The sequence below is a fragment of the Lucilia sericata genome, unplaced genomic scaffold (assembly GCF_015586225.1).
Source record: "Lucilia sericata isolate MDLA Ls3-8-SP2 unplaced genomic scaffold, ASM1558622v1 Contig000565F_arrow, whole genome shotgun sequence".
NCBI lineage: Eukaryota > Metazoa > Arthropoda > Insecta > Diptera > Calliphoridae > Lucilia > Lucilia sericata.
The window spans coordinates 205786-277874 of NW_023994575.1; the positions used below are offsets into that span (position 1 = coordinate 205786).

General features: G+C 29.1%; 6 protein-coding genes and 2 pseudogenes across 9 annotated transcripts; 4 read left to right on the top strand and 4 right to left on the bottom strand.

Annotated features, from left to right (window-relative positions):
• Positions 1–23946: 23946 nt before the first annotated feature.
• On the bottom strand, positions 23947–24588 carry LOC119606257 (inducible metalloproteinase inhibitor protein-like). Its single transcript, XM_037959690.1, has 3 exons — positions 24508–24588; positions 24215–24388; positions 23947–24128 (listed from the first exon to the last, which is right to left on the bottom strand). Exons 1-3 carry the CDS (start codon positions 24581–24583, stop codon positions 23947–23949), a joined length of 432 nt encoding a protein of 143 aa, XP_037815618.1. The 5' UTR covers positions 24584–24588.
• A 1790-nt stretch (positions 24589–26378) lies between these two features.
• LOC119606264 (chymotrypsin inhibitor-like) lies at positions 26379–26881 on the bottom strand. Of its 2 annotated transcripts, none has more exons than XM_037959702.1 (2): positions 26702–26881; positions 26379–26638 (listed from the first exon to the last, which is right to left on the bottom strand). In XM_037959702.1, exons 1-2 carry the CDS (start codon positions 26757–26759, stop codon positions 26427–26429), a joined length of 270 nt encoding a protein of 89 aa, XP_037815630.1. In that variant the 5' UTR covers positions 26760–26881; the 3' UTR covers positions 26379–26426. The 2 variants fall into 2 exon arrangements, with proteins under 2 accessions (XP_037815630.1, XP_037815629.1); XM_037959701.1 differs by having other exon boundaries at positions 26379–26647.
• Positions 26882–26942: 61 nt separating this feature from the next.
• Positions 26943–29473, top strand: LOC119606262. Of its 3 annotated transcripts, none has more exons than XM_037959693.1 (2): positions 26943–27139; positions 29155–29473. In XM_037959693.1, exons 1-2 carry the CDS (start codon positions 27076–27078, stop codon positions 29343–29345), a joined length of 255 nt encoding a protein of 84 aa, XP_037815621.1. In that variant the 5' UTR covers positions 26943–27075; the 3' UTR covers positions 29346–29473. The 3 variants fall into 3 exon arrangements, with proteins under 3 accessions (XP_037815621.1, XP_037815625.1, XP_037815624.1); XM_037959697.1 differs by lacking the exon at positions 29155–29473 and adding an exon at positions 27984–28252 and having other exon boundaries at positions 27037–27139; XM_037959696.1 differs by lacking the exon at positions 29155–29473 and adding an exon at positions 27394–27623 and having other exon boundaries at positions 27037–27139.
• Positions 29474–31353: 1880 nt separating this feature from the next.
• On the top strand, positions 31354–36614 carry LOC119606255 (protein GPR107). Its single transcript, XM_037959689.1, has 9 exons — positions 31354–31687; positions 31759–31869; positions 31933–32078; positions 32496–33015; positions 33077–33178; positions 33317–33450; positions 33524–33673; positions 35049–35166; positions 35241–36614. The coding sequence occupies exons 1-9, from the start codon at positions 31541–31543 to the stop codon at positions 35817–35819; spliced, it is 2007 nt and encodes a 668-aa protein (XP_037815617.1). The 5' UTR covers positions 31354–31540; the 3' UTR covers positions 35820–36614.
• Positions 36615–36692: 78 nt separating this feature from the next.
• LOC119606258 (gustatory receptor 8a) lies at positions 36693–44217 on the bottom strand. The gene is made up of 5 exons (XM_037959691.1): positions 43467–44217; positions 43321–43394; positions 43156–43230; positions 36901–36990; positions 36693–36832 (listed from the first exon to the last, which is right to left on the bottom strand). The coding sequence occupies exons 1-5, from the start codon at positions 44215–44217 to the stop codon at positions 36746–36748; spliced, it is 1077 nt and encodes a 358-aa protein (XP_037815619.1). The 3' UTR covers positions 36693–36745.
• A 5529-nt stretch (positions 44218–49746) lies between these two features.
• Positions 49747–52998, top strand: LOC119606260 (annotated as a pseudogene).
• A 1947-nt stretch (positions 52999–54945) lies between these two features.
• On the bottom strand, positions 54946–56712 carry LOC119606261 (histidine-rich glycoprotein). The gene is made up of 2 exons (XM_037959692.1): positions 56463–56712; positions 54946–56394 (listed from the first exon to the last, which is right to left on the bottom strand). The coding sequence occupies exons 1-2, from the start codon at positions 56484–56486 to the stop codon at positions 54946–54948; spliced, it is 1473 nt and encodes a 490-aa protein (XP_037815620.1). The 5' UTR covers positions 56487–56712.
• A 6423-nt stretch (positions 56713–63135) lies between these two features.
• Positions 63136–72089, top strand: part of LOC119606256 — a 15250-nt pseudogene continuing 6296 nt past the window's right edge.

Below are 72089 nucleotides of genomic sequence, written 5' to 3' on the forward strand. Positions count from 1 at the left end.
ATTTTCTTTTCTAGAAAATTTTCCATAAATTTTCTTTTTCTAGAAAATTTTCCATAAATTTTCTTTTTCTAGAAAATTTTCTATAAATTTTCTTTTTCTAGAAAATTTTCTATAAATTTTCTTTTTCTAGAAAATTTTCTATAAATTTTCTTTTTCCAGAAAATTTTCTATAAATTTTCTTTTTTCTAGAAATTTTCTATAAATTTTCTATTTTCTAGAAAATTTTCTATAAATTTTCTTTTTCTAGAAAATTTTCTATAAATTTTCTTTTTCTAGAAAATTTTCCATAAATTTTCTTTTTCTAGAAAATTTTCTATAAATTTTCTTTTTAAAGAAAATTTTCTATAAATTTTCTTTTATAGAAAATTTTCTATAAAAAGAAAATTTTCTTTTTTAGAAAATTTTCAATAAATTTTCTTTTTTAGAAAATTTTCAATAAATTTTCTTCTTATAGAAAATTTTCAATAAATTTTCTTCTTATAGAAAATTTTCAATAAATTTTCTTCTTATAGAAAATTTTCAATAAATTTTCTTCTTATAGAAAATTTTCACTGAATTTTCTTTTTATGGAAAATTTTACTGAGTTTTCTTTTTATAGAAAATTTTCACTGAGTTTTCTTTTTATAGAAAATTTTCTCTGAATTTTCTTTTTATAGAAAATTTTCTCTGAATTTTCTTTTTATAGAAAATTTTCTCTGAATTTTCTTTTTATAGAAAATTTTCTCTGATTTTTCTTTTTATAGAAAAATTTCACTGAATTTTCCTTTTATAGAAAATTTTCACTGAATTTTCCTTTTATAGAAAATTTTCACTGAATTTTCTTTTTATAAAAAATTTCACGGAATTTTCTTTTTATAGAAAATTTTCACTGAATTTTCTTTTTATAGAAAAATTTCACTGAATTTTCTTTTATAGAAAAATTTCACTGAATTTTCTTTTATAGAAAATTTTACTGAATTTTCTTTTATATACAATTTTCAATAAATTTTCTTTTATAACAAACATTCAATAAATTTTCTTTTTATAGGAAATTTTCACTGAATTTTCTTTTTATGGAAAATTTTCACTAAATTTTATTTTTATAGAAAATTTTCTTTATTTTTCTTTTAAAACTTCCCCCAATGTAACTAATATATAAAAAAAAATTAAAAAAACTGCTGCACAATGTGTTACTCATTTAATTTATTAGGTTGTACAATTCAACAGAAAAGGATTGAGTAAAGTTTAACGACACACATTTACACACCCACACCCATTACTATAAAATCCTTATTTTCTTAAGCAAATGCCTAGACATAGTCTATGTGATCCTTGTAACCAAAAATAAGTGGGGTTAATAAAACTTGTAACCAAAACTTTAAAAGATAATATTAACATTCTCCCTTATTTTTGTCTATAACTAGTTTTTTGTATTTAAATATGTAAAAGTTTTTCTACGAATAAATTTATTGGTTTCTGCACTAAAGCACATGTTTAATATTTGAACTTTTAATAGCTTAAACAAAGAAAAATTAAGTAGTTTTTGTAGTAATATTTTTAAAAATGTTAAGTTCAAGGTCCTTTCTATATGTTTTGTGAATATAAATATTTGTATTTTTATTATTATTCTTTTTTTCAAGAATATTTATTATATTTTATGTATTTTTGAAATAAATATTATTAATTTAAGATTTATGTTTATATGCGTTTATGCTTAAGACCATATTTCTTCATTAATTTTCTAACCAGACTGATTAATTGCCTGACGTTAATTAATGTCTAGTATTTGGCTATAGAATTATAATGTTTCACCCCAAAAAAGGAAACAAGGAGAAATGACAAGTTTAAGATGAAAATATTTTGATATTGGTTTCAAAATAGAAAAATGCAAGGAAACTAATTAGCCGCTAAGGGTACATAAACCCAGCAAATAATTTAAATTGAAATAACAAATAAAAACCATCGAGAACACCGTATCTGATAGAACTATCATTTTAGCTAAACTGAACTAGAACTGATCTAGAACTGAACTAGACCTGAAACTAGAACTGACTAGAAACTGAACTAGAACTGAACTAGAACTGAACTAGAACTGAACTAGAACTGAAACTAGAAATGAACTAGAACTGAACTAGAACTGAACTAGAACTGACCTAGAAGAACTGAACTAGAACTGAACTAGGAACTGAACTAGACAACTGAACTAGAACTGAACTAGAACTGAACTAGAACTGAACTAGAACTGAACTAGACCTGAACTAGAACTGAACAGAACTGCACTAGAACTAACTAGAACTGACTAGAACTGAACTAGAACTGAACTAGAACTGAACTAGAACTGAACTAGAACTGAACGAACTGAACTAGAACTGAACTAGAACTGAACTAGAACTGAACTAGAACTGAACTAGAACTGAACTAGAACTGAACTAGAACTGAACTAGAACTGAACTAGAACGAACTAGAACTGAACTAGAACTAGAACTGAACTAGAACTGAACTAGAACTGAACTAGAACTGAACTAGAACTGAACTAGAACTGAACTAGAACTGAACTAGAACTGAACTAGAACTGAACTAGAACTGAACTAGAACTGAACTAGAACTGAACTAGAACTGAACTAGAACTGAACTAGAACTGAACTAGAACTGAACTAGAACTGAACTAGAACTGAACTAGAACTGAACTAGAACTGAACTAGAACTGAACTAGAACTGAACTAGAACTGAACTAGAACTGAACTAGAACTGAACTAGAACTGAACTAGAACTGAACTAGAACTGAACTAGAACTGAACTAGAACTGAACTAGAACTGAACTAGAACTGAACTAGAACTGAACTAGAACTGAACTAGAACTGAACTAGAACTGAACTAGAACTGAACTAGAACTGAACTAGAACTGAACTAGAACTGAACTAGAACTGAACTAGAACTGAACTAGAACTGAACTAGAAACTGAACTAGAACTGAACTAGAACTGAACTAGAACTGAACTAGAACTGAACTAGAACTGAACTAGAACTGAACTAGAACTGAACTAGAACTGAACTAGAACTAGAACTGAACTAGAACTGAACTAGAATGAACTAGAACTGAACTAGAACTGAACTAGAACTGAACTAGAATTGAACTAGAACTGAACTAGAACTGAACTAGAACTAGAACTAGAACTGAACTAGAACTGAACTAGAACTGAACTAGAACTGAACTAGAACTGAACTAGAACTGAACTAGAACTGAACTAGAACTGAACTAGAACTGAACTAGAACTGAACTAGAACTGAACTAGAACTGAACTAGAACTGAACTAGAACTGAACTAGAACTGAACTAGAACTGAACTAGAACTGAACTAGAACTGAACTAGAACTGAACTAGAACTGAACTAGAACTGAACTAGAACTGAACTAGAACTGAACTAGAACTGAACTAGAACTGAACCAGAACTGAACTAGAACTGAACTAGAACTGAATTTTGTGTAGAAGAGTACGGATGGGATCGTCTAACGCAATATGTAATGAAACCATTACACATTGAGAGAAAATACGGATGGAGAACTTGACAACAAGCAAGTCACATTAGATCAGGGATGTATTTTTATATAACACATACAGAAAAGTGAAACAGCTGTTTCCATCTTACTTTGTTATTGTTTTATACTAATCGTGTAAACACAAAAAATATAAATCATACGACTTTTATTCTCTTTATTGTCATGGAATTTTATTTTACTTTTTCATTAGACTTTACGTACATAAGTGTGATCGTGTGAAGGGCCCTTTAACCGAATTCCCGGTATTTCTTGCGAAAATCTGAGTCCTCAATTACATTCTAAATGAAGTGGCAGCCTGATACGATTCAAGATTTTCTGCTGAGTTTTAACATGTTACAACAAATTTAAATCAGCCTCACTTAACAGATAAACAAAATGGGCCTAAAGATAATTTCTAAATAAAAATCAAACCATCATGTTTTCGTTTTTTTTCTAACAAAACACAATAAAACCATATGAATTTAACCATGATTTAGATATTTATCTTTAGTGTCTGCTTTTATTGCTGTAAAAAACAACAAAAGAAATATGTATTTTATTTGTAAAATTTTCTACAAATTTGTCAGGATTTTCATGAGAATCAATTTTTGGGCAAGAAAACGAACTGTTGCCCAACTAAAAAGAATTACAATCGATATTTGTTTTTTTTATTATTTTTTATATTGTTTTATTACAAACTTTTGTTCTATTTGTGTTTATCCATGGAAGCTGCTGTCTTGCCTCTTCCTGTAAAAAAAAGAAAACTGGTGAACAGACAGACTGTCTGACATTGTGTCTTAGGTGGAGAGGGAGGGAAAATGTGAGTAAACGAAAGGAACTTAATAAATTCAAATAAACTATTTTACCATTTTCACCACCCGCTGACAATGAAATTGATGTCACGTTTTTATGACGACATTGTTGATGAGTTATTATCTTTGATTTTAGTTTAGTTTTCAGTTTGTCTATCACTAACAAGTCTAGGTAATCGAGAGGGGTTAGCAGGGTAATGGATGTCTTGACAATACAAAAACTTTTTCTCGTTTTCTATGGGAAAATTTGTTGGCAGTTTGGTCCTTTCTCTTTCTGGATTTTTTTCCTCAAATTTGTTAGTTTAACCTTCATCTGGGTTTATTTTGATTTGGCGGTTATATTGTTGTTTTCAGTTTTTCTCTCAAAATGCGAATTTTAAATGTTTTGCTGTTGTAGCGTGCCAATAGTTTAAATTGATTATTTTGTTGGGAAACAACTATTTTGTTACGGTCAGCGTTTTTTTGCCTTGTGCTGTTACGAATAGTGAAAAAGTACTTTGAAGTGGAGACAAATAATTAAACAAACAAAAAAAAACAATAACCTTTCAATCAGATTTTCTGGGCAAAATGCTATAAAATATAATCACTTAATGGAATACAAAGAGTTGAAAGCAATATTAAAGTTACTTTATGGAGACATTGGGATTTATACTATTAAATTAAGAACGATGATTAATCATGTTATACTCTTGAACTGTAACTCATCATTATTATAGATTTATAGATAAATAAAAATTCTGACACTTTTGAAACTGTGAAAAAGTTAATATGTATTTGTAATATACATATATATAAACTCTTCGATAAAAATGTTTTATATATTTTCCTTATTAGAAAGATTGTTATTATTCAATTCTAGTTCAGTTCTAGTTCAGTTCTAGTTCAGTTCTAGTTCAATTCTAGTTCAGTTCTAGTTCAGTTCTAGTTCAGTTCTAGTTCAGTTCTAGTTCAGTTCTAGTTCAGTTCTAGTTCAGTTCTAGTTCAGTTCTAGTTCAGTTCTAGTTCAGTTCTAGTTCAGTTCTAGTTCAGTTCTAGTTCAGTTCTAGTTCAGTTCTAGTTCAGTTCTAGTTCAGTTCTAGTTCAGTTCTAGTTCAGTTCTAGTTCAGTTCTAGTTCAGTTCTAGTTCAGTTCTAGTTCAGTTCTAGTTCAGTTCTAGTTCAGTTCTAGTTCAGTTCGTTCAGTTCTAGTTCAGTTCTAGTTCAGTTCTAGTTCAGTTCTAGTTCAGTTCTAGTTCAGTTCTAGTTCAGTTCTAGTTCAGTTCTAGTTCAGTTCTAGTTCAGTTCTAGTTCAATTCTAGTTCAGTTCTAGTTCAGTTCTAGTTCAGTTCTAATTCAGTTCTAGTTCAGTTCTAGTTCAGTTCTAGTTCAGTTCTAGTTCAGTTCTAGTTCAGTTCTAGTTCAGTTCTAGTTCAGTTCTAGTTCAGTTCTAGTTCAGTTCTAGTTCAGTTCTAGTTCAGTTCTAGTTCAGTTCTAGTTCAGTTTTGTTCAGTTCTAGTTCAAGTTCAGTTCTAGTTCAGTTCTAGTTCAGTTCTAGTTCAGTTCTAGTTCAGTTCTAGTTCAGTTCTAGTTCAGTTCTAGTTCAGTTCTAGTTCAGTTCTAGTTCAATTCTAGTTCAGTTCTAGTTCAGTTCTAGTTCAGTTCTAATTCAGTTCTAGTTCAGTTCTAGTTCAGTTCTAGTTCAGTTCTAGTTCAGTTCTAGTTCAGTTCTAGTTCAGTTCTAGTTCAGTTCTAGTTCAGTTCTAGTTCAGTTCTAGTTCAGTTCTAGTTCAGTTCTAGTTCAGTTCTAGTTCAGTTCTAGTTCAGTTCTAGTTCAGTTCTAGTTCAGTTCTAGTTCAGTTCTAGTTCAGTTCTAGTTCAGTTCTAGTTCAGTTCTAGTTCAGTTCTAGTTCAGTTCTAGTTCAGTTCTAGTTCAGTTCTAGTCAGTTCTAGTTCAGTTCTAGTTCAGTTCTAGTTCAGTTCTAGTTCAGTTCTAGTTCAGTTCTAGTTCAGTTCTAGTTCAGTTCTAGTTCAGTTCTAGTTCAGTTCTAGCTCAGTTCTAGTTCAGTTCTAGTTCAGTTCTAGTTCAGTTCTAGTTCAGTTAGTTCAGTTCTAGTTCAGTTCTAGTTCAGTTCTAGTTCAGTTCTAGTTCAGTTCTAGTTCAGTTCTAGTTCAGTTCTAGTCAGTTCTAGTTCAGTTCTAGTTCAGTCTAGTTCAGTTCTAGTTCAGTTCTAGTTCAGTTCTAGTTCAGTTCTAGTTCAGTTCTAGTTCAGTTCTAGTTCAGTTCTAGTTCAGTTCTAGTTCAGTTCTAGTTCAGTTCTAGTTCAGTTCTAGTTCAGTTCTAGTTCAGTTCTAGTTCAGTTCTAGTTCAGTTCTAGTTCAGTTCTAGTTCAGTTCTAGTTCAGTTCTAGTTCAGTTCTAGTTCAGTTCTAGTTCAGTTCTAGTTCAGTTCTAGTTCAGTTCTAGTTCAGTTCTAGTCAGTTCTAGTTCAGTTCTAGTTCAGTTCTAGTTCAGTTCTAGTTCAGTTCTAGTTCAGTTCTAGTTCAGTTCTAGTTCAGTTCTAGTTCAGTTCTAGTTCAGTTCTAGTTCAGTTCTAGTTCAGTTCTAGTTCAGTTCTAGTTCAGTTCTAGTTCAGTTCTAGTTCAGTTCTAGTTCAGTTCTAGTTCAGTTCTAGTTCAGTTCTAGTTCAGTTCTAGTTCAGTTCTAGTTCAGTTCTAGTTCAGTTCTAGTTCAGTTCTAGTTCAGTTCTAGTTCAGTTCTAGTTCAGTTCTAGTTCAGTTTAGTTCAGTAGTTCAGTTCTAGTTCAGTTCTAGTTCAGTTCTAGTTCAGTTCTAGTTCAGTTCTAGTTCAGTTCTAGTTCAGTTCTAGTTCAGTTCTAGTTCAGTTCTAGTTCAGTTCTAGTTCAGTTCTAGTTCAGTTCTAGTCAGTTTAGTTCAGTTCTAGTTCAGTTCTAGTTCAGTTCTAGTTCAGTTCTAGTTCAGTTCTAGTTCAGTTCTAGTTCAGTTCTAGTTCAGTTCTAGTTCAGTTCTAGTTCAGTTCTAGTTCAGTTCTAGTTCAGTTCTAGTTCAGTTCTAGTTCAGTTCTAGTTCAGTTCTAGTTAGTTCTAGTTCAGTTCTAGTTCAGTTCTAGTTCAGTTCTAGTTCAGTTCTAGTTCAGTTCTAGTTCAGTTCTAGTTCAGTTCTAGTTCAGTTCTAGTTCAGTTCTAGTTCAGTTCTAGTTCAGTCTAGTTCAGTTCTAGTTCAGTTCTAGTTCAGTTCTAGTTCAGTTCTAGTTCAGTTCTAGTTCAGTTCTAGTTCAGTTCTAGTTCAGTTCTAGTTCAGTTCTGGTTCAGTTCTAGTTCAGTTCTAGTTCAGTTTGGTTCAGTTCTAGTTCAGTTCTAGTTCAGTTCTAGTTCAGTTCAGTTCTAGTTCAGTTCTAGTTCAGTTCTAGTTCAGTTCTAGTTCAGTTCTAGTTCAGTTCTATTCAGTTCTAGTTCAGTTCTAGTTCAGTTCTAGTTCAGTTCTAGTTCAGTTCTAGTTCAGTTCTAGTTCAGTTCTAGTTCAGTTCTAGTTCAGTTCTAGTTCAGTTCTAGTTCAGTTCTAGTTCAGTTCTAGTTCAGTTCTAGTTCAGTTCTAGTTCAGTTCTAGTTCAGTTCTAGTTCAGTTCTAGTTCAGTTCTAGTTCAGTTCTAGTCAGTTCTAGTTCAGTTCTAGTTCAGTTCTAGTTCAGTTCTAGTTCAGTTCTAGTTCAGTTCTAGTTCAGTTCTAGTTCAGTTCTAGTTCAGTTCTAGTTCAGTTCTAGTTCAGTTCTAGTTCAGTTCTAGTTCAGTTCTAGTTCAGTTCTAGTTCAGTTCTAGTTCAGTTCTAGTTCAGTTCTAGTTCAGTTCTAGTTCAGTTCTAGTTCAGTTCTAGTTCAGTTCTAGTTCAGTTCTAGTTCAGTTCTAGTTCAGTTCTAGTTCAGTTTAGTTCAGTTCTAGTTCAGTTCTAGTTCAGTTCTAGTTCAGTTCTAGTTCAGTTCTAGTTCAGTTCTAGTTCAGTTCTAGTTCAGTTCTAGTTCAGTTCTAGTTCAGTTCTAGTTCAGTTCTAGTTCAGTTCTAGTTCAGTTCTAGTTCAGTTCTAGTTCAGTCTAGTTCAGTTCTAGTTCAGTTCTAGTTCAGTTCTCAGTTAGTTCAGTTCTAGTTCAGTTCTAGTTCAGTTCTAGTTCAGTTCTAGTTCAGTTCTAGTTCAGTTCTAGTTCAGTTCTAGTTCAGTTCTAGTTCAGTTCTAGTTCAGTTCTTCTAGTTCAGTTCTAGTTCAGTTCTAGTTCAGTTCTTTCAGTTCTAGTTCAGTTCTAGTTCAGTTCTAGTTCAGTTCTAGTTCAGTTCTAGTTCAGTTCTAGTTCAGTTCTAGTTCAGTTCTAGTTCAGTTCTAGTTCAGTTCTAGTTCAGTTCTAGTTCAGTTCTAGTTCAGTTCTAGTTCAGTTCTAAAACATTTGATAAATTCTCTCTTAACATAAAAAACATGACCAGGTCATTGAAATATAAATCAAAAATTGGAGGAGGTCTAAATTACAAAGTAATAGTTATGGCAAAACAAAAAAAGAAGTAAAAAATTAACTTTTAATACGCCTTGTAAACAAAATCTTAAATCTCATACATCATAATTTCTAATCTTATATTCTATTTAGGTTTCTTCTTTATTTCTACGAACAAAAGATATAAATGTAAGAAAACATACACAAGTTACCAACTTCTCTGTGTTTTTGTTATGATCCAAATACATCGTGTTTTTTTAAATTATCAGTACATTGGTTGTTTGGATTTGTATGAAAATTTGTTGTTGTCTGTATTAAAACATGAAAATCCTTTTTATTAGAATGCTGACGTGGTCTGTTTTTATTGATTGTTGTGTTCAAATGTTCTGGTTTGCTGATTTTCTTCTGTCTTTTCATATAAATACACTTTGTCTTAATTTTTTATTTATATTTTTTGTATGATTTTGCCAAGAAGATTTTTTTATGGCTCAAGATTTACAATTGATTCATTGTACATTCCGTTCTACTTTTTTTATTTTTTTCTCTTGATTTGTATTAAACACAAGTGATTTGTTTGAATAAAATTGAAATTTTATTGTTGTAGGCTCATAAAAATTCTATACAATTTGTGAAGATACTTTCTATTTCTTGTTTTTTGTTGCTTTTTGCTATTAAAGCTTAAATGTAGGGTATGTAGTCTATTTTATGGCAAAACACTTTAAATATCTATTTGCTAGAAGTATATAAATAGACGTCTTTGGTCTACTTTTTTTAAAAAAAGGTTTTTGCTTTGAAAGTCATTAATTGTGTCTCATCATTAATTTCCCTTTGTTAAATCTTATAATTGATTTATCAATACTACTATAATACCACAGGTAAGTGTTAAAGTCCAAGTTTTTTATTTTGTCACATAAAATATCATTTTCATTTTGTAGCAACATTTTTGATAGTACAACTTGTGTCTTTCATGTTTCCTGTTGTATGTACTTTAGAGGATGTTCCAAACTATAAGATATTAAAATAACATATCCAAAAAAAGTTGAAACATTGTTTTAAAAAATACAGAGAATATATTTTTACATTCACAAGATATTGTTGGAAACCATATCATTTGTTCTCTTTCAAGTTTCAAAAAGACCCACTGTGACAATTTCCAGTTTATTTCAACCAAAAGAGCTTTTTTAAAAATTAATACGTTATCTCCTTCAAAATATCACCCAATAATAACAGACACTTTCTACCCTACTTAACACTAGATATGTCCATATTTAACTAAATAAATATAAGAAAAACATTCTAGACTAAGAATGAGTAGAAATTTAATGATAAATTGCCATTTAATATTTTTTTACAAAAAGTGTTTATGGTTGGTAGATTTCTCTAGCAGTTGTTGTAATTTCATATTTCTTGGTAGTCTGGTTAAAACGTCATCCAAAGACTATAAAAAGTGATACATCTTACAGCTAGTGGAGGGAATAAAATAAAATGTATATAAATTCCCATTAACTCTGTACTTGTACGGTGCGAGAAAAAAGTATTAAGTTTTGTTTTGTTAAAAAATGAAACAAGTCATCATTTTTATATACATATATTCAGATAACAGCGTGGATAAAAATATACATACATATATGTGAGATATTGAGTTTGCTGGTACATAAAGTTCCCTAGAGTATTAAAAATGTGTTTTATTTAACTTTTTTTTACAAAAATATGTCATTGTCAAAAATTATTGTCAAAACATGTTATAATACTGATATATTGCCATTTTGTTAAACTCATACATTCAGACTCGTTATATATTTTTAACATTTGGTATTAAATTTAAAATTCTGCCTTTATTAAATTTTTAACATATTTAAATTTAAAGCAATTGATTTGTCAAAAGTATTATTTATTTCATTTCAATATATAAAAAATATGTATGTATATAAAATGTTTGAATTTAAAAAATAAAAAGATGATTTTTTAAAAACCTGTCTATTAGAAAAAAGGCACTTTAACAAGTTTGAAATTATATAAAATACTTAATTTTAAGAAATGTTTGTAAACCGAACTAGAACAAAACAAGAAGAGAAGAGAACAAGAAGACAAGAGAAAGAAGAGAACTAGAACAGAGCAGAACTAGAACAGAACTAGAACAGAACTAGAACAGAACTAGAACAGAACTAGAACAGAACTAGAACAGAACTAGAACAGAACTAGAACAGAACTAGAACAGAACTAGAACAGAACTAGAACAGAACTAGAACAGAACTAGAACAGAACTAGAACAGAACTAGAACAGAACTAGAACAGAACTAGAACAGAACTAGAACAGAACTAGAACAGAACTAGAACAGAACTAGAACAGAACTAGAACAGAACTAGAACAGAACTAGAACAGAACTAGAACAGAACTAGAACAGAACTAGAACAGAACTAGAACAGAACTAGAACAGAACTAGAACAGAACTAGAACAGAACTAGAACAGAACTAGAACAGAACTAGAACAGAACTAGAACAGAACTAGAACAGAACTAGAACAGAACTAGAACAGAACTAGAACAGAACTAGAACAGACACAACTAGAACAGAACTAGAACAGAACTAGAACAGAAAACAGAACTAGAACAGAACTAAACAGAACTAGAACAGAACTAGAACAGAACTAGAACAGAACTAGAACAGAACTAGAACAGAACTAGAACAGAACTAGAACAGAACTAGAACAGAACTAGAACAGAACTAGAACAGAACTAGAACAGAACTAGAACAGAACTAAACAGAACTAGAACAGAACTAGAACAGAACTAGAACAGAACTAGAACAGAACTAGAACAGAACTAGAACAGAACTAGAACAGAACTAGAACAGAACTAGAACAGAACTAGAACAGAACTAGAACAGAACTAGAACAGAACTAGAACAGAACTAGAACAGAACTAGAACTAGAACAGAACTAGAACAGAACTAGAACAGAACTAGAACAGAACTAGAACAGAACTAGAACAGAACTAGAACAGAACTAGAACAGAACTAGAACAGAACTAGAACAGAACTAGAACAGAACTAGAACAGAACTAGAACAGAACTAGAACAGAACTAGAACAGAACTAGAACAGAACTAGAACAGAACTAGAACAGAACTAGAACAAACTAGAACAGAACTAGAACAGAACTAGAACAGAACTAGAACAGAACTAGAACAGAACTAGAACAGAACTAGAACAGAACTAGAACAGAACTAGAACAGAACTAGAACAGAACTAGAACAGAACTAGAACAGAACTAGAACAGAACTAGAACAGAACTAGAACAGAACTAGAACAGAACTAGAACAGAACTAGAACAGAACTAGAACAGAACTAGAACAGAACTAGAACAGAACTAGAACAGAACTAGAACAGAACTAGAACAGAACTAGAACAGAACTAGAACAGAACTAGAACAGAACAGAACTAGAACAGAACTAGAACAGAACAGAACAGAACAGAACTAGAACAGAACTAGAACAGAACTAGAGAACAGAACTAGAACAGAACTAGAACAGAACTAGAACAGAACTAGAAGAACAGAACTAGAACAGAAACTAGAACAGAACTAGAACAGAACTAGAACAGAACTAGAACAGAACTAGAACAGAACTAGAACAGAACTAGAACAGAACTAGAACAGAACTAGAACAGAACTAGAACAGAACTAGAACAGAACTAGAACAAACTAGAACAGAACTAGAACAGAACTAGAACAGAACTAGAACAGAACTAGAACAGAACTAGAACAAACTAGAACAGAACTAGAACAGAACTAGAACAGAACTAGAACAGAACTAGAACAGAACTAGAACAGAACTAGAACAGAACTAGAACAGAACTAGAACAGAACTAGAACAGAACTAGAACAGAACTAGAACAGAACTAGAACAGAACTAGAACAGAACTAGAACAGAACTAGAACAGAACTAGAACAGAACTAGAACAGAACTAGAACAGAACTAGAACAGAACTAGAACAGAACTAGAACAGAACTAAACAGAACTAGAACAGAACAGAACTAGAACAGAACTAGAACAGAACTAGAACAGAACTAGAACAGAACTAGAACAGAACTAGAACAGAACTAGAACAGAACTAGAACAGAACTAGAACAGAACTAGAACAGAACTAGAACACAGAACTAGAACAGAACTAGAACAGAACTAGAACAGAAACTAGAACAGAACTAGAACAGAACTAGAACAGAACAGAACAGAACTAGAACAGAACTAGAACAGAACTAGAACAGAACTAGAACAGAACTAGAACAGAACTAGAACAGAACTAGAACAGAACTAGAACAGAACTAGAACAGAACTAGAACAGAACTAGAACAGAACTAGAACAGAACTAGAACAGAACTAGAACAGAACTAGAACAGAACTAGAACAGAACTAGAGAACATAGAACAGAACTAGAACAGAACTAGAACAGAACTAGAACAGAACTAGAACAGAACTAGAACAGAACTAGAACAGAACTAGAACAGAACTAGAACAGAACTAGAACAGAACTAGAAGAACAGAACTAGAACAGAACTAGAACAGAACTAGAACAGAACTAGAACAGAACTAGAACAGAACTAGAACAGAACTAGAACAGAACTGAACAGAACTAGAACAGAACTAGAACAGAAACTAGAACAGAACTAGAACAGAACTAGAACAGAACTAGAACAGAACTAGAACAGAACTAGAACAGAACTAGAAACAGAACTAGAACAGAACTAGAAAAGAACTAGAACAGAACTAGAACAGAACTAGAACAGAACTAGAACAGAACTAGAACAGAACTAGAACAGAACTAGAACAGAACTAGAACAGAACTAGAACAGAACTAGAACAGAACTAGAACAGAACTAGAACAGAACTAGAACAGAACTAGAACAGAACTAGAACAGAACTAGAACAGAACTAGAACAGAACTAGAACAGAACTAGAACAGAAACTAGAACAGAACTAGAACAGAACTAGAACAGAACTAGAACAGAACTAGAACAGAACTAGAACAGAACTAGAACAGAACTAGAACAGAACTAGAACAGAACTAGAACAGAACTAGAACAGAACTAGAACAGAACTAGAACAGAACTAGAACAGAACTAGAACAGAACTAGAACAGAACTAGAACAGAACTAGAACAGAACTAGAACAGAACTAGAACAGAACTAGAACAGAACTAGAACAGAACTAGAACAGAACTAGAACAGAACTAGAACAGAACTAGAACAGAACTAGAACAGAACTAGAACAGAACTAGAACAGAACTAGAACAGAACTAGAACAGAACTAGAACACAGAACTAGAACAGAACTAGAACAGAACTAGAAACAGAACTAGAACAGAACTAGAACAGAACTAGAACAGAACTAGAACAGAACTAGAAACTAGAACAGAACTAGAACAGAACTAGAACAGAACTAGAACAGAACTAGAACAGAACTAGAACAGAACTAGAACAGAACTAGAACAGAACTAGAACAGAACTAGAACAGAACTAGAACAGAACTAGAACAGAACTAGAACACAGAACTAGAACAGAACTAGAACAGAACTAGAACAGAACTAGAACAGAACTAGAACAGAACTAGAACAGAACTAGAACAGAACTAGAACAGAACTAGAACAGAACTAGAACAGAACTAGAACAGAACTAGAACAGAACTAGAACAGAACTAGAACAGAACTAGAACAGAACTAGAACAGAACTAGAACAGAACTAGAACAGAACTAGAACAGAACTAGAACAGAACTAGAACAGAACTAGAACAGAACTAGAACAGAACTAGAACAGAACTAGAACAGAACTAGAACAGAACTAGAACAGAACTAGAACAGAACTAGAACAGAACTAGAACAGAACTAGAACAGAACTAGAACAGAACTAGAACAGAACTAGAACAGAACTAGAACAGAACTAGAACAGAACTAGAACAGAACTAGAACAGAACTAGAACAGAACTAGAACAGAACTACAGAACAGAACTAGAACAGAACTAGAACAGAACTAGAACAGAACTAGAACAGAACTAGAACAGAACTAGAACAGAACTAGAACAGAACTAGAACAGAACTAGAACAGAACTAGAACAGAACTAGAACAGAACTAGAACAGAAAAAAAACTAGAACAGAACTAGAACAGAACTAGAACAGAACTAGAACAGAACTAGAACAGAACTAGAACAGAACTAGAACAGAACTAGAACAGAACTAGAACAGAACTAGAACAGAACTAGAACAGAACTAGAACAGAACTAGAACAGAACTAGAACAGAACTAGAACAGAACTAGAACAGAACTAGAACAGAACTAGAACAGAACTAGAACAGAACTAGAACAGAACTAGAACAGAACTAGAACAGAACTAGAACAGAACTAGAACAGAACTAGAACAGAACTAGAAACAGAACTAGAACAGAACTAGAACAGAACTAGAACAGAACTAGAACAGAACTAGAACAGAACTAGAACAGAACTAGAACAGAACTAGAACAGAACTAGAACAGAACTAGAACAGAACTAGAACAGAACTAGAACAGAACTAGAACAGAACTAGAACAGAACTAGAACAGAACTAGAACAGAACTAGAACAGAACTAGAACAGAACTAGAACAGAACTAGAACAGAACTAGAACAGAACTAGAACAGAACTAGAACAGAACTAGAACAGAACTAGAACAGAACTAGAACAGAACTAGAACAGAACTAGAACAGAACTAGAACAGAACTAGAACAGAACTAGAACAGAACTAGAACAGAACTAGAACAGAACTAGAACAGAACTAGAACAGAACTAGAACAGAACTAAAAGAACTAGAACAGAACTAGAACAGAACTAGAACAGAACTAGAACAGAACTAGAACAGAACTAGAACAGAACTAGAACAGAACTAGAACAGAACTAGAACAGAACTAGAACAGAACTAGAACAGAACTAGAACAGAACTAGAACAGAACTAGAACAGAACTAGAACAGAAACTAGAACAGAACTAGAACAGAACTAGAACAGAACTAGAACAGAACAGAAATAGAACAGAACTAGAACAGAACTAGAACAGAACTAGAACAGAACTAGAACAGAACTAGAACAGAACTAGAACAGAACTAGAACAGAACTAGAACAGAACTAGAACAGAACTAGAACAGAACTAGAACAGAACTAGAACAGAACTAGAACAGAACTAGAACAGAACTAGAACAGAACTAGAACAGAACTAGAACAGAACTAGAACAGAACTAGAACAGAACTAGAACAGAACTAGAACAGAACTAGAACAGAACTAGAACAGAACTAGAACAGAACTAAACAGAACTAGAACAGAACTAGAACAGAACTAGAACAGAACTAGAACAGAACTAGAACAGAACTAGAACAGAACTAGAACAGAACTAGAACAGAACTAGAACAGAACAGAACTAGAACAGAACTAGAACAGAACTAGAACAGAACTAGAACAGAACTAGAACAGAACTAGAACAGAACTAGAACAAGAACTAGAACAGAACTAGAACAAGAACTAGAACAGAACTAGAACAGAACTAGAACAAGAACTAGAACAGAACTAGAACAGAACTAGAACAGAACTAGAACAGAACTAGAACAGAACTAGAACAGAACTAGAACAGAACTAGAACAGAACTAGGAACAGAACTAGAACAGAACTAGAACAGAACTAGAACAGAACTAGAACAGAACTAGAAACAGAACTAGAACAGTAGAACAGAAACTAGAACAACTAGAACTAGAACAGAACTAGAACTAGAACAGAACTAGAACAGAACTAGAACAGAACTAGAACAGAACTAGAACAGAACTAGAACAGAACTAGAGAACTAGAACAGAACTAGAACAGAACTAGAACAGAACTAGAACAGAACTAGAACAGAACTAGAACAGAACTAGAACAGAACTAGAACAGAACTAGAACAGAACTAGAACAGAACTAGAACAGAAACTAGAACAGAACTAGAACAGAACTAGAACAGAACAGAACAGAACTAGAACAGAACTAGAACCAGAACTAGAACAGAACTAGAACAGAACTAGAACAGAACTAGAACAGAACTAGACAGAACTAGAACAGAACTAGAACAGACTAGAACAGAACTAGAACAGAACTAGAACAGAACTAGAACAGAACTAGAACAGAACTAGAACAGAACTAGAACAGAACTAGACAGAACTAGAACAGAACTAGAACAGAACTAGAACAGAACTAGAACAGAACTAGAACAGAACTAGAACAGAACTAGAAACAGAACTAGAACAGAAACTAGAACAGAACTAGAACAGAACTAGAACAGAACTAGAAACAGAACTAGAACAGAACTAGAACAGAACTTAGAAACAGAACTAGAACAGAACTAGAACAGAACTAGAACAGAACTAGAACAGAACTAGAACAGAACTAGAACAGAACTAGAACAGAACTAGAACAGAACTAGAACAGAACTAGAACAGAACTAGAACAGAACTAGAACAGAACTAGAACAGAACTAGAACAGAACTAGAACAGAACTAGAACAGAACTAGAACAGAACTAGAACAGAACTAGAACAGAACTAGAACAGAACTAGAACAGAACTAGAACAGAACTAGAACAGAACTAGAACAGAACTAGAACAGAACTAGAACAGAACTAGAACAGAACTAGAACAGAACTAGAACAGAACTAGAACAGAACTAGAACAGAACTAGAACAGAACTAGAACAGAACTAGAACAGAACTAGAACAGAACTAGAACAGAACTAGAACAGAACTAGAACAGAACTAGAACAGAACTAGAACAGAACTAGAACAGAACTAGAACAGAACTAGAACAGAACTAGAACAGAACTAGAACAGAACTAGAACAGAACTAGAACAGAACTAGAACAGAACTAGAACAGAACTAGAACAGAACTAGAACAGAACTAGAACAGAACTAGAACAGAACTAGAACAGAACTAGAACAGAACTAGAACAGAACTAAACAGAACTAGAACAGAACTAGAACAGAACTAGAACAGAACTAGAACAGAACTAGAACAGAACTAGAACAGAACTAGAACAGAACTAGAACAGAACTAGAACAGAACTAGAACAGAACTAGAACAGAACTAGAACAGAACTAGAACAGAACTAGAACAGAACTAGAACAGAACTAGAACAGAACTAGAACAGAACTAGAACAGAACTAGAACAGAACTAGAACAGAACTAGAACAGAACTAGAACAGAACTAGAACAGAACTACAACAGAACTACAACAGAACTACAACAGAACTACAACAGAACTACAACAGAACTACAACAGAACTAGAACAGAACTAGAACAGAACTAGAACAGAACTAGAACAGAACTACAACAGAACTACAACAGAACTACAACAGAACTACAACAGAACTACAACAGAACTACAACAGAACTACAACAGAACTAGAACAGAACTAGAACAGAACTAGAACAGAACTAGAACAGAACTAGAACAGAACTAGAACAGAACTAGAACAGAACTAGAACAGAACTAGAACAGAACTAGAACAGAACTAGAACAGAACTAGAACAGAACTAGAACAGAACTAGAACAGAACTAGAACTAGAAAGAACTAGAACAGAACTAGAACAGAACTAGAAACGAAATACTTTCATAGCTGGTATTGAAAACCCACAAAGCAAGAAAGAAAACTGTGTTTATCAGTTTTAAAAATATGAAAAACATGCAAATTTATTACGTTTTGGAACTTTTCCTCTAAATTTTTCTGAAAAGGACTTGCAACTGTTCTGATTCGATTTTTATAGAAATCTTCAGGATTTTTGATTTGAACTATAAGTCATTACATATTATTAATGTTTCAATGATTTAAGATCTGCAGTTGATTTTAGTTTTGAAAATAGTAGTGAATAAATTTTTCAATATTTGATCGATTTGAGGACTATTAAAAAAAACTAGATTTTCAATATTTTTTCCACAGCAAATATAAGTTGCTCATATACAAAATTTATTTCTGCTGAGAAATAAAAGTAATACCAGATTTTTACTACAAATATAAATAAGTTACCATTGTTAATACTTGATACGTTTAATGTATTGCAATACGTATGAGTGATATTTCTTTTTAAAGTAAACTTAATATTATTCATACGTACAATATGTTGTGCAATCTTTACAATAATTGTAAATATGTAGATTTTTTATTATGATTTAATGCACACTCATTTATTTATATAAACCGAATTAAAAAATCTCTTTAAAATAAAAATATGGTAGATGAAGAAAACTGCCTTAAATTATTTAAACTTCTTGGGGTTAAAGTTTCTTATTAAAAAAGAACCAACAATTTTTGCATTTTTAGTCGCTTACTTTTTTATTTTAAATTTGGAAAAAAAATCAGAAAAGCATAGAAAAAAATCATGAAAGCAAACATGAATAATTAACTCCTGTTAAAAAATTATAAATTGTGCTAAAAGGAGGAAACCAAGAAAATAAAATCAAAAAGAGAGAGAATAAATAATAGTACATACTACTCGTACAGAAGTGGGAAAAATGTTAAGCCCTGCTGAATTCGACACCATTATTACCCAATCTTTTGATGCCACTACCAGTGCTATCACTTAGGTTCTTCTTTACACTCACTACCACATTACTCCAGATACCAGCAGCAAGTAGCTTTTATGTTTCTTAACTGGGTGACAATAGCGAAGGACTTAAAAATAAATAAATCATTTACAACTCAAGGTGACTTTTTGTGTGAATCGTGTGTGTGTGTGTAAAAACATACATACATACCTATAAACAAATGGGGGGAATACTCTCTTGAAGAGAATACAATAAGAACTGCGTTCATTTACAAGAGCTACTTATACTCAATGAAAAGATTTTATTGTTAATGTAACCATTGTTGTTGCTGTTACATATTTAGTTGTGTTGATATTTACAACAACAAAAGTCAATGAAATTTAAGATGGGTTGGAAGGTTAGGTAGATAACAATATTAAGGTCTCTTACCTGATTTATATTATTTTTTGTCATTACGTTCATTTATATTATTCAGATTATCTATATTAGGGAGACCCCAAAAAGGCTTTTTGAGCAAGTAATAATGATGACAGATTTTCATGACTTGAAAAAAAACAAAGCTCATTTTTTGTGAGACAAAACTGATCATAAATTTTCCTTCTTCTCTTGATTTGCTTATTCAGGAATTTTACGCAAAAATATGATATAAAGAAATAATTTTTTTTTAATTTATACTTAACTAGAACTGAACTAGAACTGAACTAGAACTGAACTAGAACTGAACTAGAACTGAACTAGAACTGAACTAGAACTGAACTAGAACTGAACTAGAACTGAACTAGGACCTGAACTAGAACTGAACTAGAACTGAACTAGAACTGAACTAGAACTGAACTAGAACTGAACTAGAACTGAACTAGAACTGAACTAGAACTGAACTAGAACTGAACTAGAACTGAACTAGAACTGAACTAGAACTGAACTAGAACTGAACTAGAACTGAACTAGAACTGAACTAGAACTGAACTAGAACTGAACTAGAACTGAACTAGAACTGAACTAGAACTGAACTAGAACTGAACTAGAACTGAACTAGAACTGAACTAGAACTGAACTAGAACTGAACTAGAACTGAACTAGAACTGAACTAGAACTGAACAGAACTGAACTAGAAACTGAACTAGAAATGAACTAGAGTTGAACTAGAACTGAATTAGAACTTAACACGATTGTAATTGCATTCTCTATTTGACGCTTATGAATAAACTACAAAAATTTTTTTTAGTAAATAATGAAAAATTATATAAAGTTTGTGAAGGAAATATGATATTATTTACATACAAAACTAATAAATTACTATATTATTTTAAATTATCCACAAAAATAAATAATTCCTAAAGTTTCAAACTGTTTGGGACTCATGTTTGGTCTTGCTGAATTATAAAATCACTTATTTTAATAATAAAATTGCCGCAATGTTTTTTATGCAAATCATTCACACACAGTGCGTATGAGAAATGTTCGCATTCTAACCAACAAAAAAATCACTCATACGCTGCGTGAAACATTTATATTTTGAAAAGAAATCAACCAAAAAAAATGATAATGCAGTATTTGTCCAACCAAGAAAAATACTACAAGAACATTTCATTTCAATGATTTATGAAATTTATTCGGTATTTTTTAACATGCAAAAACAAAGAAATCTTCAAACCAAAAAAGAGAAAACATACGCACCCATTTCTAAGCAAATTTTAAGTAAATGGTATTCAGTTTGTTTGTATATAGTATATACTACCGATCAAATAACCTAAACCAAGGAAATCTAACAGAAAAACCTTGACTTTCACAATGCAAATAATGTGTTATTTATTCGTTTGTAAAAATTTGCCAATAAAAGGCAAACAAAATCCAACAACGCACGAACTCAAGATAAACTTAAGACAAACATTTTTATTTAAGTATTTTTGTGTGTTTTTTTTTTAAATGAGTACAAAAATAATAAAATGCGTGCCAAAAAATAAAACATTTTAACGTTTTGTTTTGATATTTTTGGTTTTCTTTATAAAGCGGAAATAAAAAGTATTCAAACATGAAAATTCACAATCTTAAAAAAAAATAAATAAAAAAGTTTTTTTTTTTTTATTACATACACATATGCAAGTAGATATTTATACTTGTATAATAAGAAACCATGGGAGGCCAAAATAAGACCTCTAAGTTTGAAAGAGATATCGTACAATTTTGGTAATAAAAAGGAAATACAAGTTTAAAAACAAAAACCCCAAAATCACGCCATGTGTCAATTGCATCAATTTAAAATTATATTTCATATGAAAACATTTAAAATGTTGTACAAAGTTTTATCTGTGTTTCTATATAGCTATTGTTTAAAAACAATTCTTATACCCTGCAATACTAAGGTTTGTAACATTTAAAACACTTTAAAGTATACCCATCTGTTAGCTCATAACCTGGGCCTTATAATCAAAATACAGAATGCAATTTAAAAAATAATTAGTTTAAATTTGGACATATTCTATTTTGGTTATTAACTTACTAAACTCACTATAAATATACCCATAGCTGTCATAGGGTATCACATGATCGGTTATGCCCCTCTATACTTATCAGTATGTATATTTATTGAATATATTTATGATCCCAGCAAAAACATGGTAATGACTACTTGTACATTCTGAAGAAATTATTTTTCCATTACTACAAAACTACATACTTACTTAACACTTTATTTGCAGGTGATGGTAGTAAGTACTTATCTAACTACCTATTTGTAAGCGAGCGTAATAAGTACTTGCTTTCTATGTCATCACCGTATTTAAATAATTACATAAAATGCTATTGTGTAAGTAAATTTAAGCATTTTAACCCCTTACTTTTCAATATAAGTTTTTGCTGGGATCTTTTGGTTTCATTGTTTTAAAGGAACGTATTTGCTTTTATGAAACAATTCCAGAAACATAATTATTTGTAATAAGAATTATTAAGCTTACAAAGAAAAATATTTTTTAAATACATGGAATTGAAATTGAAAAACAAGTTACTTTATAATAACATGTCAAACACATGCTCCCCCCAGGCAATTTACGCATCTTGCCACACATATTTGATCAAATTAAAGTAAGATAAAATCAGCATGTTATCGCTAATATTGGCAATATAATTTAAAGCAAATTTAAAACACGGATCGTAAAGGTTTGTCTTAGTTAACTGAAAATTTTAAATATTTCGCTGAAACAACTTTTTTACTTAAGTTGTTAATTTGTAACTAATATACTTATTTATGCTTACAATTTTAATTAGTATTATTTATTTACTTTTTCACAACAATTAGTAACGATTTTTCTACTCAGTAAACATCAAAAAGTTATTATTAAGTAAAACAATCAGTCAGTCAGTAAGCACGAGTTATTCAAAAATATTACTTTAAAAAAATGATAACAATATACAAAATATTTCTAATTTCTTTATTATATCATTACGTGTTAGCAGAAGGTTGGTTTGACAATATTTTACATTTACAACTTATAGATTATAATTTTTACAGAGATTTGTTTACCTCATCAACATCTCGCATCAATAAGAGAGCCTTGTGAGCATATGTGTTTAATAAATGATGATAATAAACCCATTAGAAAGTGCTATCATGCTGATATGAGAAAATGTATATGTGCCGCGGGTCTTTGTCGTGATCCTGAGGGAAAGTGTGTGAAGCAAGAGTGAATTAAATGTATTTTTCGAAAACAAAATAAATAATAAAATCCCTGCTCAAAAAGATTATTTATGGATCATATATGGATTGGGGCAGGGGGTTAATATGGGCCTATCCTTATAAATTTTGGTAGAGGGATCTACATATAGTTTAAAGATATTTATGCAGTATTTCATGGTGATATTAGTGTCTATAAGTGAATTTTAATCATCAAGTCATTATCTGAAGGGGACTTTGTAAGTGGCCCAGGGTCAAATGAGGCCCGATCATTACAAAAAGCAGCAAAATCATTTAGACTTATATAAAGCTAAATTTTGCCGAGTTTTGGAGAGATACAAGAACATTTAACATATTTATGAACTCAAAAGACCAAATCGTGGGGTTACAGTTGTATGGGAGCTAGGCGAAATAATGGACCGATTTTATTTATTTTCAAAATTTCGTCCTTGGATCAAATCATATTGAAAATTATGACCTATGGCGTGCGCACTAGTTCTACATGTACGCACAGACAGACGGACGGACGGACAAACTCAGAAAGTGATTGAACTTAACCGATTAGTTTACTTTAAGGTTGGTGTAGGACCAATATTTTTAAGTGTTACAAACATCAGCACAAACGCATAATACCCTCCCCACTATGGTGGTGTAGAGTGTAAAAATTCCAATTATTAAATTTTTCTGGAAACTGGAAGATACAGAGCAGAAATAATACGGTTTGTGAGGGAATTTCAGCAATTGAAAACCGATAATTTGAACAATATCGAACATAGTCTGAAATTAAATTCTAACCTTCTTCTGAATATGATTTTAACGGTAATAACCCGATGAAATTTTTCATAATATTAAATTTTTTATTTTTAATTTTTTTTCACTCTATAATTAAGTTTGTAATCCCTTTTTATTTAAAAAATTCTTTGAATATTTCGCACACATTGACCACGTTGATTGCGACAAAATAGTGCAGCACAAATGCAACGTCTTTCCGTGATACGATAACAAACAGATAAACGAAAATCGGTACACATCTCTTCACAACCAATCATAGAAGGCGAAATCGGTATTTCATTACTATCACAATCTCTAACTAAAACATAAAGCAACAAAAAAAATCAAAAAATTAAAATTAAACACTCTATAAATATAATATTAACTTTTTTAAAACTCCACCACACAGCTGACGCGGTATGCATTTTTGTTGCAAGTTACGAGCATAATTTGGTCGACAATAACAACCAGCTACTGGACGTATTGATGTTAAAGGACAACGACGTTGTAAATTCTGACAATTAACATCACACATAGGTGAGGGATCAGTATAGTATAATTCATTAGCAGGACATTGAGCTTATAATAACAACGACAATAACAGCGTAAGGATTTCAGCGTTGTGGATTACACGTATTAAAAAAGGATTTTATGAAAAAATTGTAAATAATGAGGAGAAACAAATGAATATTACCTACCAGCATGTGTCTGTATTGTAATTATGGAATTTAGTAATAAATAAAATATGAATATTAAATGCAAATAAATAATCATTTTGTTTTGAGTTTTTTGTTTTATTGAAGTGTAACACGTATTCAATGGTTTAACTTTGTTTCAATAAATAATAATATTTTTAATATAAGCAGGTGTTTTTATAGCATTAAATGTGCAATAATTGAAATAGTTTATTGTTGTGACAATATTGTATATTTTTTGTATTATATTATAATAAAATCAATTCATACATATCGGGGATTGAAGAGGAATATTTTGTAGATATCTTCGAAATCACAGAAATCCACTATGTGTCGGAAAAGGGAAAAAGGGAAAAAAAGCATAATTTGGAAAAAAAATTAAAAAGATTTTAACAAAATGTTTATATAAAAAGTTAATTTTTGGTCAGAAATATGACTGGGATGATATAAAAGTTTGGTTTTAGTTTATTGTTTCAAAGTTATGATAATACCCTAGACCACTATAGTGGGGAGGGTATTATACGTTTGGGCTGATATTTGTAACGCCCAAAAATATTGGTCCTACAACTACCTTAAAGTGTCTTGTGTCCATGTAAACCTTGTACATACGAAAATAGAAAACCACAATTTGTTAAAATATTTCGGAATATATTATATTACCGATATAATATATTACCGATGTTATTAGTACCCAAAAATATTGGTCCTTAAAGTATACTAACCGGCTCAGAATCAATGAGTCGATTTAGCTATATCTGTCTCTGTGTATCTATCCGTTTGTCTTCATGTGTGTCCATGTAAACCTTTTTAGTTTATTGTTTCAAAGTTATGATAAAACCCTAGACCACTATAGTGGAGAGGGTATTATGCGTTTGGACTGATGATCCAAAAATATTGGTCCTACACCTACCTTAAAGTGTCTTGTGTCCATGTAAACCTTGTACATACGTTACCGGTCGCAATTTTCGAGATAATTTCTTTTGGTCCAAGGACGAAAATCGAAAACCACAAATTGTTAAAATATTTCGGAATATATTATATTACCGATGTTATTAGTACCCAAAAATATTGGTCCTTAAAGTATACTAACCGGCTCAGAATCACTGAGTCGATTTAGCTATATCTGTCTCTGTGTATTTATCCGTATGTCTTCATGTGTGTCCATGTAAACCTTGTGCGGATGCTACAATTCGCAATTTTCAAATTTGGCACATACTCTTCTTTTGAACCAAGCCTATTCAAAATAGTTAAAATTGGTCCATTATAATCATACCGCCTGGGCTTTTGAGCTTATAAATATGTTAAATGTTCTTGTATCTCTCCAAAAACTTAGTTGTATAAAAGTCTAAATGATAAGTCTGATTTTCGTAATGATCGGGTCTCATTTGACCCTAGCCTCCATACAAAGTCCCCTTCAGAAAATGACTTGATGTTCAAAATTCACTTATAAACACTAATATCACGATGACATTCTGCATAAATAACTTTAAGGTATATGTAAATCTCTCTACCAAAATTTATAAAAATAGGCCTATGTTAACAAAAAAAGAGATTTTCTAAAAGAGGGGTTATATGGGGGCAGGGGCCATATAACCCCTCTTTTAGAAAATCTCTTTTTTTGCCAACAAATTTTTAAAATATTTCTGAATTATTAGGTAAAAATCAAAATATATTTCACATGTTTAACATAATCACTGGTGTAGGGTATCATATGGTTCGCCATGCTCGATTATACATTCTTACTTGTTTTTGATTCAATTTAAAACATTCACTGCCTTATTCATAAACATTTATCAAAGGTTTATAAAACAAATTTTGTATGAAAATTTGATTTATAAACTTTTGATAAAAGTGTATAAATTAGACCCATTAAATTTAATTAAAAAAAATATATATTTCCTTTTTTATCTGTACATTTAAAACTACAATAGATTTGAATTTATTCTTGGACAAAACACAATCGGCACACAAGTTCCCTCCCCATCTCGGGCAAATCCACTACGACAAAAGCAACCCGTACGATGCGGTTCACCTTCTTTTGCACAAGGTTTATTCAAATTGGCACATTCACGATCACAATTGGGACCCAATGTCAGAAATATTTCATTTTTACCCCGCGGACAAGTTTCATCAGCTGAAATTTCTTAAAACAAAAGTAATTAAATAAAATAAATCAATTATTCAAAATTTCTTTTACCTTGAACAATTACAAGGAAAATAGCAAAACACCAAAATATTACACAATATTTTATCATATTTATTGCAAATAAACCGATATTGAAATATTTAAATAAAATAATATTTATACAATTGTTTTTCGCAGCAGAAACAATAAATCTGTTGTTGTAGACTAAATAAAAGTTTTATAGAAAATGAAATGGATTTTGTATTGAATTGAAAACAAAACGAAAAACTTAATTAAAGATAAGAAATAATGAAGAATAATAAAGAAATAATAAATGATAAGTAAATATAGTAAATCTTGTGTATGACTCTCAATGTACTATAAATACTTGATGTGACTTAGTTTTTTCCATAATAAAACACTTTTAATCTTTCGAATTAATTACCATGAAGACGAAGTCACTGTATTTCTGCGTCCTTGCATTCGTTTTATGTTTTACTACTGTTACGGGTAAGAGTTTATTTTAAATAAATTTTGAATATAAAATAAATCGACTCAGAAAGTGATTCTGAGCCGATTGTTATACTTTAAGTAGATAAAGTGAATTATGTTCTAATTTAAAGTCTTTTCCAATACGAATCTAATTCTTTCCGATAAGAACGAATAACCTTGAATATTACAATGTTTAGGTCCAAGCCTTTAACTCGACTTAAATATATTTTAATTTTTAATAAATCTTTTTAACTTTTACCGTATATGTGCAGCCCAACGAGAATGTCGCATGTATATGTCTTATATACGTCAGGGTCAGAGGGTATGTCAACGTATATGTTTGCCCTCACCTCAAATAAGATGTTATACTTCTAGATTTGGCGAACGAATGTTTCTTTGTCCTCCAGATTGTTGTCGTGTGGGCAATACATGCAGACCTCCATTAATTGTTTAAATAAAGCGCAGATGTAAAGGAACTTTGTTTTGAATTGACAGATCTAAAATTATGAACTAATCAATAAACTTTATTTCAATTGTATTTTTTCAAATTTTACTAAAATCAGATTTTTTGAGACCCCTCATGGTCCCACTCTGATTTTTATACTCTGCATTTTATTCTACATGTTTTTAGTGATCAATGATCATCTTTTATAATCTAAAATATCTGAATTGTTAGATTAAGATTTGCTAAAGCCGAATTCTAATCGTATTTTAATTCATATCCCATTCGAATCTAATTCTTCCCGATTAGGGCGAATGATTTTCAATTTTTCATTACATGCTTACATGTTACGACTTAAATATATGTATGTATTTTAACTTTTAATAATTATTTTTTATTACTCTTATGATTTATGTGCAGCCCAACAAGAATGTCGCATGTATACAACTTATATACGTCGGGGTCAGAGAGTATGTCAACGTCTATGTTTGCTCTCACCTCAAATAAGATGTCATACTTCTAGATTTGGTGAACGTATATCTCTTTGTCCTTCAAATTGTTGTCGTGTTGGTAATACGTGCAGACCTCCATAAATTGTTTAGATAAAGTACAGCTGTAAAAGGACCTTTTTTTAATTCGATAAATTTCCAATTATGAATTAGTCAATAAACATTATTACAATTATAAAACAACCTAATTTTTCAAATTTTACTAAAAATTTACATATTTTCTTGAGATTCCTTTAAAAATAGATTTTTGATAAAAAAAAATAGGGATCCGAAATCAAATCCCCTTTTCCAAACTCCTAAATATTTACTATAAGTTAAAATGATTTTGGCGCGGAATATGATGTTTAGGAGACAGGAAGAGGTAATATCTGAACTATCTCTTATACTTATAAGATATACATACATAGACTTGGAAAAGTGATATAATTAAAATTTTTTATAAAATTTTAGTTTAAATATAATTTTGTCCTTAATCTTCTTAAATTAACCTTTTTTGTGCAGCCCAACCAGGATGTCGCATGTATTCTAGACTTATACGACGAGGTCAGAGGATATGTCAACGTATGTGTTATCCAACACCTCATATAAGATGTTATACTTCTAGATAGGGTTCTATAGTTGAAACGAAAAGTCGACTTTTCGACTTTTTGCATTTAGTTAAAAGTCGACTTTTCTACCTTTCGACTTTTTCCATTTTATGAAAAGTCGATTTTTCGACTTTTCGACCTTTTTCATTTGTTTAAAAGTCGACTTTTAGACTTTTCGACTTTTAGTATTTTATAAATGGTCGACTTTTCGACTTTTTCCGACTTTTCGACTTTTTTCGACTTTTTCCGACTTTTCGACTTTTTTCGACTTTTCGACTTTTTTCGACTTTTCGACTTTTTTCGACTTTTTCCGACTTTTCGACTTTTTGATTTTTTACGACTTTTTGACTATTTTCGATTTATTTCGAATTTTTCTCGAAAAAGCATTTTATTTTAGTCATTAGGAATCATGATTAGAGGAACGGAACAGTAATAATCTGATATTTTTAAATTGTTAAACATTTTGATTGTAATTTATTTATTTTCTCTTTACAGCACAATTAGGTTGCCGCATGTATAGCGTAGTTTTGCGACCGGGTCAAAGGGTATGTCAACGTATGTGTTACCCTAGAGTTGGGAGACCTAATATAGCCTGCTATACAGCTAGACGAGTCGAAAGACAAAACCTTTGTCATCCAACTTGTTGTCGCTTTAATAATAGATGCCAGCAACTTTTATATACTTAAATTAAGACGATATTTAATAAAAAAACGAAATTTTATAATTAAGTAATAATTTCATAATATTGCAAAGACACCATAAAAATTAACACATATTCAATAAAACTTAACACGCGTGTAAAATTTTAATTAAACTTAATCAAAAACCTATTTTTTATTGAAAAATTGATTTGTGTGTAGTTCCCTAACGAACGGTACAATTGATCAATTAAATTTTTCATCAAAATCGATTTTTATATGAAAATCCAAAAAAATCGGCTCATAGTGGGCCATTTTAAGAGAAGGCAGTCCTAAATATTTATATTGATAGTACCTCGTAGAAAATTTAAAGTTTTTAGCTATTATAGTTTCTCAGATATACGAAATTTAGTAAATTATCGCTGGTCTACCTTCGTTTTTAATATTCATACTTAAAACCTTCCTACTTTAAAAGATTAGGAAGGAGTAGCTGCTTTAGTTTCCCAGATATTCTAATTTTTACATTTACTTCATAGAGAAAGTGCCACGCACACTATTGCTAATCTTCAAATATTTTATCTAAATGATAATGTTAAAGTTTTCCAGATATACGAAGGTCTGTTCTAAATATCTATATTCATACTAAAGTTAATCGTACAAAATTTTGTGACTCTAGCTTTTATAGTTACCCAGATATATACATTTTAATACTAAATTCATCTGAGAGTTGCCACACCTACTTTACTAGTTCACCAATTTTAATACCCTTCACCTTCGTGAGAAGGGTATATATAAGTTTGTCATTCCGTTTGTAATTTTAAAAATATAATTTTCCGACCCTATAAAGTATATATATTCTGAATCCTTATAGATAGCGGAGTCGATTAAGCCATGTCCGTCTGTCTGTCTGTCTGTCTGTCTGTCTGTCTGTCTGTCTGTCTGTCTGTCTGTCTGTCTGTCTGTCTGTCTGTCTGTCTGTCCGTCTGTCTGTCTGTCTGTCTGTCCGTCTGTCTGTTGAAATCAGTTTTCTGAGGACCCCAGATATCTTCGAGATCCAAATCTTCAATAATTCTATCAGACATGCTTTCGAGAAGTTTCCTATTTAAAATCAGCAAAATACGTCCATTAACAACGGAGATATAAGCAAAAATCCGAGACAACCTCTGAAATTTTCATAAAAAATAAGCAACAACAACACTGCTTATTCATTGCGTTGTATATTTTGTTATTGTTTTTTGATTATTTCGTTTCGTATGTTTGAATGGCTGTGTGTTTCATCGCCATGTGTATATTGTTTTTGTTTCTTGGTGTATTCAGTTTCGTATGTTTGACTGTCTGTTGGTTTCATTGCGTTGTGTATTTTGTTTTTGTTTTTTTGTGCATTTCGTTTCGTATGTTTGGATATCTATTGGTTTTACTGCCTTGTGTATTTTGTTTTTTGTGTGTTTATTTCGTTTAACGTTGTTGTTGTTTATTTTGTTTTGCTATAATAATCATATAGTGAGGAAAATAAAATAGATTTAAATTTTATAAAATTGATATTTTTTAAATACGCTATGGTGAAGGGTATATAAGATTCGGCACAGCCGAATATAGCACTCTTACTTGTTTTATATGAGTTCACCAGTTTACAAATTTATTTTTAAATTTATTTATTTTGAAAATCATAAATCTGTAAATTCTCAAATAATGATCCAAATAAGAAAATAGCGAAAATCTATGATCATTTTTATTTTATATCTATGCAAAACTTTGTATACACTCCACTCATATCGATTTAGAAATGGAAGATTTATTTAAAATAAAGTTTACGTTTTTATGTGAAAAAATTAAGGTTACGTACACATCTAAATCTGCAACGAAAACAATATATATCTAAATTTTCGACTTAAGCTATTTTAACATGCAATCACAATTAGTATTCTTTAACAATTTATCCCCTTTTTACCCACAAATACCAACTTCCATCTACTAGTGCCATCTCTGTCATAATTTGACATTTCATATGTTTCATTCCATCATGTTTCTCTAGTTTGACAATTAACCCAGCTGTGTGTGTGTAAAAAATGAATAAGTGAAGTTTTTTTACGAGCTTAAAAAAAGAAAATAATTTTATTTATTCAATATATTTTATTAATACAATAAATTATTTAAAAATACAACTACACAAATATAACTCTTCAGCATAACCATTGAAATATAAAAACAAAAACTACGTCTAAGTAAAAATTGTCATCGTAAAGATGACAAAAATAAATAAAATGTTAATAACAACACCTCTTATGAGGAAGCCAATGACGTTGGCCAAATCAATATTTGTCTTTTTAATAATTGCGGCATTTCTACGTGACCATCTAGTGGAGGCACGTAAACATCATTTGGAAGTTCGAGTAAGTATTGATGAAAGAAATTGGAAAAAAAATTAAATAATTTTATAAAATAAAAAAACAACAAATTTTAGACCGATGATCGTCCCTATATTGCCTTGTCAACGTTTGGTTTCTATACGAATGGCCATTTAAATGTTAATCTTAGCAAATTGGTGTTGTCCTCGGAAACGGGTAATGAAAAGGTTTGTTATGAGAAATAATTCTAATGTTAATTTTGTATATTAACTTTATTTATATTATTCCAGCTGGGTTTGTCTTTGGACAAGACTACCATCGATCAAATGAATCCTTATTTGGATTCTCATCAAAATAAATGTTTATTGGAAGAATCTTGGAGTCTTCAAAGAAGTGGTCCAATTTTATTCTTTTTATTTGATTTGAAGAATTTACAGTAAGTTAAGCATATTTAAATCAGAAACCTCTTAATAAATATCTTGTAAGGCTTCATTACGTTCGAATCAATCGAACGCATATTAAAGCGAATGCTTTGTTGGACACTCCTTTTCCTAGAAAAAAAATAGTAGGGAATATATCCTAAATCATAAAAAAACTTAGTTTCTTAGAACCAGGTCAGTTCAGTGCATGTTATTATATACTCGACAAAAGCATGTCAGAAAAAATTATAGGCCAAATAATGAGAAACTCAGTTTCTTGAACGTAGTTCCTTAGATGTTTCCAATCAGTGTTCCTAAGGGATGACGCTCCCAAGATATCTTAATATGATAAACTTTTTTGAAACCACACTAGATTAATTACATATTAAATTTTTAATATCAATAATCAAACAAATTTTTTTTATCCATTACAGAGTCCATGTAAAATGCTCACCCGAATGGCGCAATCAACACATCTACAAGGACAGCTCAATGTTTCCCATGTACCGTGGCAAACGACAATCAAAAGTGCATACAACTCAAAATAGACTAGTTTTAGGACCCCGTCGTAGACGTGATGTTGCACCACACGAAGGAGAAGCCAACGGCGAAAATATGCCACCAGTTTTACTCAATGAAGAACAACTAATGGATGACGATGATTCGTACGAAGCACCCGCAGTCCCCTCTAAACCAACAGCAGCTGCCAAAAAAGTCAAAGAAGAACAAGTTATAGGTGAAAATCCTGTAGCAGAAGAAAAAACTCAAGGAAGCGGTGAAAAGAAAGTTGAATCATCCGAAAAGTCTTTAAACCCACCTACCATGCCAGCAGCTGTGATGCAACAAGCTCCAGATTATTCCTCAAAGGAAAATGTACAAAATCCATTTTGTAAAAATTTAATTCTGCCCTTAACAAGGACAAATGTGGATGGTGTAAATTATTATAATATGTCGGTATGTATTAGACAAGTAAATTATATTGAGTTTTTGATATTAATTTTTTACTTAATTATAGTTTTCTATGTTTGTGGGTTCATTGCGTGAGGAGGGTCTTTATAATTTATATTTCCATAATTGTGAGAACTATCATGGTTTCGATAAAGAAGTTTCATTTGTGGTAAGTATTAAAAACAAAATTTAAGTATTTTTGTTAGTTAATCAAAAAGAATTTTCGCTATTTAATTTTTTAACTCAAAACTTAATTTATTCTAAATATTTATTGGTTTTTATTACAATTTTATTTATTTTTTCTTAGGTTGATATTGAAGAAAACAATAATGGCAACTATTTGTCAGCTGGAGAAATGCCTTTGCCCGCTTTATATTTAATGATGTCTTTACTATTCTTTTTGTCTGGTCTATTTTGGGTATTTATCTTAAAAAAGAGCAAGTGAGTTTTCAAATTTGTAATATTTTCTAATTAGTTATAAATATTTATATTTTTTTTTTTTTTTTTGTTGCAGACACACCGTTTACAAAATTCACTACATAATGGCGGTTTTAGTATTTTTAAAATCATTGTCTTTAATGTTCCATTCAATAAATTATCATTTTATTGAAACCAGAGGAGAACATGTGGAAGCATGGGCCATTTTATACTATATTGCTCATTTGTAAGTATGAAAAATTATGAAATTAGGAAGAATTTTTCAGAGAAATCATTATACAAAATTAATTTCCTAGTTAAAAAACACTTTTTCGGCGAGTTTTTTTGCAAAATAATTTAACATATTAAAAACAAGTAAGAAAGTATAGTCGGGCGTGGCCGACCATATGATACCCTACACCAGTTATGAATATTAAATGTGATTTAATTTTCATAATAAAGCATTTATCTTCAATATTCCCTTGTTCCGATACATTTAAGCAATTTATGGATGAAAAACTAATTTTCTGAAAGAGGCTTTATATGGGGGCTAGGGGCAAATATGGACCAAGCCCGATAACATTTTGTGAATATATTTATATTTACATAATATTTTATTGTGCTGAATTTCATCGCGATATTTGTGTTTATAAGTTAATTTGGGACATTCAAGTAATTTTCTGAAGGGGACTTTGTATGGGAGCTAGGGTCAAATGGGGCCCGATCTTTATGAAATTTGGCAGGGTCATCAAGACTTCTATAAAACTTAGTTGTGCCGTATTTTATAGATACATATATCTGTATATTTAACATAATTATGAGCTCAGAAGGCCTTTTCGGGAGGTTCTGTTCTATGGGGGCTAGGTGAAATAATGGACCGATTTTAACCATTTTCAATAGGCTTCGTGCATGACAAATTTCATCCAATTATCTTAAAAATTGCGACCTGTACCTTGCGCACAAGGTTTACATGGATAGCCAGCCAGACGGATGGACGGACATAGCTTAATCGACTCAGAAAACGATTCTAAGCCGATTGGTATGCTTTAAGGTGGGTCTAGGACGAATATTTTTGTATGTTAAAAACATCAGCACAAATCCAATATACCCTCCCCACTAAAGTGGTGTAGGGTATAAAAATGTATGACAAAAGCTCTATAAGAAACTAGGTTTTTACTAGATTTTTGCGAAAAAACACCGCGAAATGATTTTTTTACAAAATTACTAATTTTGACTACTTTTTGTCAAACAATTTTTCGGCGATTCTTTGACTAATTCTTTTAACTAGTTTTCTTAAAAAGTTTTTAACGATTTATTTTTTTTCAAACAGATTTGACAGATTTTATACAGAACGTTTTCCACAAGTTTTCTATAAAAGTTCTGGACTAGTTTTTGAACAATATTTATATGAGTTATCTAGAATATTTTCGACTAGTCGATCTTTAATCTTATTAGAAGTTTTTGACGAATATTTTTAACATAATCATTAAACATATTTTGATGAATTTTCTATAAAAGAGAGACTATTCCACAAATTATTAAAAATAATGTTTTTAACAAGTTTTCTAAAAAAAAATATAAATATACTATAAATATATTTCCTATTTCTTACCATTTACTAGACTTAAAGGAGCTGTACTATTCATAACCATCGTTTTAATTGGCACCGGTTGGACATTTATCAAACATATACTATCCGATAAAGATAAGAAAATCTTTATGGTTGTAATACCGTTACAGGTAAGAACAAGAAACAAGCATAAATAATTTAAAATAAAACCAATTTAATAATATTTTCCCCCAACCACTTAAAGGTTTTAGCCAATGTTGCTGAAATTATTATCGAAGAATCCGAGGAAAGTGATGCTGAATACCGAACCTGGCATAATATATTCATATTTGTTGATCTGCTATGTTGTGGTGCCATATTATTCCCGATCGTCTGGTCGATACGTCATTTACATGAAGCCTCTGCCACCGATGGCAAAGCTGCCATTAATTTACGTAAATTGAAATTATTCCGCCAATTTTACATAATGATCGTTTGTTATATCTACTTTACACGCATTATTGTTTATTTGCTTAAAATGACGGTGGCCTTCCAATATGCCTGGTTGGATGAAATGTTCCGTGAAATGGCCACTTATGTTTTCTTTGTCTTGACGGGCTATAAATTCCGTCCAACATCATCACATCCTTACTTTGATGTGGACGATGATGATGATGACGACGATGAGGTTGAAGTTTTAACCGAATCGGGTCTCACACATAATATACATCGTACTAAGGCACAAAATCGTAATGCTGTGTCGAGTACCACCATTATTGAGGGTAATGATGAGGAGAAAGAGAATTTAATTTCTAAACGAGAATCATCACATGAATATGATTAGAATTTATGTTGTAGGAAAGTATTTAAAAAGAGAAACAAAATATGTTTGCAAAAGAAAGAAAAACTATAAATGATTTATTTATATTAAAAATTTATGGTTTAGGAATTTGCTCCTCTCACACATACACATTTTCTATTAAGTCTAGACTGAAACAAAAAGATGAAAAAAAACTAAGAAAACTTATATTAAAAATAGTTTTTCTTTTGTATTACTTTCAATAAAAAAAATAAACAACTAGATTTTTAGTATGTACTTTAAACTTTATAAAAGCAATAAAATATTTAATTTTGAACAAAATATTTTAAATAGAATTTCGCAAAAGTCTTAAATATTATTATTTTTTATAACAATTACAAATACATACATACATTTCAATAGTGCCAATGATTTACAAGAGTTTAATACTAAACATATAAAAAGGCCAGACATTTGGAATATAAAATTTGTTTTAGCTTCTTTTATTTGCAAATTTTTTTTAATAACTTTTGAATTTGTTTAATTGTTTTAAAAAGTAAAAGCCTTTTCCAAAAATCGACTGCCTGTTGTTCGGTGTTTGTATGAAAACCATTCCAAAATAATTTTAAAAAAGTGATTGCTTTTCATGTAAGTTTTTTCCAACTCAAACATCGACTTAAACGGAATTTTAAATATTTTTGCAATAAATTTAATTTATTACAATTCGAACACAACATTCTAAATTTATGTATTGTATATTATTATTTAAAAAAAAATTTCCACAAAAGTTAAATGAAAATCTTTACAAAAAACTTAAACAAAACAACAAAGAAATCATAATTTTTTTTTTTACAATTAGATTTTTATTAAGACAACAAAACATCCTTTTTTTATAGATGAGCTTAATTAATAATTAATAAAAGAATGAAGAAAAAACACACATACACATAAATAAACATTATAGTTTTAATTTAATTTTTCTTGTCATCTTGAAAGTTGGTAAATTTCGGCATAAATTGTATAAAGAAAATCATATAAGTTGTTATCGAGCCAATGGCCTAAAGAAGAAGGAAGAGAGTTTCAAAAGAGTGAGTGAAAAAATATCTAAAAAATAAAACAAACTTACCCTGGTCAACATATAGCCATCCATGCGAGTAATACCAATACCATTGATACAGATGCGTTGATGAAGAATTTGTAAAGAGAAATTTTGCAACTAAAAGGTAAATAAAAATTATAAAATTTTATTTATAAATAAAAACCATATAATTTTAAATGTTTTCCATTTTTAGAATTCAAGAAATATTCGCGAAAATTTTTAAAAATAATAAAAATTGATTTATTGTTTTTAAATATCTTACTGCTTACCTGAGTACTAACAATACTACTATGATTTTCAAACTGACTTACTATACTGTGTAAATAAAAAGTAATAAGTTTAACCTAGAAATATTAAATCAAAAGAAACATTATGTATTCTATGGTCCCACCACGCCCAAACTCACCACATCCATACAATTTTTTGAGGTTATTAAAAAAGCCGGAATTTGAAAACAGGCTGGTATTAACAAAATTATTTCTGAAATTCACAACATATGATGAAATACTCAACACTTTTCCCCTATTCGAAAAACCCACTCTACATACCAGTTGTATCCCAATTACAATAGATCGCATAGTAAGCAAAATATGCATCCACCAAAACACGCACATAAATCATTAATATCACCGCAATTATGGAAAATCCAAAACCATTTTGAAAATGTTCAAACATTTCGAAAATCATTTGATAAGTTTTTTGCTTGTCTAGTATTTTTTTACGCAAAAATTCCTCGAATCCCCTAAAAGTACAACCGTAAGCCATAAAACGGGAATAATCGACCAATAAATTTAAATCTTCCTGCAATTTCACCAATTCCAAACGTAATATTTCGATATAGAATATAAATTGCATATTACGTAAGTGCACAGCATAGGTAAAGGGTGTGAAAATTATACAGAACAATAACACATGTCGTGTCGTTGTTTGAAAGCTGGCAAACCATATCATAGCCGCAGTCTCCATAATAATTATCGTATAGAAAATGCCCAAAAAACGTCGATTTCTCCATAAGTCTTTAAGATACAAAGATTTCCCCTTGCTATCTGACTCCGTTTGCAAACGATCATAAATTAACCAAAATTTGTGATAATGCTCGCGTTTAAAGATCGCTTCCAAATATGCTATAGTTACAGCTATATCGGCGAAAACCACTTTGAGTATATCATTAAAATAGCCAAATATATCATTGGTAAAAAGATACTCATCATCGCCAAGGAACGTTACAAGTGCCATTATATTGAAAAATACCATCAGCACACAAGACCACAATGTTAGCCAACGTTCTACATTTATTTTACGTTTAAAATCATCATTTATTGAGAGTCCACAAAAACCAACAATCCTAAAAATTCTCATATGTATCCGTAAAATATTTGGTATGCGAGAATTCATGGTTACACAGTTACTGGTCATTGCAATTCTTATGTTATTTAGATGAGTTTTCTGTGATACGACTTTAGGTGTTAATATTATTGACTTATAATTAAATATTAATGTTTTATAGTAATTACAATTAATTAACATTGACAGTTACAATTTGTAATTAAAGTGTTGCAACATTAATTTAATGATGTGATAGGAAGTAAATGTGCGCATGCAATAGAAGTTTTTAAAAGGACTAATTAATTAGTCCTTAATGTAGCGATGGAATCAAAATTTCCGAAATTGACATCGCAATACATTTGTTAAAATGTGGACTAGTCATTTAACTAGTTTATGGACAAGACTATTGACTAGTTAATGAACTAATCTATATATACTAATCTATAGTATATGGGCTAGTCTATTAACTAGTCTATGTACATACTATTATATTAATTAGTCTATTGAATTATGTACTAATCTAGGCACTAGTCTATTATTAACTTGTTTATGGGCTAGAATATTGACTAGTTTATGAACTAGTCTATTTACTAGCCTATTGGCTAGTCTATGAACCATTCTTTTAATTAGTCTATGAACTAGTCTATTAACTAGTCTACAAACCTGACTAATAGCTAGTCTATATATTATTATATTAGCTAGTCTATTGAATAGTTTATGAACTAATTTAGGGACTAGTCTACTAACTAATCTCTGGACTGACTTGTCTATGAACTAGCATATAATCTGTTAACTAACCTATTGACTAGTCTATAAAACATTCTTTGTACTAGTGTAGTGACTAGCCTGTGCTCTAGCTTATTGAATAGTCTGTGAACTAATTAACTGACTAGTCTATTTAATCGGCTATCGACTATTTTTTTTTTTTTTGACTAGTCTATTCACTGGGTAATCGATTAGTCTTTGCTTTAGTCTATTAACTTGTCTATGGACTTCTACTGACTAGTCTACTATGTAATCTTTAGATTAATCTATTGAATAGCCTCTAGACCATCCAATTGTGTAGGCTATGGACTGGTCTATGGTCTTGTCAAGACTTTGGACTTGACTATGGGCAGTAGTCAATAGATAATTCAAACATTTTTGTTCTAGACTATATAGACTAGTCTATAGACTAGTAAAATATGGTCTAGATTTTAGACTAATAACAGGCTAATTTACTGATCCAAGCCACCTATTAACAACTATTCTTACCTGTGTACTAATGATGCCAGCTTCATTTTTAAACTGACTTATAATACTATGCAAGTTAAAAGTGATAAGTTTAACCTACAAAAATATGAGCAACAGTTAAAATAAAATTGGTATTGGCAAACCCTCCGCAAAAAAAAAACTCACCACATCCATGCAATTTTTTGAAGTAATTAAAAATGCTGGAATTTGTAAACAGGCTGGTATTAAGGTCATAAGTTCTGAAAATTACAAAAATAACTAAATAACTAACAATCAAGCCGAAAATCCTTTCACATACCTATTCTATTCCAATCGCGAAAGATCGTATAGTAAGCAAAATATGCATCAACCAAAACACGAACATAAATCATTAAGAGAACCGCCATTATAGAAAAACCAAAACCATTTTGAAAATGTTCAAACATTTCATAAATCATTTGATAATTTTTTTGCTTGTCTAGTAATTGTTTACGTAAAAATTCCTCGAATCCCCTAAAACCACAACCATAGGCCATAAAACGGGAATAATCAACCAATAAGCTTAAGTCCTCCTTTAGTTTTACCAATTCCAAACGTATTAGTTCGATATAGAAAATAAATTGCATATTACGCAAATGTACAGCATAGATAAAAGGCATAAAGACACTCCAAAACATTATCAGATGTCGTGTCATAGTTTGAAAATTAAAGAATAAAGTCAAAATTACTGCCTCCAATATAATGAATGTATAGAGTACACCAAAAAAACGAGAATTTTTCCACAATTTCCTTTCATCATTTGACTTCTTCTGTAAACAATTGTAAATAGTCCAAAATTTATAAAATTCTGATCGTTTAAAAATCGTTTCCAAATACGAAATAGTTACAGCAATATCGGCAACAAGAAATTTTAATACATCATTAAAATAGCCGAATTTATCAGAAGTAAAAAGATATACATCATCACTTGTGAGGGCTACAAAAGCCATAATGTTATATGCCACAAGTAAAACTAGAGACCACAAAGTAAGACAACGTTCTATGATGACATTGGGTTTGAAATTTTCATTTAGTGATAAGTTACAAAAACCCATTATTTTGAATATTCTTAAATGTAGCCGTAAAATTTTCGATATGTAAACTTTCATGTTGGCGTAGTTCATTACTGACTCTAACATTTCTTACGTTATAGGGCAATATGTGTTAGTTACTTTTACTGTCGTTAACATGATTAACTGCTTAGATGTAAATGCAATTAATTTTTATAGACAGTTTGAAATTGTTGTACTAAAAAACTACAAAAAGGACTAGAGAGCAATTAGGATTAATTCCTCAGATATACATATAATAAAACAATTCATACTGAAAATTATTTAAAATAAAAAATAATTCCATTTTGTTACAAGCATTTAAACTTAAACGTTTTTTTTTTTTTTTTCAAAACTTTAAACTTAAACCATTTTATAATTGAATGCTTCGCTACCCAAGTTGAAGTTAAATTAAAACAAAATTTAGATTACAAAAGGATTTCTTACATTCAAATAGTAGAAGCTAAGCAACGTACCAAAAGTCCTCTCGTACAGATTATCTTATGAATGAATGCATTCATGTCCCTGTATGTTTAATTTTATGTTTATATATTCAATATTATTAAAAATTCAAAAAGTACCAAAAAAGTTCAGTGTATAAAGTTTCATGTCACAGAAAAGCTCAAGCGATATACATTAGGGTTCTATAAATCGACTTTCGAATAATCGAACAATCGACTTTTTGTCGAAAAAAGTCGAATTCGACTATTTTGTTCCAAAAAAGTCGATAACTGGACTATCGTCTTTGAAAAAAGTCGACTTTGTAAATAAAAGTCGAAAAGTCGGAAAAAGTCGAAAAGACGGAAAAAGTCGGAAAAAATCGACAACTCGAAAATAGTAGAAAAAGTCAAAAATAGTCGAAAATTTTAAAAAAGTGGAAAAAAAGTCAAAAACTCTAAAATAGTCGGAAAAACTCGAAAAAAGTCAAAAAATAGTCGAAAATAGTCAAAAAGTCGACAAAAAAAAAAAGTCAAAAAAAGTCGAAAAGTCGAAAAAAGTCAAAAAGTCGGAAAAAGTCGAAAATTCGACTATTTATAAAATACTAAAAGTCTAAAAGTCGACTTTTAATTAAATGAAAAAAGTCGAAAAATCTACTTTTCATAAAATGCAAAAAGTCGAAAAGTCGACTTTTAACTAAATGCAAAAAGTCGAAAAGTCGACTTTTCGTTTCAACTATAGAACCCTAATATAAATATGTAGATCTGCGTTGAATTGCTCAAAAAACATGCAACAAGTAGGGTTTGCTATCCGAGTTGCAAACAAAAAACCATTTCGTGTGACTAAATCTACCAATTCTTACAATTTTATCTAAATTAACTCAATAAGTTCGAACAAAATTAAATTTCCCATTTTCATGCCCCTCTTGGTACTTTTTTCCTCCCTACTGAAGCAACAAAAATTATATTCCAAAAATGCTATAAATCGTATAAATACATTTTCATTTGTACGAACCATTAAATAGAAATCAATGCTTTTTTAAAAAAAGTATCAGAAATAAGTGCAATTTTTACCCCAAAAATAAATTTTTTTTACTAGAGCCCTGCATGAGTGACTTAAATAATAAATTAAAACATTTGATTTTTTTCAAACACTGTGTTTGACTCACTCATTGTTTTATGAATGAAATGAATAGTATATTTGAAAATAAGGAATGTTAGTCAATACTCAATTCAAACGAAACAAGTAATGAGAGTGTTTGTGTGATTCAATTCAAGTAGTATACAGTGAGTGAATCGAGTGAAAGCAAAACAATTTTTAAGTTCGACAAATTAACAGATTTTTTGAATATTACTTCGAATTTTCGAACTTAATTTCGAATAGTCGAAGATAATATAGTAGCGTCATCAACTGTACTTAACACTTAACACCAAATTTCAGCCAATTTGGTCCACGGGAACTGGTTTTATCAGCTTTAAATTTTTTTCGAACATGAGTTCGAATTTTCGAAAATTTTTTTTTTAGTTTTTTGGACTCAAAGAATAATTTAAAAGCATAAAAAATTTTTCGAACATAACTTCGAATTTTCGAACTTAATTTCGAATATTCGAACATAATATTATCTTGTCATCAATTGTACTCAAGACTACCAAATTTCAGCGAATTCGGGCCACAGGAACTAGTTTTAACAGCATTCAAAATTTTCACCATTTATTCAAGAAAAAGTTTGAATCGATTCATTCGATTCAAACAATCTATTTTGTATTGTTTTAACATAAACAAATTGTTTACTCGCTCGATTTGAATGTAGTTGCACATTCACTTGATAGTACTCACAACGTTTGAGTATAACAAAACTTTGTAAATACTATTCTAAACAAACAATGAGTTGAGTGCAAAGCAATGAGTCACTCATTGTGTGTAGCAAATAGAGTTACTCATGCAGGGCTCTAATCTACACATATCAGATTGAAACTAGAGTTCTAATAATAAATTTTCAAACAATATACTTTTTTATCAAAAAGTCCACTTTTTGTTTCAACTATAAAATTTTAATTGAAATCAAAATATTATTAGACACAAATTTTTTGATCGAAATTGATTGATTCGATATGCGTTTGATCTTTTATAAAGTAATAATTTAAAAATATGCAATCGATCGCATTCCGTTCATTAGAACTATATATTTAATTTATTAGGATTCAAAAAATGTACTTACCTGTGTGCTTATTATTGAATTTGTATTATTAAATTGGCTTATAATGCTGTGCAGGTTAAAGGTGATAAGTTTGATCTGTAAATATAAAAAGTACATTTTTCTTTTCGAATCGAAAATACAAATTCGATATTAAAATTAAATAATTTAAATTTTGACATAACTCACCACATCCATACAATTTTTTGAGGTTATTAAAAATACGGGTATTTCTAAAAGCGAAGGGCACAGCAGGGTAACTTCTACAACATTAAATTAACATATAATTTAATAATATCACTTGAAAATTTCCCCCAATAGATGTATATCATTACCTAATCTATTCCACTTATTATAAACAGAATAATAAGCAAAATATGAATCCACCAATATGCGAACATAAATCATGGAAAGTACAGCTACAATCGATAATCCAAAAGTGTTTTGAAAATGTTCAAACATTTCGTAAATCATTTGATATTGTTTTTGTTTCTCGACCAATTTTCGACGTAAAAACTCTTCAAATCCTTTAAAACCACAACCGTAAGCTACAAATCTTGAATAGTCAACCATTAAACTTAAATCATGTTGAAGCTTCACCAATTCCAAACGTATTAATTCTATATAGAATATAAACTGCATATTACGTATATAGGTCGCATAGGCCAATGGGGAAAATATACTCCAAAATAAAATCAAATGTCGGTTTTTACACTGCCATACAATGAATACAAACATGGCCAAGGCTTCGCAAAAGACAATGACATAGAATATTATAAGAAAGCGACCATTTTGCCATAACGACTTGATGTCAAAGATATTTATATCCTCTCCTGGCGATTTTTTGTGCAAACTTACATATATTTTCCAAAATTCTCTTAATGGTTTACGTTTGAAAATAGCCTCCAAATAGGAACATGTTACCGCAATGTCAGAAAATAAAACTTTAAGCGTATCATTGAAATATCCAAAAGCATCACCACGATAAAGAAATTCATCTGGACTAAATATCGCTATCATAGTGATAATATTGAAACATATTAAGAGTAAACAGGACCACAAAATAAGATAACGTTCTATTTTCATTTTATATCTAAGGTTATCATTTAGGGTTATAGTACAATAACCAATTATTGTAAAAATATAAAAATGATTTAAGAGAAATTTCGACATTTTAAGTGTGATGGAAATTAAATAACTGTTGTTGAGTTGTTTGGTCTATTGAGTGTGAAGAGTTTTGTAAAGTTTAAATTAACGCAGTGACGGAGGTGTATTATTCTATTGGATTATTTTGTACATAGTGTAAAAAAGGACTTAAGGTAAAATTTTGTAGGAATTAAATAAGATCAAGTGTGTTGACTTATAAGAGACTAAGGGCAATTCTGGACTCATCGTCATTTCTAGTTCAGTTCTGCTTCAGTTCAGTTCTAGTTCAGCTCTAGTTCATTTCTAGTTCAGTTCTAGTTCAGTTCTAGTTCAGTTCTAGTTCAGTTCTAGTTCAGTTCTAGTTCAGTTCTAGTTCAGTTCTAGTTCAGTTCTAGTTCAGTTCTAGTTCAGTTCTAGTTCAGTTCTAGTTCAGTTCTAGTTCAGTTCTAGTTCAGTTCTAGTTCAGTTCTAGTTCAGTTCTAGTTCAGTTCTAGTTCAGTTCTAGTTCAGTTCTAGTTCAGTTCTAGTTCAGTTCTAGATCAGTTCTAGTTCAGTTCTAGTTCAGTTCTAGTTCAGTTCTAGTTCAGTTCTAGTTCAGTTCTGGTTCAGTTCTAGTTCAGTTCTAGTTCAGTTCTAGTTCAGTTCTAGTTCTAGTTCAGTTCTAGTTCAGTTCTAGTTCAGTTCTAGTTCAGTTCTAGTTCTTCAGTTCAGTTCTAGTTCAGTTCTAGTTCAGTTCTAGTTCAGTTCTAGTTCAGTTCTAGTTCAGTTCTAGTTCAGTTCTAGTTCAGTTCTAGTTCAGTTCTAGTTCAGTTCTAGTTCAGTTCTAGTTCAGTTCTAGTTCAGTTCTAGTTCAGTTCTAGTTCAGTTCTAGTTCAGTTCTAGTTCAGTTCTAGTTCAGTTCTAGTTCAGTTCTAGTTCAGTTCTAGTTCAGTTCTAGTTCAGTTCTAGTTCAGTTCTAGTTCAGTTCTAGTTCAGTTCTAGTTCAGTTCTAGTTCAGTTCTAGTTCAGTTCTAGTTCAGTTCTAGTTCAGTTCTAGTTCAGTTCTAGTTCAGTTCTAGTTCAGTTCTAGTTCAGTTCTAGTTCAGTTCTAGTTCAGTTCTAGTTCAGTTCTAGTTCAGTTCTGGTTCAGTTCTGGTTCAGTTCTAGTTCAGTTCTAGTTGAGTTCTAGTTGAGTTCTAGTTCAGTTCTAGTTCAGTTCTAGTTCAGTTTTAGTTCAGTTCTAGTTCAGTTCTAGTTCAGTTCTAGTTCAGTTCTAGTTCAGTTCTAGTTCAGTTCTAGTTCAGTTCTAGTTCAGTTCTAGTTCAGTTCTAGTTCAGTTCTAGTTCAGTTCTAGTTCAGTTCTAGTTCAGTTCTAGTTCAGTTCTAGTTCAGTTCTAGTTCAGTTCTAGTTCAGTTCTAGTTCAGTTCTAGTTCAGTTCTAGTTCAGTTCTAGTTCAGTTCTAGTTCAGTTCTAGTTCAGTTTTAGTTCAGTTCTAGTTCAGTTCTAGTTCAGTTTTAGTTCAGTTCTAGTTCAGTTCCAGTTCAGTTCCAGTTCAGTTCTAGTTCAGTTCGAGTTCAGTTTTAGTTCAGTTCTAGTTCAGTTCTAGATCAGTTTGAAATAAAACTTTTCTTCAATTTTTTAAGTAGTGATCCACTGTGCTTAGAAATTAATTTATTTTACTAAATATTGATGTTTATACAAACAAATTTATAACACAAATCAAAATCTTCAAATATTTCCCCACTTAATAGTTATGACAAATCTTTAAATTCGATAACATACTATCATTTTTAAAAATTAGAAACTTAGATTTAAAGAAAACAGCAAACCCCACAGTAAAATTTTGATTGGATTAATTAAAATTGTTAAAGAAATCTATAAAAAAAACAAATTAAGATTTGCATACTTAACTTGTGATAACATAATCATTGTACCACACTTTTTTGATAATCAGATATGAAGTTAAGAAAAAAACGAATTGAAATCTAACTAATACTAAAAAAAATGCCTGTGAAATCAAAACAGTTTAGTTAAATAGTTTCAAAACTGATTAAATACGGATATTTATTAAGAAATAAGAGATTGAAATCTTTAAATATTTCCCCACTTGTTAGTTAAAGATTGTTAAAAAATATTTGAGATAATTTAATGTTTAAAATCGTAAACAAAATGTTAAGTATTTGTAAATGTGACCAAACTTAGAAAAACCAAATAGAAATATCTATTGGACTGAATTAATTAAATTTTGACAGAAATCAATCAAAATACATGAACTAAGAATGTGAACTTAACATTGAGAAATACACATATAAATATATCAACGACTAACTAACTAATCATAAAAAGAAATATCAATTTATGTTTGAAACGACTTGACACCTTATTCAGACAGCTGTTTGCTGATTGTTAAATTAAAACCAATGACAAGTGTTACAATTTCTTTAAAATCGTGTAATAAAACTAATAAATAATTGATTAAAGTTAACACTAAATGTTTAAAATATATTAAAATGTAAATAGATACAGATGTATAAAAATAACTGAATTAACAATATACATTTAAAAGTATATTTTGATTGATAGATACAATTAGCAGGAACCTGTATTGTTCTAATGTTTAACAATATTTAAAAGTGTCAAATCAAATCACTTAATTATGAACATAATTAACGCGGTCAATCACCCTTGGGCTTGGTGTTTGGAACGTTAGTTACTCACAACAGCTATTTCAAATACCCACTACAACAAGACCGACAGAAATTAAGGTGTATTTAAAAAAGCTTTCTTTGCAGAAAATAAAATTCAATTAACGAAACAAAATAAATGCAAAACAAAGTTAAAAACGTGCATAAGTCTTAACAGGATTTTAACTGACGATATGACCGTTCAGAATTGTCATTTCGGGTAACTTGAAATGCATTTTAAGTAGTTTTTATATAGTTTCTTTTTTACCTGTTGGCGTAAAGTTTTATTTGTTTAACTTTAAATGTTTTGTTTAAAACAAATAACTCACGACCGCTCCTGACTTGCTCTAAAGCATGTGGCATGTTAATTAATCAAATATGTATACATATATGATAAAAATCTGTATTTCGTTTACCTAATATGGGTTAAATAAAATTTTAAATGCATTAACACTTTGTTGCCCTACTTTAATTAAGGCATACTAATAGTTTATAGTAACGTTTGAGTTTATAAAGAAAGTTTGGTTACGGTATTGTATATATAAATCAATCCTGAAAAATGTTTTTTTTTTAATTAAAAAAAGCAAAAGAAAAGTTTTTACAAGAACTAACGACGTTCGTGCTATAAATTAGAGGATTCAAATATTTTATCGTGATACTCTAATATTTATTTATTTGTATTTGGAGCCTAAGAAAAAAAATATATTGTGATTAGGGTTCTATAAATCGACTTTCGAATAATCGAACAATCGACTTTTTGTCGAAAAAAGTCGAAAATTCGAAGTCGACTATTTTGTTCCAAAAAAGTCGATAACTCGACTATGGTCTGTGAAAAAAGTCGAAAAGTCGACTTTGTTAATAAAAGTCGAAAAGTCGAAAAAAGTCAATAAGTCGAAAAAGTCGATAAGTCGAAAAAAGTCGATAAGTCGAAAAAAGTCGAATAAAGTCGAAAAAAGTCGAAAAGTCGTAAAAAGTCGAAAAAAGTCGGAAAAAGTCGAAAAAAGTCGGAAAAAGTCGAAAACTCGAAAATTGTAGAAATAAGTCAAAAATAGTCGAAAATCTTAAAAAACTCTACAATAGTCGGAAAAACTCGAAAAAAGTAAAAAAATTGTCGAAAATAGTAAAAAAATCGAAAAGTCGAAAAAAGTCGAAAAGTCGACTATTTATAAAATACTTATAGTCGAAAAGTCTAAAAGTCGACTTTTAATTAAATGAAAAAAGTCAAAAAGTCGACTTTTCATAAAATGCAAAAAGTCGAAAAGTCGACTTTTAACTAAATGAAAAAAGTCGAAAAGTCGACCTTTCGTTCAACTATAGAACCCTAATTGTGATTCGATTTGGTTTCGTAAAACTAACTGCATGGGACCATAATCTTCTTATTTCAACCATTTGCAAATTGGGCATAAATGAAGTATTTAGAAAATTTTAAAAGTGGAACGTGAATTTTTTTAAAGATTTACATATTCAGACAGGCAAATATCGTGAAATCGATACCAAACGAAATAATAAATTTTAATTACTAAAGCTAAAGTTGAAACCCAGAGTTTTCGAGATATCGCGTTCCAAAGTTTTGAAAAAATAATGTTTGTGGTCATATTTGTTTTCACATCTGAATGTTGAATCTGTCAACTTTAAAGAAAGTTTTACCTCTGTAATATAATCTTGTGATATCTAAACCTAAAACTTTAAACAACTTTAAATGAATATGGTCGATATCTCAACAAAAATTTGTCAATTTATGGCTATTTCAAGATAAAGAGACGAGGTTTTTCTGAAAAATTACAACAAGTTATCTCGAAAACCTAATGCCAGAATCGGATTCAGCGCAGATAAATCTTTTTGAAAAGTATACTTTGGTCTCTGGCTTAAACATTGGTTGACCTGTGTAATGTTAAAATTTTCAAAAATTGTTCATATATTTTTAAGGGATTTTAAAATTTATTATTGCCGATTTTTTAATCCACAATAACTTAACATAGAAATTATAATACTTTTAGGCCAAGTTATTGTCTGCCATTGTACTAATACTTAACTACATAAACGGACAATTCCAAATAATAAAATAAAATGTCGGAGTTAACAACTATCTTTAATAAAGACAAGGAAACGCCAGTAGTTTTGAATACACTATTTGTAATTCTTATAAAAATTTCCTATTTCTTGGGTTTATCAATTTTGACTAACAAGAAAATTACCAATCGTTTGCAAAAATTGTGGAATTTTAAATGGTGTTTTCTAAACATTATTTTATTTACAATCTTACATATTTTAATAATATATTATCATCGCGAACTATTCTATATTGGTGATAATTTTGGACAATTTAATGATTTTGTTAAAGTAACTACAGTCGGCATAAGTCATCTAATAACATTAATTGAAACAGTAAAGACACATAAAATGACAGACGAGTTTTTTCGCATCTATTCCAACTTACACCAACAATGGACCGATGGCAGGCAAACTAAAAAGGAATTAAAAATTTACAAGAGATTTTTCTTATTACTTTTATTCTATTGGGTTGTTGTGTTTGTGGTTGAAATAAACTATATCGTTGACATTTATCATAAAAAACAATGGATAACATTTTTTATCGCCTATATGCCGAGCATCACTATTTGTCGCATTCGCCTTTTGCAGATTACAATGTACTTGTATATGATAATGATCGAAATATTGCAATTGAATAAGGAAATTTTGAAATTGGTTGCAACTACGAAAAGTATAAAATTAAATTTTCTTGAGGAAATGGTATATAATGAACTGTCCGTATTTATGTTTAAATATCAGAAAATCTATTCGATGATGGAGCTGTTTAAGAAATCGTGTTCGATATCTTTATTGGTTATATTTATTAAATCGTATGTTAAAATCATATCGGATAGTTACTGGGCTTATTGGGTGATTTACCACAAAGATGATGTAAATGGTAAGAATACAAAAATACTCATAGCTTTAATTAATCGTTTATGGACTAGCCTTTTGACTAGTCGATGATAGTCTATGGATTAGCCTATTGACTAGCGTATTGACTTCAATAACCAAAAAGTACCAAAGTACTTTTTACAAAAACTTTCATTACTTAAATGAATCGTCTAAGGACTAGTCTATGAACTAGCCTATTGACTAGTGTATGGACTGTCAGTTGCTTAGTTTATGGACTAACTGACTATTCTATTGACTAGACTATTAACTACTCTATGTACTATGCTATTGACTTGTCCTTGAACTAGCCTATTAACTAGGCTATGGACTAGTCTACAGACTAGTCTATGGATAGCCTATTGACCAGACTAAGGATTATTCATTAGACTAGTGTAATATGGTCTATAGGACTATTCTATGCATTAGTCTATTAACTAATCCATGGATAACTCTATTGACTACTCCTCCTACTAGTTTATTGTCTAATCTATGACTACTTTACTGCCCATTCTATGCACTAGTCTAAGGATTAGTCTATTGAATAGCAATTGACTTTCTGTATTTTCAAATATTAAAAAGTATTAAAAAACTAGATTAGTATTGAATTTTCCATCCCTGTTTTAATTATCATATATTATGAAATTGTAAGGAATTTTAAATTTATTACTGCCGATTTCTCTTTTAAATTTACAATGTATTGACATAAAAATTATAACAAACTTATTTCCAACATTAGACCAAGTCATTGCCAGACATTGTATATAACAAATATAAAACGGATAATATATAAATAAAATAATAATGGAAGAATTAAAAACAACTTTTATTAAAGACAATGAAGCAGAAATAATTTTAAATACACCATTTAAAATTTTAATAAATTTTTTAAAATTTTTGGGTTTATCAACTTTAAATAACGGGAAAATTAACAATCGTTATCAAAAATTGTGGCATTTAAAATGGTGTTTACTTAACATTATTATATTTTCTATAATATATTTCTTAATATTATTTTATTATCGTGAACTATTCTATATCGATGATAATTTTGGTTTATTTAATGATTTCCTAAAAGTTGCCACATACGGCTTAAGTCATCTAATAACTCTGATTGAAATTATAATGACACACGAATCGTCAACGGAATTCTTTCGTATCTATTCTACATTGCACCAACAATGGACTGATGGCAGGCAAACTAAAAAGGAATTTACAATTTATAATAGATTTTTTCGATTGTTTCTACTATATTGCATTATTTTATTTGCAATCAATATAAATTATATGTTGGAACTTCGTGAAAAAAAGGAAGAATGGTTATCGTTTTTTTCCACTTACACTCCCAGTGTTATGATTTGTAGTTTTCGCTTGATGCAAATAACAATGTAATTGTATATGATAATGACGGAAATATTGCAATTGAATAAGGAAATTTTAGAATTGGTTGCAACAACAAAAAGTATAAAGTTAAATTTCCTAGAAGAAATGATATATAATGAATTGTCAGTATTTATGCGAAAATATCAAGAGATCTATACAATGATGGAGTTATTTAAGAAATCATGTTCCGTATCTTTATTGGTTTTATTAATTAAATCGTATGTTAAAATATTATCGGATAGTTATTGGACATATTGGGTGATTTATAATCAGGAAGAAGTTTATGGTAAGATGTGAAAAAAAAAAATTGTATAATAAAGTCCGAATAATGGAACCTAAGAAATCGAGGAGTCTTAGTTTGTATTTGTCATTAGAAAATAACTGAAACTTAGATCGATTAGTGTTAAATTTGTTAAAAACAAAGAAAATTTGCTATTAATATATTTTTCTAGTCCATGGACTAGACTCTTGATCGGATAGTTATTGGACATATTGGGTGATTTATAATCAGGAAGAAGTTTATGGTAAGATGTGAAAAAGATGTATAATGAATTCCGAATTATGAAACTATAATTAAGTAAATGGAACTTAAGAAAGAGGTCTTAGTTTGTATTTGTCATTAGAAAATAACTAAAACTTGGATCGATTGGTGGTAAATTTGTTAAAAACAAAAAAAATTGCTATTAATATATTTTTCTAGTCCATGGACTAATCTTGACCAATCTATTGACTAGTCTATGGGCTATTTTATTGACTAAACTACTATAACACAAAATTTTTAGATATAAAATAGTACTAAAATAAGTAGAACACTACTGAATTGTCCATCCCTGTCGTAGGTTAAAGTTCAGAGTGTAAATCGCAAAATACAAAGATATTATTCATAAAAATCGGATCCATTTCAGTTTGCATCTCTTCCCTCACTGTTAAATCCCAATTTTAATATTTTTCCTAAAAAACTCCTTACGATTTTACTTACTCAAACACACAATTAAATTATAATGAAAACTAATGATAACTGGTATTTTTTGATAAATTAACTCACTAAAAATCCAACTCTTTTTGTTGGCAAATGTTCAGAACATTAATCAAAATCAAATATATTTGCACATGCAAAAATTTCAAACTTGACATTTTTAACAGTGACTTTGTAATTGAACTTAACATTGTAATAAAATATACTACATATCATTATTATTGACCATAAAAACAACATTTTTATTTACAGAATTTGCTGAATATTCACTAATAATACCAACAGCTTTTAATGTTTTCTTGACTTTAATCATTTCGAAAGAATGTATGAATGCAGTAAGTTTGAACTGTGGTTTAAAAATCACTAAATATTTAAAGTTTTAACTAAATGTATTTTTTAGGCTAAATTAATACCACATTCATTGCATAGTCTACGTCATCGTGTTGAAAATCTTAAACTTTCGTATAAGGTATGAAAATGTACATTAAATTATGAGTTATCTAATGATATAAACATTTAAGCTTAATATGGTTATATAAATGTTTTCTTATAGATACAAAATTTTTCATTACAATTAAGACATCAGCAAATAGTTATCGATGCTTTTGGTTGTTTTACAGTCGATTGTTATATTGTTAGTGGCGTAAGTTGTGTTGTGGCTTGTAAAATCTATGTCCATTAATCAATATTATTTTATTTTTATTTAGATTTTAGGCTCAATTACCACTTACATGATATTTTACATTGAATTTATGCCGAAATTTAAAAACCTGTAATTATATTTTTACAAAAATATTACTAAATGTTTCACTATTTAATTTTTAGTTAAAAGTAATTAATGAAAATAAAATGTTGCGTAGAAATTTGGTCTTTTAACGTTTTTAAATAAGTGGGCGTAACAGAGGGGGTGTGGCATTTAATCATGATCTAATAATAACGATGGTTTCATCCGTGGCTGGAATATCCGATGTTCGGTAATCACCTTCACTTTTCATCTAAAATCTATTTTTATATTTAAAACCTAAAATCGTCTAAAGCAGTTGAATTCAGAAAAGAGCAAAAATCTGTGATCTCTTCCATTTTCCATCAAAAATCGATTGTTATATGGGAAACCAAATAAATCGGCTGTACATACAGTATAATTGAAAAAGTTGAGCGAATATATATGTAAGCTCGTTTGAAGATCCATATAAAGCAGTATAACTGAGAAAAGGTAGATGGAAAAAAGGATGTACGTATATTTCAAATAGGCCATGTAAGGTCCTATTTATGAAAAATTTTACTTAATAAAGTTTGAATGAAATTTTGAATTTTTTTTCGAAAGATTTAAAGATAAAAGAGATTTAATTAAAATCAGTAAAATTTTCGATCGAAATTCGACTAAATTTTCGAAATTCTATTACAAATAGTGACATTTTCTAGATTCCATATATGATAAAGTAAAACTTTCTAAACTTGATTATTATTAATAAAATTTTCGAATTAAACTAAAACTAGCGAAGTTTTCGAAATTTAAATTTAAAATTCGACTATAAATAGTAAAATTTTGGAATGGGGTGAAATCTTCAAAATGCGCAAATAGTGAAATTATCGAAATTTAACTAAAATTAGTGCAACTATAAAATTTTTGAAATAAAACTACTAAAAGTGGAGTTTTCGAAATTTGACCATAAATGATTAAATTTTCGAGATTAATCTAGAATTAGTAAAGTTTTAAAAGTTTCCTAAATAATGAAATTTTAGAAAATCAAATAAAAACAGCAAAATTTTCGAAATTCGACTTCAAAAGGTGAAATTTTCATAGTTCAACTATAAACAGTTAATTTTTTTTAATTTAAACTAAAATTAGGGCAACTATAAAATTTTCGAATTTTAATTATAAAATGAAATTTTCGGAATAAAACTACTAAAAGTGGAGTTTTCGAAATTTAACTATAAATAATAAAAATTTTCGAGATTAATCTGGAATTAGTGAAATTTTTAAATTTGACTAAATAATGAAATTTTAGAAAAACAAATAAAAACAGCAAGATTTTCGAAATTCAACTACAAAAGGTGAAATTTTCGAAGTTCAACTATAAACAGTAAATTTTTTTAAATTAAACTAAAATTAGTGCAACAATAAAATTTTCGAATTTTAATTATAAAATGAAATTTTCGAAATAAAAATACAAAAACTGGAGTTTTTGAAAATTCACTATAAATAATAAAAATTTTCGACATTAATCTAGAATTAGTGAAATTTTTAAATTGGACTAAATAATGAAATTTTAGAAAATCAAATAAAAACAGCAAAATTTTCGAAGTTCGACTACAAAAGGTGAAATTTTCGAAGCTCAACAATAAACAGTAAAATTTTTTTAAATTAAACTAAAATTAGTGCAACTATAAAATATTCCAATTTTAATTATAAAATGAAATTTTCGAAATAAAACTACAAAAAGTGAAGTTTTTGAAATTTGACTATAAATAATAAAAATTTTCGAGATTAATCTAGAATACTCATTTAAATTAAACTAAAATTAGTAAAATTTTCAATGAATAAATAAAAAAAATAAACGAATTCAATCAAAAATAGTGAAATTTTCGAAAATCGACTAAAATAAGCAAAAAAAAATAAATTCTTTTAATAAATAATCTTTTATTAATAAATACTTAAAGTAATAACTTTTTGTACTATTTCTTACAACACTAGTAAAATCGTTGAACAAGTAAACATATTATTATGGCATATGATAACGGTAGCCACCACTACCTAAACCCTGCACATGACCAGCACTGTAACTATCATGCCCGGTATAAGTTTCTGCTGGATTTGCAGTATTTACATCATTAGAATAATCATCCTTAGTATTGAAATCTTCATAAAGAGTATTTTGTTTTTGATACTCTTTATGGGGGACATTAAAATCTTGAGGTGTTTCGGAAGAAGGTAAATATTTCTCATAATCTGTAACATATTCATGTTGACTGTCATGTTGCGAATCCTCTTCATAATCGCCAGAATGTGTGGTATAATGATGAGAGGATTCTGGAGCAGCGGTTTGTGTGTGTGAATGTTGTGAATAATGATGATGACTGCTGGGTTTTTCATATTCAATTTGTTCTTCATCATGAACTTTAGGTACATGACTATAATGGTAATTTGTTGCTGGCACCTTTTGATAATGATGATGAGGTTTCGAAATTACTTCTCCTTTTGACTGTTGATAGCCATAGTGAGTTTTATACTGATTATTTTCATAATTATGGTTTTTAGCTTTTTTAGTTTCGAAAATTTCTAAAGATTCTTCAATGATATCAGGCAGTAAATGATCATCTAGATCATGGTTTTTATAATAACCTTTAGGAGCTGCGGGTTTTGTTTCAATAACTTCCTCTTCCTCGACGATCTCCTTAACCTGGGGTTCATGGACATAATGACTATGTATATACCTGGGGGCTTGTATTACTTTTATTACTTCTTCTTTTGGTGAATGATAATCATAATTTGTCGGCATTTCTTTGTGCTGATAATGATATTGCGGCTTTTCTTCTACAAACTTAACATGATGATCGTGATCTTCATGATAATGATGATCTTGAGCACTTTCTACTAATTTAATGGTTTCTATATGGTTGTGACCATATTCATGATGAGGTTGATGATGATGATGACCATGATCTTCATGATAATGCTGATTTTGGTCACTTTCTATTAATTTATTAGTTTCTATATGATTTTGACCATATTCATGATGAGGTTGATGCTGTTGATGGTGATCATATTCCTCTACAACTTTAACAGTATTTATTTCTTTAACGGGTTTAATATGCTGATGTTGTTCTTTTATTACATAGGTTTCCTCTATATGTTTAGGACCGTGATCATGTTGATATGAATGTTCATGATTGTGAGGTTTATCCAATTCCGCAAGATAATGATTTTCCAACAAAGGAGCCTTTTCCTTTACCACTACTGTTTTTACGGGTCTTTGGTGATAGTGATGTATAATTTTATGTTTGACATGATGTTTAGGAACATGATGTATCACTGGATGTTTAGATTTTAATATCCCTTTTCCACCTGAGTGTTCATGAGGTATATGCACCTTAATATGCACATGTTCACTACCAAATGTGGGTGAACTTAATACAAATTCCATTCCGAAAATGGTGCAAAAAGCACAGATCTATGACAAACACAAAATTTTTAAACATTATTAAACGTTTTTCTTTTTTGAAAACTTGTTATACTAACTGTTATAATTTTGCTTAAATCCATATTGTTGTTGTGGTACTGTTATAAATCCTTATTAGTAAAAAAAATTCCCGTTATAAAAGATTACACTTTTTCACTTGCGGACGACACTTGATGTCAAGTTCATGTTAAAAATTTGTTTAAACCATACTTTAAGTTTGTTAATAATATATATAGTATCAGCGTTCTCTCTCTTTACAGCTCTCCTAACTCATTTCTCTTTCATATGATTCCAGCTCTCCATTGAATTTTGTTTTGGCAATTTAAAACTGACCTACCAAAACATTTTTTTCATTTAGCCCTAATGCCAAATACGGCTTTAATCAGCGTGAGTATGGGCGAACAAGTGTAACGGTTAAATATTTTGCTCATTTAAATTTATAACGATCAACGTTATTGTTTCGACTATTATCTCATTAGTGCTTTTCAAGCAGCAGTCAGTCAGTCAGTGGTGGTATGTGGCAAAGAGTTGTCTGTGGTTAACAAATCTTTTGTTAATTTTTTATGCCATTATTATTTGGAAATCATTTGAAATAATGATGATGCTACTACGTGTAGGAAAGTTTTTTGAAAGCATACAAATTTGTTTAATGTTTATTTTTATATAAATTTACCTACAACATGAGTTGGTATTTTTTAAGCTTTGTTTAGATTATTAGTTTTTATTTTATTTTGAAAAGTAACAGAAATCAATTATGTTAAAACAGTGGCGGTAATAAATTTTGCGATAAGAAAAAAAAATAAACCAAATACATAAATTTACTTTGCAGAAAATTATGTCAGCTTACGAGATTTTTATATGTCACAATTGCTAATTTTCGGCAGAAAGGAAATTCCCAAGCATAACCCAGTAAAATATTTTCAAATTTTGGTAATGAGTATTGTAGGTAATGTAGTTATTTCACACATTACTTGGTAATGGGTGGTCTTTATTAATAAAATTATTTCATTTTTTTTTTTTTTTGGATAGGATTTGTAGCCAGATGTATAGAGCGTATGTGTAATAAGGAATTAGTTAAGAGTTTTAAACCTAGTCGATATTAGAAGATTTTTTTAAGAAATATTGATTTGCACCTTTGTGTAAAAACTATTCCAAATAGCACGATAAAACAACTTGTTAATAGAGCATTGGCTAATAGAATAGACTAATAAATACAGAAAATAACTGTAAAGCCGATTTTAAATCCAGAATAGTCGGGTAAGCATATTTGTAACCAGTTATTTTTTGGTCATCGACAAACAAAAATAAGTAGTTATTCACCCAAAAAGAAAGTACTTACACTTTGCTTCAATATTACTTGCCTACTTACCGGGTAAGTAAAGATTTTACTGGGTAATTTAGTATATCTACAAAGGAGTCCTGTGTGATCACAAAATTATCAATATTTTCGAGAATTAGTGCCTTTTTAAGGAACTAGAGAGATTTTATGTTTTTTGTATAAGAAACCAAATTTTTATAGAAATATGGCCCTATAACTATTTTAAAATTTTATATTAAAAAAAAGTGGGCGTAACTAAGAGGTGCGGCAGCCAACCAAGATCAAAAGAATACGATAGATTCTGTCGAAAATAGATTTTCCGGTTATCCAAATTTCGCATAAATCGATACAGTAGTTTTTTCATCTGTGTTTTACTGATTTACAAATAGTGGATGCAAAAGGGGCGTGGCATCAAACCGATAGGTTTATCATTTTTTTATTATAAACCTATTGATTTACTAATTTTCTTTAAGTTAATCGATCTAGCAATGTTTTGTCTGTTTTGTATAGGAATTTGGAATAATAACTTTTTGCTAAGAGTGGACATACATTCAAGATCCAATGTAGGTTATAGTTCCTTTTGTTACTAGGCCTATCGGTATGCCAAATAATATAAAAATTAGTTCATGGCTTTTTCATCTGCATAGAAATGTTAAATTATATCAAAAGAGGGCGTAAAAAGAGGCGTGGAATTCAATCAAGATCTTATATAATTGTTTAGCTTAATATCTTTCTAATTGATATTATATTTAAAACAGTGTTACTCTAATGATAAAAATACAAAAAATTTAACTTTTTTCATTACATAACTTTTTTTCTAGTTTTGAAATTAATTTTTTAATGCGTTTTACATTCAATATTAAGAATCAATTATTGTGCTAATAAGCCCACTGTATTACATTTCAACTCTCATAACGTTAGCTAAAATAAAAAGCAATTCTTTAAAAAACGCCACTGGTTTCCAAAATTTCATATCTTTTGCTCTCTCTACTGCTCTCAGATACGCTCTATTATTGTAAATTATCATCGTTTTTAAGTATTATATAATTGTATATTTTAACAATTTGTAATTTAAATAAATAACAAATAAATTAATTATCAAATTAAGTTGATCTCGAATATGAAAAGCAAAAGTTTAAATCTTTTGAAAAATGAGACAAAAAGCTTTCGATAATTAGATTATGTGAGATAAAAATACACAGACAAGTTGCGTTAAAAAAAAAAACGAAATAAAACAATACAATAAATATTTATTATTATTTTATAATAGGAATTTAAATTTTAACATACTACTTTAAAAACATACTGAGACATTAGGGAGACCAATTCTGAAAACACGTTAATGAAATGTTTGTATATAGGGAATTTCCAAATACCCTGACATGACAAAATTAATCATGGTAATTTCCAAATTTGCAATGATACATTTAATTTGTCTCGATCGTGATATTCTTAATTTGAGAACTCTATAGCTTAATGAGTATTCCAACTAAGTAATTAACATTTTTGAAAGCTTAGGTTCACAAAGTACCTACATATATTTCGAATAATTGTAAAATTCTACGTCGAAATAACTATGTCCATTCGTATATCTGTTTAAGGTATTGTGGGTCCTATAGGATAATTCCTAGGTCCTGTGGATATACATACTTCCAGAAGGAATTATATTTAAGATTAGAAACTTTGTAATGCAATGAAGAGTCCACTTTATCAAAGATTCTACCACAACTAAGAAAACTGTTCCTGCCAAAACGGTAAGCATTAAGAAAAATTACCTTAATTGTGGAACAAAGTTATTTTTTTGTGCACCATCCTAATATTATAATATGCATATGTAATGCAAAATAACGCAAGTAGAATTCACCAAATTTTGCATGGATCATGGTAAAATACAAATACCTCTTCATAGTTATAGAAATGGTCTAAATATAAAAATCAGTACAATTTAAATTGATTTTTATTCCATTTTGAGTTAATAAAATACTGGACGAATTACATCGTATTATGCAAGATTTCCATAAAATCAAAAATTTTTAATCCTAATTTGAAAGAAAATTTTAAATCAAAACATGACTCAAATCTAAACTATTTGTTTCCTACTATCTATATTACATAGTCTATTACACCTCTATGTGTAGGGTAATCAAATGAAGACCTATAATGTCACACTAACAGATGTTTATAGTCTAGACTTTATGACGTTTTCTATATATGCTTTTATACGCGACACAACTAAAGAGGTATTATGAGATATTGGTTATGCACCCACCCTCAAGTTAAACAATCGACTCATTTGCTATGTCTATTAAGTCATATCTGTCCATCTGACTGTGCTTGCAAGATAAAGCTTATTGAAAATGTTGAAAATAACCTAGCCTCTATACAACCCAACATGAATATGTTTAATAAACTACAATTATCTCTAAATGTGAGTCTAAATGGTTCCATCGATTTTCGAAAAGATTAAGCCTCATTTGACCTTGGTCCCCATAAAAAGTCTCTTTTAGAAAATTAGTTAAATAAATAAATATAAAGCCCTCCTTCAAATGTTATCCGCCTGTAGTTGGCCATAGCCCCCATATTCAAAAATAAATCACATTTAACTGATATAAGGTATCATAAGATCGACCATGTACGATTTTCTTACTTGTTTTCATTTTAGAGTTAAATAAAAAAAAAATAAACACAAGTCTATAATTTTTAAGAATTTTTTTTAGTGTAATACGTTGCTAATAACAACAAATTATTGATTTTTTTTTTAACAAAATGTGTTTTATATACATATTTAAAATGCTGTTATACAAATTAAATTAAATAAAATAAAATAATGATTAAAATTTTTAATTAATTGACCACACAAAACATAGCGGGTTAACGCCATATAATAAATTGTGATCTATGCAACTTATAGAATAACTAAAAAAATATACGTATCTGTGTATGTAAGTCTTAAAGGGTCGTTTTATAGAAATAAACAAAAAATCTATAATTAAGAACATTTGGAATAAATTTTGTTTCAAGGGGAAGTACTAGATTAAAAAAGCAGCTTTAACTACAAACAACTAAATGCTAACAACAAACTAATTTAAAAATTTTTATTTTAAGAAAATACAAAAATTTACACACTACAGAATTGTGGGTTTTCAAATGATCGATTAATTAAATATGAATATGCAAAAATGTAACTTAAATTAGAGTTAAACATGTCCACAAGGTGTTGAACGTAAAGCAATAAAAACGGCTTTTGTCAAAGTGGGAAATTGAGGAAGGTTCTTTCCTATGATTTATACATTGCGTACTCCTCGTTTTGAAATACGTTCAAAACACGAGGATCAAATCTAACGTTTAATCTTAAACAAAATAGACCCGAGTTGAACCAAATTTTTTTTTATTTTCTATTGTACCCAATTACATACAATATATAAATATACCAACAGTTGCTAAAAGGTTTTTCTCGAACCGAAACCTCTTGAAAAGATTACTTAAATGGAGTAAAATAATCTTTGTTTTTATTTAATTTTTAATTTAAAAAAATCATTTGTTCTTTTCATAACTGTTGATAAAAATATATAAACAAGAAAAAACTTAATTTTTATCAATATCAAATATTACCCGGTAACAAACAAAATATAACGAATAAAGATTACAAATCGTGTTCGAATATAAAACTCTCCCAATATATATTTTAGCCAAGACGAACCAAATTCAAATACGAATTAAAAACAATAATAAAGAAGAATCGTAACGTAATCGTACAAGTGAGTATTCCTACGAGTGCACAACAACACATTTATATTTGAATTTACAAGTTAGTATGTGTAGTTGCAGTGGAGAGCAAAACTGGTTAACCTCTTAAAAATTTTGCTATTGAAAATATTGGTATCAGATTCACCTCTCGCGAAATCACTTAGAATAATAAAAAAGACTATAGTGAAGATTATAGACTAGAATATAGACTAAACTATAGACTAGACTATAGACTAGACTATTGACAAGAATATAGACAAGATTATAGACAAGAATATAGACTAAACTATAGAATAGACTATAGACAAGAATAAAGACTAAGCTATAAACTAGATTTTAGACTAAACTATAAACTAGACTATCGACTACATTATAGACTAGACTATAGAATAGAATAGCCTATAGACTAGACTATAGAATACATAAACTCGACTACACTACTAACTACTACTATCCAGACTATAGACTAGACTATAGACTAGACTAGACTATAGACTAGACTATAGACTGAATAAGACTATCGACTAGACTATAGACTATAGACTAGACTATAGACTAGACTATAGACTAGACTATAGACTAGACTATAGACTAGACTATAGACTAGACTATAGACTAGACTATAGACTAGACTATAGACTAGACTATAGACTAGACTATAGACTAGACTATAGACTAGACTATAGACTAGACTATAGACTAGACTATAGACTAGACTATAGACTAGACTATAGACTAGACTATAGACTAGACTATAGACTAGACTATAGACTAGACTATAGACTAGACTATAGACTAGACTATAGACTAGACTATAGACTAGACTATAGACTAGACTATAGACTAGACTATAGACTAGACTATAGACTAGACTATAGACTAGACTATAGACTAGACTATAGACTAGACTATAGACTAGACTATAGACTAGACTATAGACTAGACTATAGACTAGACTATAGACTAGACTATAGACTAGACTATAGACTAGACTATAGACTAGACTATAGACTAGACTATAGACTATAGACTAGACTATAGACTAGACTATAGACTAGACTATAGACTAGACTATAGACTAGACTATAGACTAGACTATAGACTAGACTATAGACTAGACTATAGACTAGACTATAGACGACTATAGACTAGACTATAGACTAGACTATAGACTAGACTATAGACTAGACTATAGACTAGACTATAGACTAGACTATAGACTAGACTATAGACTAGACTATAGACTAGACTATAGACTAGACTATAGACTAGACTATAGACTAGACTATAGACTAGACTATAGACTAGACTATAGACTAGACTATAGACTAGACTATAGACTAGACTATAGACTAGACTATAGACTAGACTATAGACTAGACTATAGACTAGACTATAGACTAGACTATAAACTAAACTATAGACGAAACTATATACTAGACAATAAATTAATTATGAATTGTTTTCCATTTTTATTCCTCACTGTTCTCTAAGTATGTGTAAACAGCGTGTATTAAGGTTTCTGTTTGATTCTTTCATTACGAATGTATGTACATATGTTGCGAACGAATTATAACAGCTTAATAACAGCAACAATATTTAATTTTTTTCTAATTTAACTTGAGAACAGTTTTTTGTTATGTTCCTACTTATAAACAAAATGTTTCGGTTTAAAGCAGTTACCAGCACTTTTTCAGTTTAGAACACAAACAATTCGGCTCCTACTACATGTAATAGAAATAAATGCAAACAGACGAACGAAATAAAAAATCTATATAAACAGAAAAACCGAAGTAACTTTGCAGGCCAGAATTTTTAAACCAATTAGTTTGAGAACTACTGTCGAGCGTTTTGGAACTTTTTAAAATATAAAACGGCAAAAATTCTGTTAAAAAAAAACATCTATATAAATAAAAAGTAAACAAAAATTTAATACAAATACAAATATATAAAATAAATTTAAAAAAGAATATAATTTTAAAACAAGTATTAACCGTTGAATTTTAAGACTTATCACTTTTATTATTGCCGGTTAAAATTTTTATTTTTTATTTACATTGATATAAACATTTACGAGAAAGTGCTTGAAAATAAAACACAAAAATCAGCAAAATTAAAGTGATAAGAATTTTTTTTACTTAAAAGTTAAATTACTGTTAAATTGTTTAATTAATAACTTGCATTTGTTTTGTTTCATCATTTCTATTAAAGTTAGAAAATGAGCGCTAAAAATATTCCTCGTCGTCAGGCTATTCCTGTACTCTACACCCGCGGTACTCACTATGATGTGGGTTTCGATATGGTAAGTTGTAATTTATTTACATGTATGATACTCAAGGACCACGTAGGGAAAAATTTATTGATGGTGCGTGTTCTGTTAGAACAATATTTTGAATTTATAATTTAACATTTAAATTATGAAAATATCAAGGATATTTGTTTCTAATTTTAAATGACAGTTGAGCGTGTTACTAGGTTTTTTTTTATTTTTGAAATGAAATTAAAGTTCAATTTTTAATAATTTGAAAGAATTCAATATGATTTCAGAATATAAACGATATTAAGTATATTCGAAAATTCAAAATTAAATTTGAATATACGAACTTAATACAATTAAAATAATCTCTAAATCATAAGAATTCGAAAAAAAAATATTTTAGAATTATTTGAGCCCAATTTTACAATTTCAAACATAGAAATTTTGAAAATAATTTTCATAAATTTTGAATAATTCTTAAGGAAGCTTTAAAATTTAAGCCCATTAAGACATGTCCGAAAATTCATGTTATCTTTCAAATATTACGGTTACCCATTTGCGCAAATAAGTCTATGGAAAAAGCAGAGATTGCTCCCTTTGTATCTATAACCCAAACCATTTCTGTCTATGTAGTTTTCCTGAAATATGACAACGATATGTTCATAAAATATCAATCTATAAAAATTTTAACTAAAATTTATATTGTAATCTATTATTAAAAAGAAAACTTTTAAAACTATTTTAAATAAATGATTTTCCTTAACTATAACTGATTTTACTTAATACAAATTACGCTTCATATTAAAACAATATTAATTACACAATTTATTGCTGATAACAAAAATGATAATTTGTAAAATAAACTACATTTTTACAAACAACTAACTAATCAATAATACAAACTTATTTAAAAAATTTTCACTCAAAATCTAAGGTTATTAAATCGTCTTTAGTGTTTTGATGTAAAAATTTTGATTACAACGAAATAATAGGGACGTAATTTTTAATTTATTATTTGCAATTTGAATACAAAATTAAAGGGGCTTGTTTATTTATAACAAATTAAAACTTAACAGTTGTTATTGATAAACAAACAAAATTTATAGAAAATTTAAATTTATAATTTTTAAGGGCGTGCAGACAATATACAACACATTCATTTTTTATAAATTATATAAAAATATATAAAACAAAAGTTAATGACAAATTATTTAAATGTAGTTGTTTATACACAGAAAAAACTGAAAATGTGTTTTAATTATCAAATTGATTGTATCAAGCAAGTTTTGCACCTATCAACAAAATGATGATATCAATTATGAAATTTGTAAAAAAAAATATTTTTTTCCAATTAAAGAAATAATCAAAACAATTAACATCAGTAATTAAATTAAAAATTTAAAATTAGCTAATTCATTAATTGGATAAATTAAATATTTAATAAAATAAAACTTACATTTCAATTAGTTTATTAATCAAATAAATTGAACAATTTGATTAAAAATGTATTAAAAATCAATAAACTCGATGATTGAAACAATCAAAGCATTAATTGAATGCTTACAACATTAAAGGATTCCTTTACCTTTAAAAATGCGTTAAGCACTCTCAAAAATATCTCTTTATTGTCACATTTGAACAAATAAAGTGATTTATAAATTTTAAAATATTTATGAAACTTCAACTTCTTATGCCTAAAATATTATTGACTATTTGAGAATTATTTTCCGTTATAAATAATGAAATTATTTAAATAAAATATCAAAACAAAAAACCAAAATAAAAAAGTAGGCTGGAAAAACTTTTTCAGCCAATTAAAAAATTAATTGATTCAATTAAAAGTTTAATCAAATTTGTATACTTAAGATCAAAACAATGAGATAATTAAAGTTAAAGAAAGAGGAAAACATGTTAATTGAAAATAAACTACCGATAATTTTTTCTGTGTAGAAGATAATGAAGTTTGAAGAGAAATAGTAAGATGAATAATGAAGTAGAAACCATTTAATATTTGTACAGAATTATACAACCTTACAACCCGTCAATAAAACTCTTTAGTTTATTATAATTAATGGCCCGTGCGTGTTATTTTTTATTTTGTTGGACTGATTAAGCACGTTTTCAAAACCAAAGATTTTTTATCAGAGATTATTATTTTTAAATTTCATTCCAATAGCTATTCTCCTCTTCGATCCATAATAAAGACAGACAGACATAGCTAGATCATTTTAAGTGATCCTAACCTAACTGAAATACATATTTTCGACCTATTATAACATACAATTATCTACTATTTTCAAAGATTATTTTACACTTTAAAAGAAGTAATCAACAAATAACCATATAGATAGTATTTATAAGTACCTGTCAAACAATGTTATCAGTTAAATAAAACAAATATTAAGTAATCTCAAAGATTACACAAATATTTAAGAAAACAATCAAATCAAATAAATTTTGAAACAAATTTAAAACAAAAACTTTAATTTTCTTAAACATAACAATTAATAAATTAAAAAATTAACTAATAATAAATCAATCAAAAAAAGTGCCTAAACAATTAAATGTTATCAACAACTTATCATGCGTTTAAATATTTTTAAATATTTCATATGTATTATTATTGTTGGGGAGGAGAGGGCAAAAAACCAAACAAATTTGTTAATTAACTTTAAAAAAAAATCAACAGTATACGTTTACCGTTAAACAACAACTAAAATATTTATAAACAAATTTAAATTAACAACAACAGCAAAATTAGCTAAAACGTAAAACAAAACTTAATGATCGTGAACTTCAAAATTGTGTTAAAATTTAATAAATATTTATCAGCAACAACAACAATATTGACTTGTCGTAAACTAAAACTCATAAATAATTAAGACAGACTTACTCTAAACTCGTGGATTTGAAGACATATTAAATAACCACAAAATAGTAGAGTTTATTACAAGCATGGACTAACATTTTAAACTTAAAATATATGGGCAATTTCGTGTCAAGTGACTTAACATAAAAAATAGATTTGGATGAAATTTGCATCAATGATAGTACTATTGGATAGTAGGCCAGACAGCTCTATCGGTCAAGAACTGTCGGAGTAAGAGAGGGTCAAAGTTGGACATTTTAGTCTTATAGGGTTTTTTTCAAATGAGTGTAACTTTTGACCTATTGGTCCTAGCAAAAATTGTCCAATTGAGTTTAGATAGCAATTTCTTCACTGTTTCCAAAAAAATAATAAATTTTGTTTAATTTTTTCAATATGGTCCCTTTTTTATCCTTTGCTCAAAAGAAAAATTATAAAATTTGCTTTAAGGGCTTTATATGTTTCTATAAACACTCTGTGAATCGGCAAACTTAACTATTGGCCGAAAAAATCAATTAGATATGTATACATGCTAGCCCATTTTGAGAACTATGACCGTCAAAAAAAAATATGTTAAGAATCTTAAAATTTTGAATCGGTTCATTGTCAAATAAAATATATTACAACTGAAATAATAAAACCCTTCACCTTTGTAAAAAGGGTATATATATATAAGTTTGTCATACCGTTTGTAATTTCCACAATATAATTTTCCGACCCTACCTTATAGGAAGCGGAGTTGAAGGAAGCCATTTCCATCTGTCTGTCTGTTTGTCTGTCTGTCTGTCTGTCTGTCTGTCTGTCTGTCTGTCTGTCTGTCTGTCTGTCTGTCTGTCTGTCTGTCTGTCTGTCTGCCTGTCTGTCTGTCTGTCTGTCTGTCTGTCTGTCTGTCTGTCTGTCTGTCTGTCTGTCTGTCTGTCTGTCTGTCTGTCTGTCTGTATGTCTGTCTGTCTGTCTGTCTGTCTGTCTGTCTGTCTGTCTGTCTGTCTGTCTGTCTGTCTGTATGTCTGTCTGTCTGTCTGTCTGTCTGTCTGCCTGTTGAAATCAATCTTCTGAAGACCCCAGTTATCCCTCTATAACTCTTTCAATTTTTAAGATTTAAAAGTTAATATAATATAAAATCCGGAACAAATTTATTAAGTGATCCCCTTCTAGTACATTACCACTTTAAAGTAATAAGTTCCCCTAGTATAAAGTATGGACTAACCTTTTCCTACAAAGAACTAAATAATTTATCGGCCTTTTTATTTACTGTATAGTCTATGAACTAGTCTACTCGGTAATCTACTGACTAGTTGAATCAACTCTTAAATCGATTATTTCTTTTTGAAATTGTAACTTTTGGAACTAAATCTAAAGAAGCTTTAGATAACAAATACATATTTGAACATATTCTTAAAAATCTAAAGTGGTCCCTTTTGCTACCATTCAAAAACTAGTTTATTTAAAAGAAATTTTACAATTATTATCAGATTTTTGAATTCTTTTAGATTTCTATTGAAAAATATTTGCTAAATAATGTTCGAAAATACAGATGACAAATTAAAAAAATTAATAATGTCTGTAAATTACCGTCAAATTAAATTTGAAGCTGTAATAACAATTTTAATTTTAAACGTGCTACAAACGCATATCGATTTAATTACTTACATAATTTATTACTTAAACAACAAATATCTTATTGAATAATTTAATAATTATCTTACTTTTCTGAAATACTTATTTATTACATATTTAATTAATTAAAAAAAAATGTTTTACATTGATTTTGCAAAATCGAATAAAGAAATATTAAATTTATTACATATTAAATTAATTAATAAAAAATGTTTAACATTGATTTTGCAAAATGTAAATGGTATTAATAAATAATTGAATTATTGAATGAATTTTCTTATGAAAAAATTAATTGTCAATTATGCAATTCAATAAAATTTTATTTTTATTCAAAACAAAATTATTCGAATGAAACTAAGAGCAAATTTATATTTTTTTAATTTTTTAAAAATAAAAAAAAAATAATATTTTCATTTTGTTTTTTAATTTATTAAAATTTTAATTTTAAATTTTATTAATTTTAAAAAATCCCAAATTCTGAACATATATAAATGGTTGAGATATGACTAAAATCTCAAAAACGATTTTTTTTTAATATTTTCGGATGTAAATATCTCAAAATTCTTTTGCTAAACATAATGCATATCAAATGAAAGATCTTTCGAATATGTTTTTTTTTCATATAAACATATTTCATATTTATACTTATCTAAACATATAGAAATAGCATCCGAAATACATATATTCAAAATTCTGAAAAAAAAAACTTCTGGAAATATTTCTCTAATAATTTAAGATTTAAATACAGAAATATTTGAATACATATATATTCTCTCACGGATCTTTATTTCAACAAACCGAGAGACATAGACAAATTGACTCCTCTATAAGTAAGGATGTAGTCGCAAAATTAAATTGTAGAAACTATATAAGATATGGAAAATCCTTCTAACGAAGGCCAAAGGTATAAATATCACATGTCAGCTATAACAATTAATTCCTTAACAGTTCTTTTTAATGCTATAACATTTTATTAGAATATTATATATTACTAATGGTCTTAGATAGGATTTATACATATTACATAAATAAAAATTAGCAACAACAAAGAACACAATAAAATCGTGATGGATTTATCAAAGTATTTTTGCGGTAAAAAATATAAATAATTGTGAAATCAAAAAGCAAAAAAACATTTTGCTACACAAAAAACAAAACACAACGGGTGGTCAATTTTTGAAAAAAAATCTTTTGAAAAACAATTATGTATAAAAAATTTATAACCTATTTTAACAATCACTTTTTGTCTATTTCTAGGGTCGTACATTTTCCTCAATGATTAAAAACTTTTTGCTCTTATCGTCTCCATTAATTGAAGTTTATTTACCTTTGTACGCTACCGAAAAAGGAAGTGAGTATAAATATGTTAATTTAAGCTATTATTTAATCATAAAATTAAATAATATATTATTGTTTATTTGAAAAAAAATTTGCTTAATTTATTTTGTCTCTTTCAGAGAATGCTTATAATGAAACTTTAGAAAGTGTTAAGAACTCATTCCCTCAATATATCAGAGAATTAGAAGGTGTGGCAGATGGTGCCCAAGTTGAATTCCACAAGGTAAGTTTAAATTGAATTTTTAAAAATGTCACGTAAATTTAAATATAAATAAGAATTTAAGTATCTGTTAAATGCTACGAAAGTTGCATTTATAATTATAGTTTTTTTTTATTTAAAAATAATGCAAATGTCTTACAATTTCTAGCTGAATTATTGCGAAAAGTTAAAGTTAACTTTCGCTAATAAAACTAACAGTGCTAATTTTAATGACTTTTGATCTTTTAGGAATTAAACTTAAATTATAATTTTTAACTAAGACTCAGGAAAAATGAGAATAACTAGTTCTAGAACGAATGCTAACAGTTACACTTTAGAACCGTTAACAGCAATCTTGAAACTATGTAACGTTTCCAATAAGATACCATTCTCTGGAACATAGTTGTGATGTTAAAGGTTTTCTAAACAATCTTTACAATTTCAAAAAATGCTGAAAAATGTTCTAGAAATTTTCCCAAGTTTCTTAGAACTTTAAACATTATTATGCTTCTAAAGAATTTTTGACAATTTCAACAAAAATCGTAGATTTCAAATCGAAACTGAAATATTTACATTAAATTTTAGACGTTCTAGAAATTGTTCAAAATAATGGGTAAAAATTCTTTAATGGGTCCAGCATAAAATCATAGAAAAAATAATCAATTGTAGAATTATTCCAAAACTTCTTTAAAACTAGTTTCGAGGATGTCAAATTCAAATAAAAATCGTTTATTCTATTACGTTACTTAGTTCCAAAGTTAATTATTTTGAAACCAAACATGGAAAGAGTACAAGATACATCTACTTAATATTGTTCTTGAGAAATAAAGGTTAAACATATCTTTAACTATTTCTTTAAACTAGTTTTTATTAAAAATCACTGAAATAATAACTAATTCCAATACTGTTCCTAAGCAGGTTTCATAGTTCTAAAGAGCTTTCGTATAACTAGTTCCGAGGGCGTATATTTCCAACAAAACCGAATAGAATAAATGTTGATTCCATGACGCTGCCATAGAATTAGTTCCGAAGTTGAAAAATTCGAATAAAAATAATTTGTTTCAGCGTCAAACAAACTAAAACAAATTTTCTTGCGAAATGAAAAATACTTCAACTGGTTGCAAAAAAAAGCACTGAAAATTAACTTATTTTAGACTTATTACTAAGCAGTAATTGTTATTCTAGAATTACTTCCGACGATGACAATTTTGAATTAAAATCATTGATTAAAGAATTAGTTCAAAAATTGTTGATCAGGAAGCAGTTACTTAACTAGTTCTAATATATTAAACGCAACCAAAATTTAATTTATATTCCTAAATAATTGAAATAATAAATCAGTTTTAAGAATTATACCTGTTACTAATGGAATAGACTTACTTCCGAGGATGTTAATTTCGAACAGAACTAATTAATTATAGTACCAGAAGCATTCTAAACTGTACAGAGATAAATTTCATTATTAGAATTCTCTTGTCTAGATGTGATAATTAACCTGAAACTAGTTCAAGAACCATTTCATAGAATGGATGCCAAAAAATTTCTTTATTCAAAATTTGAATTATTGACTTGTTCTTGAATAACTCATATCAGTTAAAAATGGGCTCTATTTATCATGAACCAGTCAAGTAGCTAATTCTATGTTACAAAAAACTAACATATATATTTGTTTCCTTAAATAACTATAAATTAAAAAATCGGCTTCAAAAATTTATTTCCTCTGCTACAATTTGTTTAATTAAATTCCTACTAAGATTTTAGAATGAAAAATTAATTCAAATTTAACTGGTTTTTAACGCAATTATGTGTGTATAAAATTGTCATTAAGATAAATTAATTACATTTTAATGCAATTTAACAAAACATTAATAATTTTAAAAAATTTGTTAGCATAGAAAAATACATATTTGATATATAAATATGTATAACGGCTTATTTCAATATTTATGCAAATGTACTACAATAAAACTAGTTTAACGAATTTCTTTTTTTTCACTTCCGTCTTACATCACCTTTTCTTTCTAAAATATTAAATATTTGTTTATTTTTTTTTTCATGACAATCGTCATAATTCTAATATTAGTTTTACATAAATAATAGTTGCTGAAAAAAACGTGTCAAAATTAATGTTTTAACAAAAAAAAAAAAAAAAAAAACACAACAATTACCGAGATTAACCACCTACAATTTTAATTATTGTTTTTTTATTTATTAAATATTTGCTATTAACTCATAATATGTTGTTAACTCAAACGTAACTGCAATTACAATAAAACAAAAACATTTTAAAATACAAAATCAACAGAATTACAAATTAATTGCATTTAATTAAGTATTTGTTCAA

Excerpts from the sequence above, each read along its gene's own strand:
- LOC119606257 (XM_037959690.1), bottom strand. The coding sequence starts at position 24,583 with ATGATTATTTATTTGCATTTAATATTCATATTTTATTTATTACTAAAT. Across the intron at positions 24,389-24,507 it reads TACAATACAGACACATGCTG|CTCAATGTCCTGCTAATGAA; the intron begins GTAGGTAATATT and ends TGTTATTATAAG. Across the intron at positions 24,129-24,214 it reads ATGCATACCGCGTCAGCTGT|TTAGAGATTGTGATAGTAAT; the intron begins GTGGTGGAGTTT and ends TTTATGTTTTAG.
- LOC119606264 (XM_037959701.1), bottom strand. The coding sequence starts at position 26,759 with ATGATAAAATATTGTGTAATATTTTGGTGTTTTGCTATTTTCCTTGTA. Across the intron at positions 26,648-26,701 it reads TTTCCTTGTAATTGTTCAAG|AAATTTCAGCTGATGAAACT; the intron begins GTAAAAGAAATT and ends TTTTGTTTTAAG.
- LOC119606262 (XM_037959693.1), top strand. The coding sequence starts at position 27,076 with ATGAAGACGAAGTCACTGTATTTCTGCGTCCTTGCATTCGTTTTATGT. Across the intron at positions 27,140-29,154 it reads ATGTTTTACTACTGTTACGG|CACAATTAGGTTGCCGCATG; the intron begins GTAAGAGTTTAT and ends TTCTCTTTACAG.
- LOC119606255 (XM_037959689.1), top strand. The coding sequence starts at position 31,541 with ATGACAAAAATAAATAAAATGTTAATAACAACACCTCTTATGAGGAAG. Across the intron at positions 32,079-32,495 it reads TTTGATTTGAAGAATTTACA|AGTCCATGTAAAATGCTCAC; the intron begins GTAAGTTAAGCA and ends TATCCATTACAG. Across the intron at positions 35,167-35,240 it reads TGGTTGTAATACCGTTACAG|GTTTTAGCCAATGTTGCTGA; the intron begins GTAAGAACAAGA and ends AACCACTTAAAG.
- LOC119606258 (XM_037959691.1), bottom strand. The coding sequence starts at position 44,217 with ATGAAAATAGAACGTTATCTTATTTTGTGGTCCTGTTTACTCTTAATA. Across the intron at positions 36,991-43,155 it reads ATTCAATAATAAGCACACAG|TTGCAAAATTTCTCTTTACA; the intron begins GTAAGTACATTT and ends TTTACCTTTTAG. Across the intron at positions 36,833-36,900 it reads ATGGCTATATGTTGACCAGG|GCCATTGGCTCGATAACAAC; the intron begins GTAAGTTTGTTT and ends CTTCTTCTTTAG.
- LOC119606261 (XM_037959692.1), bottom strand. The coding sequence starts at position 56,486 with ATGGATTTAAGCAAAATTATAACA. Across the intron at positions 56,395-56,462 it reads ATTTAAGCAAAATTATAACA|ATCTGTGCTTTTTGCACCAT; the intron begins GTTAGTATAACA and ends TGTTTGTCATAG.